Below are 72089 nucleotides of genomic sequence, written 5' to 3' on the forward strand. Positions count from 1 at the left end.
ATGCCTCAACACTTTAAGGTTTACAAAATAACTAGTATTTACATAGCATTTAAGGTTTACAAAGCACTTAAAATATTATATCTTTTGATCCTCATAGTCCTGGGAGGTAAGTGCTCTTATGATCCCCATTTGACAGTTAAGAGAACTGAGCCTTGCCCAAAGTCATACAGCTAGTAAGTATCTAAGTCTTGATTTGAATTCAGGTCCTCCTGACTTCATTCCTCTATATTGCCACATGGAGAACTGGCTTGAGGTGCCAGCATTATTGCTCATTGTGTGGTTGGGGAGTAAGTGACATAACCTTTTTTTAATCTCTTTCCTCTTCTGTAAAATGAGGGGATTGGAATAGATGTCCTCTGAAGCTCATCCAATTCTAATAATTCATGGTTCTGTCCCTTGCACGGAGGAAGGATGGCTCTTTTCATCCTCTAGGGTCACCCCTCTCTTTCCCTTTAGTTGGGAGGCAGCATGTGCAGTGCAAGAGACCAGACTCTCAATGTAAATCAGAGCACCTGGATTTAAACTCCAGCCCTGCCTTCATTTTCTGCTCTATTTTGGCTGGTCACTCAGTTTTAATGAGCCTCAGTTTCCTTGGGCTAGACATCTTCCAAGTTCCCTTTTCATTCTGAATCCATGATCCAGCGAAGGAGGTACCCAGCAATCAATCAATAACTATTTATGAAGAGATTCCTAAACGCCATTGTCCATGCTAGACTCTAGAGATATACGTGCAGAGAACAAAATCCCTACTCTCAAGAAGCTTACACTCTAATACAAAAAGGTGCACGCACACATAGAATAGTAAAATGAAACCATTTATTTATTAATTATATATTTATTTATATTATTAATTATATAATTAAAATTATGAAATCATTTGTTGAAGTCTAAAATCCTTATTTGACAGAAGAAGAAACAGTGGGAGGTCTTGGAGATCAGGGGGTTTTAGACCTTCTGATCTCAACACCCCTTTACCCTCTTACAAATTGTGGAGGACCCCCACCTCCCATCCCCACCCCAAGTACTTTTGCTTAGGGGGGTTATAGCTATTGATATTTACCATATGAGAAATAAAAACGTCATTATTAATGTGAAAATAGTTTTGACTGCTTGCATTCCCTGCATGGGCTTGGGAACCTCGTAGGTGTTCCCAGAGCACACTTTGAGAACCACTGATCTAGTCCAAAGAGAGCTACAGTGATTTGTTTAAAATTATGAGGAAGTTAATGGAGTCCGGACTAGAGTGAAGAGCAAGGATCATAGGATCAAAGATTTATAGCTGGAAGCAACTTTTAAGTCCAACATCCTGATTTTACAAATGAGGAAACTGAGGCCAGAAAGGTGGAGTTGATTTACCTCATGGATGTTGTAAATAACAAAGCCAGAGTTCAAAGCTAGTCCCTTCTAAAACCAGCCTCCTCTCTGTTGTAACAGACTTCTGACAGAGACACACGTTGAAATTCTGTCCATTGGGGACTTGAGCTTTCCTCATAACTTGTCATGGGACTTGTCAACTCAGGGTTCCTTCCACTGTTTTTCATACACACTGTCCATACACTCACACAGTCCAACACTGCTGTTTGCTGTAGATATGGATGGATGGATGAGAAGGGTGCTTTCCATTAACTCTACACCCTCCTTCTTTTTTGAGTCTCCTTCCCTCTGGGCACCAATTGCTCCAGAAAGCAGCAAAGGCACCCTACTAAAGGAAGAAGGTAGCCCTCAGTGGGAAATTATTTAGGCTGGGGGGCTAGAACCCCAGGATGGGAAGTTGGTACCTAGAACATTGTAAATGCTTATTCGGGTAAGAGCCCGAATTCCTTGGGTCAGACAAGGGATGACTTTGCCCCTTCCTAGTAGCAGAGAGATGGGATTCCTCCTTCCTCCTCAATCTTTCTTCTCCCCTCCCCCATCTCAGGAGGGGCAGAGAAGGGGGAGGAGCAGCAGGGAGGTACTTAACATTCCGGGCTGGTGGCTTCTGAAGGTATGTGTCAGTGGGTTGGCTCCAGGGAGCTGCCTCCAGCTGACCCTGTCTGCCGCCCTAAGGTGATAGATGAGATGTACATTCCCCTAAGGCAGCAGGGAAGTGACCCCAGCTGGGTGTCCCTTGACTCTGACCATCTATCAGAGATGACAGGTGAAGTCCTAAGTGGAGCCTGGGAATGAGGTGGGAGGGGAAGGGTGGAGAGGAGAGACGCTGAAAAGGCTAGGAGGAAAAGGGAGAGATTTAAAGGAGTGTTTACAGGTCCTTCCTTGGTCTTGAAGACCCCTTTTCTGTTCCCTGGGATTAGTTGATAGTGAAATCTAGGAATAAATCACAGTTCTAACTATGTGTTGTTCCTCTGGGACTTATATGTTGCCTTGTATTGTTATAATCTTCTGTATGTCTTAGAAAAAAGAGTATCTGAGCTAGGACAGACTTAAGAATGGAGAATGTCCCAGATGGAAGAAACCTCAAAATAGGGATTCTTTCAGGGTAAAGAGATTGTAGGACACAACATAGAAAATAAATTCAAGACAACAAGCATCTATTACGTGTTTACCATGTCTGTGGTGAGTGGTAGGAATTTTTGTTGTTTGTTCTTTGTTCTCGAAAAGGATCGTGACATAAGGGGATGATGTCATGACATGCTAGGAATGCGAGAATGGCAAAGAGCACCTGTCCTCAAAGAGTTCACAATCTAATGGAAAAGGCAACGTGAATAGATAGGATAAATGGAAGATACTCACAGAGAGAAATAATTAGGTGTAAGGAGGACTGGGAAAGGGCTTCTTTTTATTATTAAAGCTTTTTATTTTCAAAACATATGCACGGATAATTTTTCAACAGTGATCCTTGCAAAACCTTGTATTCCAAATTTTCTCCTCCTTTCCCCCATCCCCTCCCCTAGATGGCAGGTAATCCAATATATGTTATATATGTTAAACTATATGTTAAATCCAATATCTATAAACATATTTGTACAATTATCTTGCCGCACAAGAAAGAACAGATCAAAAAGGAAAAAAATGAATAAGAAAGCAAAATGCAAAAAAGCAACAATAAAAAGAGTGAGAATGCCATGTTGTGAGTCACACTCAGTCCCCACAGTCCTCTCTCTGGGTGGAGATGGCTCTCTTCATCACAAGATCTTTGGAACTGGCCTGAATCATCTCACTATTGAAAAGAGCCACGTCCATCAGAATTGATCATCTTATAACATTATTGTTGCTGTATACAATGATTTCCTGGTTCTGCTCACTTCACTCAGCATCAGTTCACATAAATCTCTCCAAACCTCTCTGAAATCATCCTGCTGATTGTTTCTTATAGAACAATAATGTTCCATAATATTCATATACCATAACTTATTCAGCTATTTTCCAACTGATGGCCAGCCATTCAGTTTCCATTTTCTTGCCACTACAAAAAGGGCTGCCACAAACATTTTTGCACATGTGGGTCCCTGGGAAAGGGCTTCCTGCAAAAGGCATTAAAGAAGCTAGAAAAGCCTAGAAATATTGGTGAAGATTAAGGGAATTCCAGGCATGGGGAACAACTGGTGAAAATGCATGTAATCTGCAAATGATATACCTTGTTCAAAGATCAGCAAAGAGTCATAGTTATGGGATTGAAGAGTACATGGACTTGAGTAAGGAAGGGGTAAGAAACCTGGAAAAGTGTGAGAGAGTCAGATTATGAAGGATTTTAAAAAATCAAACAGAAGATTTTGTATTTGATCTTGGAGGTATTAGGGAGCCACAGGAGTTTATTGAAAAGGTGTGTGTGTGTGTGTGTGTGTGTGTGTGTGTGTGTGTGTATGTGCACGTGTGCATGGGAATGTCTGTGATATGGTCAGGTCTACACATTAGGGATATCCCTTTGACAGTTAAGAATATGTAATGGAGTGGGAAAGAAACTTGAGATACCACCAGTAGGTTATTGCAATAATTGAGGTATAGATGATGAGAGCTTGTAACAAAACGCACTTTGAAATTCTGTCCACTGGGGACTTTGAGCCTTCCTCATAAGCCATGGGACTTGTCAACTCAGTGTTCCTGAGTTCTCTCATAGGAGTATTCTGTCTTAAGAGAGAAGGTAGGAGATGTGCTTTTGAGAAGGTTTTGAAGGTGGAATTGACCTTCCAATTGGACTAAGTCCAATTGACAGGACTTGACAATAGATTGCATAAGAGAGATAAGTAAGGAGTTGAGGTTGACGCTTAGATTGTGAGCCTGGGTGTCTCAGGGCATGGGCGTACTCTCACCAGGAAGAGGAGAAGTTTGAGAGGAAAGAGAATGAGTTGAATTTTGGACATTTTGTGCTTAAGATATCTGAGATGTCCAATAAACAGTTGAAAACATGAGTCTAGAAGTTGGGAGTTAGGGATGGAATAATTAGATCTATGAGTCATCTGCAAAAAAAAATGATCATTGAATACATGGGAGCTGATAATCAAGTAGTATATATATTTTTATACACATATATGGAGAGAGAGAGAGAGAGAGAGAGAGAGAGAGAGAGAGAGAGAGAGAGAGAGAGAGAGAGAAGATGGCCTAGTACAGAACTTTGTGGGGATAGTTTTTAACCACTTTAACTGGGGTGACCTGGATTAAGATTAAGCAAAAGAGATGGGCAATCAGACAAGTGAGGAAGAGAACAAGGAAAGAGCAGTGTCATGAAAATCTAGAGAGAAAAGCATAAGGATTCAGAGAAGTCAAAAAGGATGAGATTAAGAAAAGGCCATTAAGATTTGACAATTCAGAGATCATTGGTAACTTTGGAGACAACAGTTTCAATTGAATGATGAGGTCAGAAGCCAAAGAGTTAAGAAGAGATAGAAAAGAAAGGAAATGAAAGCACTGATTGTAGATGGCTCTCTTGAGGAGTTTAGACACAAAGAGGAGAGATATGGGGATGATAGCTAGTGGGAAAAGACTGATTCAATAAGGGGTTTTTGAGGACCGGGAGACATGGGCTTTTTTGTAGACAGTAGAAAAATAGCTTAGATAAGAAGAAAATGAAGATTAGTTAGAGGGTAGAGATGATGGAGGGTTCAGTGTGTTGGAGAAGATGGAATGAGATGGGAGCCCTTGTGCATGTCAAGGTGTTTACTTTGCCAAGAAGGACTATCTCTTCATGTGATCATGGATGAACAAGGTGAATATGGGGAAAGGCATTTGAATGACAGAAGAGAAGGAGGAGGAAAAAAGAAAGCATTTGTCAAATGGCCTTTATTTAGCTTTAGATTCAGACTAATTCAGACTCCCATTGCCTACTGTAGATTTATTTATTTTGTCTTAGTAATATTTTATTTTTTGCAATTACCTGTAAAGATAGTTTTCAACATTCATTTTTGTAAGATTTTGAGCTCCAAATTTTTCTCCCTCTCCCTCTTCCCCACCCAAGACAGCAAGACATCTGATACATATTATACATGTTCAATCATGTTAAACATATTTCCACAAAATTCATCTTGGGAAAGAAGATTCAAAACAAAAGGGAAAAAAAACCACAAGAAAGGGAAAAGAGTGAAAATAGTATGCTTTGATCTGCATTCAGAGTCTGGATGTGGATAGCAGTTCCCATCACAAGTCCCTTAGAATTGTCTTGAGTCATGGCATTGCTGGGAAAAGCTAAGTCTATCACTGTTGATCATTACACAATGTTGCCATTACTATATACAATGTTCTTCTGGTTCTGCATACTTCTCTCAGCATTTATTCATTTGAGTCTTTTCAGATTTTTCTGAAATATGCACAGTCTTCATTTTTTCAGTAAAGGTGACGAAGGTTCTCTAAGAGAGGAAGGGGAACCATGGAAGGTTTGAGGAGGGAGGAAGAGATTTTAAAAAGATGCTCTGGTGAGTGGGAGAGCAGTTAGGGAGGTGTGAAAGAATTGCCATGGCATAGCAAGGACTCAGTTGAGATTGTGTAACATATTGGAGGAGATCTGGTTAGAGAGGTTTTGTGATTTTTTTCAGCTTCATTTAGTATTTGGGGAGTAGAAGCAGTAGATGTTGGGAGTAATACAAGCCTGGGTCTTGGTAAGGCAAGATTAGCAATAGGATGAGGGTGCAAAGGACCCAAGAGAAAAGGAAACCATAAAGTTGAATTGTTTTCCCAAGGGGTCAAGATAGGGAAGGCAGGACAGTGTAAGCCATGCAAGGGTTGTAACATTCCCTTCAGAAGAATGGGAGGTCATCAGAAGGATTAAGAACAGGGTTATGCCAGCTACGCCCAGCGAAAGAACTTTGGGAGATAACTATGAACTACCACATAGAATTCCCAATCCCTCCATTTTTGTCCACCTGCACTTTTGATTTCCTTCACAGGCTAATTGTACACTATTTCAAGATCCGACTCTTTTTGTACAGCAAAATCACTGTTAGGACATGTATACTTATATTGTATTTAACTTATACTTTAACATATTTAACATGTATTGGTCAACCTGCCATCTGGGGGAGGGGGTAAGAGGAAGGAGGGAAAAAGTTGGAACAAAAGCATTTGCAATTGTCAATGCTGAAAAATTACCCATGCATATATCTTGTAAATAAAAAGCTATAATAAAAAAGAAGAAGAAAAGAATAGGGTTATGGATTGTTAGGCAGAGAGAAAGGAATGATAACAGATTATGATTGGATAAAGGAATACTAGAGTTCTTGAATATGGACATGAAATACTTTTAAGTTTAAAAAGATCAAAAGTATGGCCTTCTCTGTGTCTAGTTAAGATGGGGAGGAGGAGAAGGTCATAAGAAATGAGTTCGGTAAAGAAAAAAAGAATTCATCTAATCCTGGGGTTCTTAACCCCAAAATGGCTGAAACTAGTTTAAAAAAATTTTTTGATAACTGTATTTCAATTAAATTCATTTCCTTTGCTCCCATCAATTTTATTTTGTGCATTTAAAAACATGGTTCTGAGGGTGGCTCCATAGGTACCTCAAGATGTTTAGGATACCATTAATAGTCAAGAATTCTAGCTTTGATCCAAAATCCTCATTTTGTAGATAGGAAAACTGAAGGCTCAAATTAAATGGCGAAAAGTCTTGTTCAAAGTCATATGCTATTCAAGTATTGTTGAAATAGAATTAGAACACAGAAGTTAACCTTTAACACGGAATTATGCAAAGCAAAGAAGGAATAGAGTAGGGGAGGGAGAAAAGAGGAAAGGAAAAGGGAGATAATGGTAAGAAGTAGGGACTGAAGTGAAAATATTGCATGGAGTAATGGAAAGGGCACTAAGTTTGGACTCAAAAGTTTGGTGTTCAAACTCCAACTCATCACCTATGCATCCTTTAAGCAAATCACATCGTATCCCCAGTTTTTTTCCTTATCTGTTAAATAAGGGTATTGGATTAGAAATTTCCTAAACCTTTTTTTAGTTCCAAATTGAGAAACAGGATGGTCTATTGGAAAGACTGCTGAGTGAAGACCTGCCATTGTTCCTTGTTTGACATTGGATAAGTCATTCCATGTTTTTGAGGTATCTGCCAATCTAGAACGGAGGTGCTGAAATAGATGGCCTCCCCTCCCCTACCTCCCAGAAGCTCTTTCAGCTGTCAATCAATGATGCTATGAGAGCAATGGAAGGTCTTATACTTGAGTCCCAAGAAGCAGTTACATGAGGCTGTAATGAAGTGGGCATTTTTGTTGCCATGACCATGGAGTCCTGGAAGGGAGGTTGTAGAAACCAAGTGGGGACCAGAGCTTGATTTTCAAGACCCCAGTAATCTGATCTCCACCCTTAGGAATGGCTCATGATGGTAGCCAAGGGATCCAAGAAACTGTCCTTGTAGCAGGAGGCTTTCTAAGAAAAGATCTGTCTCTGGGGAGTGGAAAGGTGGGTCGGAGAGGAGTGAGGGTCTGGAGGACAGAATTGGTCACATGTAGAAGGTTTCCAAGAGCCCACCAAACCCAATAGCCCATCAGGAGGGTAGTAGAGAAGCAGACTGTAAAGTGGGAATGATGTGGTGGGGAGAAGTAGAACTGAGCTTTTAAGGACCAGGCTAGTAAAAAAAGGTGTAACCAATCAGGAAGCTCAGAAATGTGACATGAATTTGAGTTTCCTTTTTTTTTTTCCCGTTGGTTTGCGTAAGAGGGAGAGAGATGGGGAGAGAGGAAGAAATGGAGTCATTGGCTGGAGAGAGTTACTAGCCCACTCAAAGGAGCCCATCTCTCTCTCTCTCCCTGCTGCATGCCCCTCTTCTTGGCTCACTTGGCTAGGGTCTGTTCCTGACAGAAGGACTGCCTGTTTGTTGGGGGGGGGGGGTTGTATGTGCGTGTGTGTGTGTGTGTATGTGTGTGTGTATGTGTGTGTGTGTGTTTTAAATACCAAAAAAAAAAAAAAAAACGTGGCTACAATCAGCTGCTGAGAGGATCTCTCCGGTTTAGTTCCTGCCAATTTCCCTCGGAGCTGGCACTGCAGGGGACTCCAGAGGCATAGAGAAGGAAGAGGTGAGGGAGGGTGATTTGGGAAGGGAGGAGAAATGGACACATGCCATCGATGGAGCGACAAGGCTCTTGCTGCCAAAGTGCCAGCAGGCAGCATGGGGCCAAAAAAAAAACCCAACAAAACAAAACCCACAACAAATAGCTGGCAACTCCTCCTGAAGCAGGCGGCGTCTGAGTTGGCAGAGGTGCCATGGAGGACAAGGCTGCAGCATGCAGGCGAACCCGGAGAGTGAGCAAGCAAGCCGGGAGAGATGTGGCGACATATGCAGCGCAGGTAATGGGTGGCCGGCTGGTCTCTGTCACTTCCAGGTTGGGGACCCAACGAACGGGGTTGGGAGGGCTGGGGAGAGTGGTGCCAGGGCTGAATGGGACTGGCAAATCGGCTAAGAGAGGTGAGGTCCGTGAGCAGGATTGACCGTGCCCGTGCCTCTGCCCGTGTGGGGGTGCCCTCCTGACCTCCGGGGTGTATCGGCTGGCATCAGCTCCCGGGCACGGAGTCAGCCCTGTGCTGTTGGGGCCTCGTGGTTGGGGCCAAACTTGGCTGAGAGGTGTGAGGACTCCAGGTGGCTGGGTGCTGACCCCATCCATTCCCACTGGGATATGTCAAGGCTCTGGGAGCTGGCACTGCCCAGGCAGAGGCAGAAGGCGAGAAGTAGGGGGAGGGGCGCGGGGACTGAGCAGACAGGAGCCCGAGACCAAGCATATGAATTGGCTCTGCAGACCCTAGCATGGCGACCATCTTCAGCTCCATCTGCCGGGTGCCCCACCCATCTTAGGAAGAATCAGTTCTTGGGCATCACCCCTCCTAACAGATGTCCTTCCTTGTTTTCCCCATCAGTTCATCGTTTTTAGCCCCTTCCCTACATCCCAGACATTGAAGTCTGTTCTCCCTTCTCTTTGGGGACTTCCTGCAAAGCCTTCCTTGAATGTCAGTCTATTCCTTCCCACTGCCTCTGCCTGCCAAGGACAGATTGCCAAGTCTGGGAAGTGTATGTATTGGGAGAGGAGGGGTCTGAGAGGAGCCTGGAAGGTCTGGGGAGTCAGACCCCATGACATGATTCCTTTCCTTCCCTTCACCCCCTACCCCATGCCTCCTCCTCTCAGCCCTGGCTCTGTACTGGGGGTCCCTATGTGCAAAGTGATGGGATCACAGCCAAGTATTGCGAGCAAAGGAACAAATCTCGAATATCGGTGTGCCCAAGAGCCAGGCTGCTGCTTAGGAAGGGACCGAGCCTCTGACTTGGCAGGCCATCCCTTTTGCTCTGAGGATAATATATCCCTCCCCCCAGCCCAGCCCTGCCAGGGGCAGCTGGAACAAACTGGGCATCATCCTTCTGGGTCTGAGACTGATCTGCAGGTGGGAAGTGGGACAGCAGGCAAGGCTGGGGCTGGGGCCACAGGCTGCGGGCTCTCCTTTGCCGCAGAAGCGTGAATCCCGCAGATAACGTGGGTTTTTTTTAGTGGCTATAGGAGAAAAGGGATCCCAAACTAGTATTACCGGTCCAGACTTGGGCTTGGGGACCAGGTGTCCAAGTCTTCATCTCTCCGCTAGCAGTATATGGCTTCTGATGGGCTGGGGGTACACTGAGGCACTTCTTTCTCCTTTCCTCCAAAGGGAATCCTCAACCCAACCCACAAATCCTGTGGACGCCCTGCCGCTAGCCATGGCAGGATTTTGACAAAGGTCCTTAGGCTATAGTCAAGACAGATTAGGAAGGACAAGCCTAGAAGCTGCTGAAATGAATGGAAAAGACTATTCGCCAGGCTGACATTGATATGCCCTTCCTTGAGGGAGGATGCAAGGACAGATTGGAAATGAGCTTTTCCCTGATACTCTTTGCCCCTTTGTTAGTTTCAAAGGATAGTCAGCTCTTTTCTAGAGAAGCCGGATTGCATTTCAGATTGGGGCCAAGAACTGGGAAAAAGCATCAGCAGAGGCCCTACCTCACCTGCCTCAGGTAGGGACCCGCGTTCCAATGGGAAGTCGGGGAGGAGCGTGGCCCATGAGAGTAGCTGTGCCAGGAAGGAGCTGGGATGTGCTCTCTCAGCCTAGCAGGCAGAATTTGGAGCAGAGCTATGGCCGTGCTCAAAGTGGGAAAGGGGGAAAAGGGATCCCAGAGATCATAGGATTGTCACTTTAGTAGATGGGATTATAGAGGCTATTGAGCAAGAAGAAATAAGGGCTAAGTGGGGTACCGATTTCTCATACAGCCCCCAAGATTCACTGAGCAGACCCTCGATGGGGAGGGAGAGATAGGGGACTCTAACATGCAAATCCAAGACTAGAAGAGAAGGAAAGAGGGAGACGGGCTTTGAGCAGATACTCAATCAGACAAAGGTTCCAGAGTTCTTTTGGGTAGAAAAGGCACAGAAAGATTGTCAGAGGTTTCATCTACAGGAACAGAACGTCGTTGTCTGGGCTCTATGAGAATAGTTAAATCTGTCTATATTGCATATGTATTATCTCGCTTGATCCTTAACACAACCATGGAAGGCGACCGCTACAAATATAATTATCCTCATTTTAGAGACAGAGGTAAAGAGATAGGATGTAAGTAAATTGTCTGAGGCCATCCAACTGGGAGGGTCAATCGGGACATTTGAACCCTGATTTCATTTGATCTCAAGTCTCCTTCTCTCAGACCATATAACCTCTCGCTGCTCTCATTCAAGATGGCGGACACGAGAAAGCTTATGGGATGGGACAAAGATAGCCCTGTGGGTGTGGGGGCTGATGGATTCTAGAAAGGAAGGAATGTGGATGCTGTGTGGGTGTGGGTGTGACCTCAAGCTCATTCCTGACTCTGAGAAGCCTGAACAACTTCAGATTCCTCTTTTGAGAACCAGGATCCTTTGGTTTCAGCATGTACTGCTAGGATCCATGTAGCAGGAAAAGCCCATGATCCTCCCTGTTTTTCATTGTGGTGATTTGAACTCAGGTCCAGCACTCTACCTACAACACTACCTAACAGCTTGAGTTTTAGCCTCCCCCAGACATCCACCTCTGCCTTTTGATCACCGGGCAATCGTCATCTCTTTCCATCCATAACTTTGTGAAGTATCTGGTTCTCTGCACCTTCTGTTTCTATATCCTCCAGTGGGGTATTCCTGAGAGGAAACCGTGAGCCCCCAGTACAGCACTTTGCATAGCCTAGTTGTGCCCATCCGTCAGCCTCCAGTGGGATAGATAAGGTGACGGGAGTACCTCGATCCATGGCCAAGTCTGGCTATGGGACTTCCCAGCCCTCCTTTCTGGACCAGGTGTAAGCCCCTGGCAGACTAGCCCCTAACTCCAAGAGGGATTTGGAAGGGATGGGGAAGGAGGGAGGCAGAGGGACACCGTGGAGGATTGGCTGGTACTTTCTCAACAAGGATTGGGAGCCTGAAATTTAACGAAAACTGCAGCTCACACAAGATGCTCACTGCTCCTGCCCTGACAATGAGCTTCCTGGGCACCCCACCTACCCAGAGTTCAGCAGGAAGCAACAGGTGTCCTCGACTTTGCTGGCCCAGGATGAGTAAGGCTTCTTCTAAGGAGCTCAATGCCGACTTGCTTTCCGTGGAAGCCTCTAGAGCAGATCCCACCTGCTCACTCTGGAGTCCGGTGGCTTTTACGTCTCTGGTCTGGTCCTGATTCCTGCCTCATCCTCTACCTTGGAGGCTCAGGTCAGAGCAGAAAAAAGGATAAGGAACCTAGGAGAGGTTGGGGGACTTGGAGAAGAACAGGGGGCAAACTAGAAAGAGCAGCTGGGAATCAAACTTCTACCCTCCCCATTCTCCCTTCTGCTATCCTGCTGCCTGACCCAGGCTGCCCATTCCAGAGAATTTTATAGATGGAATTGAACTTAAAGGCCCATCTAGTCCAACAGCTCACTTTACAGATAGAGAAACTGAGGTCCAGAGTGCCCCAAATAAGCCTAGACAAGCAGGAGAGTTTTGAAGGTTACTGGGTGACTGTGTTATAGCTTTGTGGAATGAATCTGCAATTTCTTTTCCTGTTCCATGTATATGCAAGTGCCCTTTTTTGGGGGGGAGGGGTAATCATAACCAACATTCACTTAGCTCTTTTAGATTGTCAGAGCATTTTACTTATGTTTTCTCACTTGATCCTCACAATAAACAACCCTGGGAGGTGGGGGCTGTTAGGATCCTCATTTTACAGATGAGGAAACTAAGGCAAAATTAAATGACTTTCCTAGGATCATGCAGTTAGTAAGTGTCTGAGGTCAGATTTGAATTCAGGATTTAGCCCTCTATATACTGTGTAAGTTTAGTTTAAAAAAAAAAGAGGAAATTTTAGAATAGTTCCTTGCTCAAGATCATACAGCCCCAGTGATGGGGTTAGGAGCTGAACCTCATGCCTCTGACAGAAGAATCACCATCCTTTCCATTAAACCATGCTGATTCCTCCCTCCCTTCCTCTGCCTTCCTTCTTTTTCTTTTTTTTTTTCTTTTTCCTTCCTTCCTTCCTTCCTTCCTTCCTTCCTTCCTTCCTTCCTTCCTTCCTTCCTTCCTTCCTTCCTTCCTTCCTTCCTTCCTTCCTTCCTTCCTTCCTTCCTTCCTTCTTTTCTTTCCCTATAACTATTCATTTGCAATATAACTGGGCAAATCACCTCTCTGACCCCCTCCTCTCCTCTCCTCCTCCATGAGCATCTCTTATCTTGCTCTTCCCTGTCTGCCCATATCAAGAAAATGAAGAGAACAATGCAGTCATCCTTTGCCAAATCCAGGCTGCCAAGCGGTGGGTGTGTGTGTATGTGCATTGTGAGAAAAGTGCTGTAAACCATGAAGCTCTATAGTGATGTGCACCATTGTTAGGCTGCCATTTTGGGGCCCTCCTATGGGTGCCCCCCTCTGTGTTCTGCCCCCACGCTCTCTCTCGTGCCGTTCTCTGGGTCTGTGCTCCCTAGAGTCCTGGAGGAGTCCTGCCCAGAGAAAATCATGCAACGGAAGACAGACAGGAGCTGAGATTTCATTGGTGTTGGGACCTTCTTCTGGCTGGGCTTGGCACTTTCTCTACAATATATGAATTAGAGCTGCCTAGACCATGGGCCCTGGAACCCTGAGGAGTCAAGCCCCCTCCTCAGGCCATCCAGCCCAAGTGCGAATGGAATTTGAATCCAGGTCTTCCTAGTTCGGAAGCTAGCTTCCTGGCCAGTGCTTCCCTACGTCTCTCAACAGAAGTGTAACAGAAGTAATCTTCCTCTAGAGTCTTTTGGGGTTGACAGCGGCCTTATACCCATGATCCCACTGTGCTGCCAGAGTCTGGTGCCTGACTGATGCACTGTCGGAGAAGGCCCCGCCCACTCCGTGCGGACTGTTAGCTCCATGGGGACAGGTAGAATTAGTGGGTTGTGTGTTTGTCTCTGGATCACCAGGGTTTGGCACACAGCAGGCACTTAATTAATGCTTATTGAATGTAAGTAAATTGAATTGGGAGCAACAGTACTGTGTCCAAGCAGCAGGAGATAGGGTTCCTATGTATAGGGCCTTTCCTCCTCCATGCACATCTTTTAACTCTCTCTCTCTCTGTCTCTCTGTCTCTGTCTCTTTCTCTCTCTTTCTTCCTCCCTCTCCTTCCTTTTCTCTCTCCCTCCTTCCCTCTCTCTCCCCCTCCTTCTCTCTCTCCCTCCTTTCTCCCTCCCTCCATCTCTCTCCCCCTCTTTCCCTCCCTCTTTCTCTCCCTCCCCCTCTCTCTTCTCTCCTTTCCTCCCTCTCTATTCCCCGCCCCCGTCTCTCTCAGTCTCCATTTGTCTGTCTCTCTCTTCCTCCTTTTCCTGCTCTTCCTCCTCCTTTTCTCTTCTCTTTCCACATTTCACAGTCCTTGCTTCCTGCACTGAGCCAGAGGTCCCTGGAGACTCCAGCCAGATGTTCCCCGCAGCACAGCACATTGCTTTCCTAATGAAATATTCATAGAGTCTTTCTGCCTTTTGACATGAAAGCCTTCTGCAGCTTTCTAAACCATGGAAACCAGGCCCGGGTGCCCAGCACTCTGACAAAGCCCCAGGAGCTGCTTGGCTCCCAAGTCTTATCCTTGACCTGGACCTGCTTTAGCCCACCTTTCCCTCCTTCCAGCTGGCAGGAGAGTCCTGGAATCCACTGTCCGCCCTTCCTCTTACCCTGAACCTTCCTTCTCTGCCACTACCCTGGGAAAAGTTTCAGCAATAGAAAATCTGACTGCCCCCCTCTCTTCTTTCCTCCCCTCTTCTTTTCTCCCCTTCTCTCTTTTTTCCTCCCCTCTTCTCTTCTCCCTTTCCCTCCTCTTCCCTCTCCTCCTCTCCTTTTCCTTCCCCATCTCCCACTCTCCTTTCCCTGTCCCTCTCTTTTTCTCCCCTTTTCCCTCTCTACCTGTTCCCTCCCTCCTCTGCCCTCCCTCTCTCTGTTGTTGTTCTCCTCCCCTCCTTTCCCTTCTCCTCCCCTCTACTTCCCTCTTTTCTCTTCCCCTCCCTTCTCCTTCCTTTTCCTCTATTCCCTCCCCTCCCCTCTGCTCTCCTTTCTCACTATTCCTTTCTTCTCTTCTTTCTCCTTCTCCATCTCATCTCTTCTTCTCTTTTCTTCTCTGCTCCTTCTCCTCCTTCTTCTGCTTCTACTCTTCTTCCTCTTTTCTCTTTCTCCTCCTCTTCCTTCTCTCTCACCTCCTTCTCCTCCATCTTCCCTCTCTTTCTGTCTTTGTATCTATCTCCATATCTGTTTCTTTGTCTCCCCTCTCTCGTCTCTGTCTCTGTCTTTCCCTTCCCCTATCACCTTCTCTCTCTCTCTCTCTCTCTCTCTTCTCTCTCTCTCTCTCTCTCTCTCTCTCTGTCTCTGTCTCTCTCTCTCTCTGTCTCTGTCTCTCTCTCTCTCTCTCTGTCTCTCTCTGTCTCTCTCTCTTTCTTTCTCTCTCTTTCTGTCTCTCTTTCTCTCTCTCTCTCTCCCCTCCCTTCCTTTACATACATACATACATACACACAACCACACACTAGTTTAATTCAACTACCTGAGAGTCTGAAATAAGACAAGATTGTTAGGCCAGAACATTCAAAAAGAAAGGTCAGCAGGAAATTCCGGAACTAAGACATGGTGTATGGTAGAGAGAACTTTGGATGTGGAGGCTGGGATCCAGTTTTTTACCCTTCTAGGTCTCAGCTTTTCCCTCTATAAATGACTGACTAAATGATCTTCTAGGTCCCCATTAGCTCTAAACCCTATGTGATCATAGGGTTGATTCACAGGTGACAATTCTTGGACCCTTGACCATGGGGTCTCTTAGTGATTTATTCAAGAACTCACAACACAGCAAAACAGCAGGAAGGCTAGGATTTGAATTCAAGAACTCAGATGGTGCTATAGTGGATACAGTTCAAATCTAGCCTCAGACATTTCCTAGCTGTGAGATCCTGTGCAAGTTACTATACCTGTTTGTCTCAATTTTCTTATTTGTAAGGAGCTGGAGAAGGAAATGGTAAATGATGTCTATATCTTTGCCAAGAAAATTCCAAATGGGATCACATAAAATTGGACATGACTAAAAACAACCAAACAATAAGACCAACAGCCTGTGACTCCAGAAACAATGCATTTCTTCCAATCAGTTACTCAGCAAATATATATTGGGAATTTACTAGGAGCCAACCCTTCAAAATTGGACAAATCATAAAATTTCAAGATGCAGACAGTACAATCCCTTCATTTTAAAGATGAGAAAACCAAGATTAGAGGGATGAAGTAACTTTCCCAATGTCACATGAAATTATAGATAGCAAAAACTAAAAACTCATGTTCTTTGACTCAAGGGCCAGATCTTTTTCCAATGGGCCATATGGCTCTCCTTCCCATCCTTCCTTCTTGACTTCAATAGGGAACCAACATAGCTGGATTTTTTAATAGCTAAAAGAACAGAAGAATGGATAAGTGAAACTGAACTATACCAGGGACAAGGATTCCTAGCCACTTAATTTATTATTATATGGAGTGGATCAAATAGTGTAGTATTGTAGTATTTATACTACATAGACATGACATATATTATAGGACAGCATCTACACACTTATTAATTAAGGTCCAAAGAAGCTGCCCTAGTCCCTTTGCCTCAGTTTTCTATGTCTATTAACTGAAGTTTGTTTAAAAGGATCTTTTGTGAAGACACTGATAGCTTGTTTATCAGATTAACTGATGACACAAATCTAGGAGGGATAGCTTCCTAAGAAGCTATTGACTTCATTTGAATAGAATGATGAGCCAAATCTAATTAATTGAAATTTAATATAGGTGCTTGTAAAGTTCTCTGTATAGGTCCAGAAAGTCAACTTCATAAGTACAGGATAGGGATGTGTGTTTAGAGAATAGTTCATGTGCAAAAGATCTGAGTTTTGGGGGCATTGAAAAAAGTCTCAATATCAATTAACAGTGCAAGATGTCAACTAAAAATTAGAAAGATGTCACATGATACATGTCCTCTACCTTGACTAGATCCCATGTGCAATATTATGTTCAGAGCTAGACATCATATTTTATAAAAGACATTTAGATATTAGGGTATGTCCAAGATAGGGTAAACAAGGTGCTGGATAAGACTTTCTTGGACAATGTTTAAACTGGAGAAGAGAAGGCTTAGACATAGTAAATGTTTCTAAATATTGGAAAGTTGTTATTTAATAAATAAAAAAAATTATTAAGTGCCTACTCTACACTAAGCACTAGAAATGTATAGGAGGACAAAAAGAGAGCCTTTGTCTTCAAGGAGCTCACTGTTGAATGGAGGAAGACAACAGGCAAACAAGTATGGACAAGCAAGATATATACAGGATGAAGGAAGTACCAACATCAAAGAAGTTGGGAAAGGTTTACTGCAAAAGGTGAGACTGAGACCAGAAGGAAACCAAGGGAAGTCAAGATACCCAAATGAAAAGGGAGGATGTCCTAGGCATGGAGGAGATTTGGTGAAAATGCCCAGAGATGGGAGATGGGTTGTCATGTTCGAGGAACAGAAAGGAGTCCGATGTTCCTGAATTTCAGAGTACATGTAGGGTGTAAAGTTTAAAAAGACCAGAAAGGTAGGAAGAGACTAGGATATGAAGGGCATTAAAAACTATGCAAAGGATTTTACATTTGATCCTGGAATTAATAAGGAGCCACTGATATTTACTGACTAGAGGCATGGCATGGTTGTGTTTTTACAGTTTATCAGCTGAGTGGAAGATGGACTGGGATTGGCAAGACTTGATTGGGAAGACAATCAGTTATTGCAGTAGTTCAGGCATGAGGGGAAATGCATGAAAATATGAGGGATGCTGCCACAATAAAAACAATAGCACTTGCCAAATGATTGGATGCAAATGGAGGAGGGATGGATAAGGAAATTAGTTATTTCTAGATTAACAGTCCATGTGATGAGAAGGATAATGGTACCCTCAGTAGTAATAAGAAAATCAAGGAAAGGGAAGGGTTTCGGGGCATGGGGATGAGTTGTTGGACATGTTCAGTTAAGATGTCTGTGAGACATTCAGTTCAAGATATTAATAGGTAGTTAGAAATGCAAGACTGGGGAGATTTTGTAGAAAGAAAGATTCTTCACAATGAATAATTTCTATATATATGTATGTGTATGTATGTATAGATATGTCTATGTACATGTGTATATATGTACATATGTACATGTGTGTATATAATATATGTGTGTGTATATATATATATATATGTATATGTATATATAAACTCCTTTATCCTCTGAGATCTGGTCTTTCTTTCATCAGTCCAAGTTACCTATTAATAGTGTATACCCATCTCTGAGGATACTGGTGTCAACACATTGGGGTCTAGCCCTGCCTGTATTACACCTTTAATTAGAGGCAATGGAGAATTGACCTATTTACCCAAGTAAGTCACTCGCTTACTTGCTTAGGATGAAGGACAATCTATACCCAACAAGAAGTAAAGATCCTCATTTACCTTCCCATTGCTTTGAGAAGGTTGATTGTTTCTTATTTGCAAGAGTGTTTTAAATAACAGATTGTGCTGGGGCCAAAGTAGCTGATTGTGGGTGGAATGGAAAAGGGGAAGCTTGCCATAGTACCTAGCTTAGTGCCTAGTACATAGTGATCATTTGACAGATAAAGGTATAATAGATAATAATTGGGTAATGGATTTGGAATCATAGTGGCATAGGACGGAGATGTAGGGCTTAAAGATACCTCAGAGACCATCTAGTACAATCTCCTTATTTTTACAGATGAGGAAACTGAGGCTCAGTAAGATAAAGTGATTTACTGAAAGTCACTAACACAACTGAAAGAGATTCCAGAGATCATTTGATATATGAGGAAACTCACACCTAGAAAAGGGAAATTGTTTGGCCAAGGGCATACAACAATAGTGCAGTGCTCAAGTCTAGGTCTTGGTTCAGTGCTCTTTCCTCTCCAAGTCAAGGATCCAGATTTAAAACCCACCTTAAATGCTTAATACCCATGTAATCAGAGCAAATTATTAACTTTTCTAGTCCTCTATTACCTCATTTATCAAATAAAGGAGGGTAGCAGAAAAGGTGATCTCTACCATCTCTTCCATTTCTGAGTTCCACAACACCCATTAATTTTCTTGAATTGGATTGTATCATTTATTTTTTTATTGAATTTGAATTCTTACCCTAGTTTCAAGGAGTCTGACTGCTTTGATTCTTTGAAAGGTCTCTGAGAGGAAGTCACAGGGAAAACCCCAACTGGTTTTGCCCATGACTCTGATCAATCTCAGGCAGAGAGTGCATGGAGAGAAATTTCCCTTTCCAGATGAATTGAACTTAACCTTGCAGATTGGATCAAGAAATCAATAGTGAACCAAAACTAGCACTAAGGAGTGATCTGAAGCTATGTGGAGACTGTGGATAACTGCCTTGGAACAGACAACCTCTTCCTTTCCCAACACCAAGCAACATCTCATTTTCATTTGTTCAGCCATCCCAAGAAGCAGAACAATGGAATCAAAAACCATAGTCTTTTCTCACCAAAAGAGTGAATCACTACAGCTTCCCTTGAATGCTTCTAGAACCTGTTGAAGAAGCCTCCCCTTTGGGTCTGTCGCTGCTGAAGATAACTGCTGTAGTTGTCCTGTGAACCTGTAGGTTAGGGCTACTTGTTCCATCCAACTTGGTCTTTATCTTGGGCTATTTTAAATTGCAGGTTATATTTTCATTGATTTATTTCTTAGCTTCCCAACCAGGCTATGATCTCTGAAAAGGCAAGTTCTATTTATTATATGTTCCTGTATCCTTATTGTCTATAAAATTGAGAGGATTGGACTGGGTGGCTTTTTAAAATCAATTCCAGCTCTGGGTCTATGATTCTGTGATCCTCTTTGTACCCAGAACAGAGCTAGGCACATAGTACCAACTTGTTGTTGGACCAACAGATGGTATAATGTATAAATGGAAAAAATTAAAAGAAGAGAAGACAAGAAGGAAGGAAGAAAAGAAGACAATAAGGAAGGGAGGGAGCAAAGAGGGGCAAAGGAAGGAAGGAAAGAAGAAAGGAAGGAGGAGAAAGAAGGAAGGAGGGAAGGGAAAGAAGGAGGGAGGAAAGAATAAAAGGAAAGAAGAGAGGAAGGAAGTGAAAGGAGGATAAAAGGAAGGAAAGAAGGGAGGAAAAAGGCAAGAAGGCAAGAAGAGAGGGAGGGAAGAAAAGAAGAGAAGGAAGGAGGAGAGAAAGAGGGAAGGAAGGAGGGAAGAAGGAAATGAGAAAGAGAAGGAAAGAAATGAGGAAGAAAAAAGGATGGAAGATAAGTAGAGAGGAAGGGAGGAGGGGAAGGAAAAAGGAAAGAAAAGAAAGGAAAAGGGAAGGAAGGAAGGAACAGATTTAGTGTATCTGTGATGAATGGTATCCTTTTCCTTACCATACTACATTCCTTCCAGGGAATGGACATTTTTAACTGCTCATCATTTGGCAAACAGTGTGAAATAAAGGAAGACAACTGAAGGGGGCAGCTAGATAGTGCAGTGAATAGAGCACCTTCTCTGGAGCTGGGAGGACCTGAGTTCAAATCCAGGACTCAGACTCTTAACACTTAGCTGTGTGATCCTGGGCAAGTCATTTAACCCCAATTGCCTTACCAAAAAAAAAAAAAAAAAAAAAAAAGATTGACACAGGGGAATATAGAGGAAAGTTTGAATGGACAATGGAAAAGAGATTTTTGGACAGTGGGAAATAGAAGGAAGGCTGGACTATTGTGGAGATGGAGAAGAGAAGAGGTTGAATGACAGTGGAGGATGGAGGAGAATTTGGTTAGATAGTAAGGGATAGAGAAGAGTTAAAATGGTCAATCACGATGGAAGGGAAGAACATAAAACAAAGCCTGGATGGAATGAAGAGAAAAGGTAGAATGTTCAGTGGAGACTGAGAGGAGCCTAAAGAGATAGTGACTAATGGAAGAAAATAGTAAAGAAAGCATCTCATGAGCTTCAGCTGGAAATAGTCTTTAGCTGTAGATAGGACCAAAGTTCTGAACACAAAACATAGAGGAAGAAAAGTGGTCATTTGTTTGATCTCTGGGGCAAAACTCATCTCAGTTATTAAGATTTCCAGTGGTTTGAATGAATCCCCTGCCTTATACTTTCTACTACCCTCTTGAAGTCTCCTTCCTTAGCTCCTAAATGAGGTCACCCTATTCCCAGTTCTTCAGATTCAGATCCACTCGCGCCCTGGCGTTTTTCCTTCCTATACTATCTTCCCCACTGCTACTCCCCACCACCATGATGGAAGCGATTCCTGGATGAGATACAGCTCTCTTTAGAATCACAGAGTACTTAGAGTTGGAAGAAACATCAGAAATAATCTAATCCAATCATAGTAGACCCAGAAACTCTTCACAATAATGCTAACTATTGCTTCCTCTATCAGTCCTGGCATCTGCCTGGCAACCTGTTCCACTGATCAGTTCAGTTCAAACCAAGCAACTTTTATTAAGAGCTTGCTATGGGCAAAGAACTGTACTGGATGCTAAGGGAACAACAGGGACAACAAAATTCCCATCCTGGAGAAATTTACATTCTGCCCTGGCCATGTTTACAGGTAACTAAATTCAAAGTATACAAAGGCCATCCAAAGCATCTTTAAAGACAGACATTTATGGGACTTATGAATATGGCACCTGAGCTGTGTTTATAAGGAAGCTGGGAATTCTGCTCCGTGGTGATGGAGTATTCCAGACTTTGGGGACCATTTCTGCAAAGCACAGAGGCAGGTCATGGAATGTCCTGCAGGGGAAAAGTTAGCGGGTTAGATTGATTAGAATAGCAAGTGCATGAAGGGGAATAACATAAAATTAGACGAGAAAGGTAACTGAGCCCGAATAGGTAGGACTTTCAATACTGAGCTGTGGGGAGCCACTGAAGATTTTTTAATGGGAGATGAGGGTGACATGGTCAGATATTGGTTTTTAGAGCAGCAATCTGGTGTCTGTGTGGGGGATGGATTGGAGAGGGATGAGATGAAGGGAAGGAGATCATTTGGGAGGCCATCATAGCATCTAGGGTAGAGGGAATGAGACTAGCCAACTGCGGCACTATGACCAATCCCAAGGAGATGGCTAGTAAATAGATATGAACCTCTTAGGCTAATGGTCTAAAGAAACTGGCAGCCGGTATAAAGAGAGACCCGACACCTGAACGGCTCCAGCTTCCTGTTGTCTTCTTTCAGTTCGGGCTCAGACTGGGGCCCGAACGAGGCCGGGGCCCGAATGAGGCTGGGGCCCGCGTAATGAATGGGGGCGCTTCTCCCCCGCCTCCCCTCCGTTCCCCGGCCCGAGAGCCGGTTCCCCGGGTCCCAGCCGCCTCTCTTCCCTCTCTCCCCGCGTTGCTCGCAGAATAATAAGCTATGCATGTAGTGTAGAAATAAAACATGTTCTGCAGAACAAATGGTGTTAATTTGCCGAGCAGCTCTGAAGCCGAGTATTAGCGAAATGCCTTGAGGGAGCGAGCAGCAGCTGTGCTAGAATTAATGGCAGCACACGGCGAATTAGCACCGCCATGCATCATAGTCAGAGAGACAAAAACACTTCGCGGCGGAGGGGGAGGCGGGGGTGGGGGTGGGGGGGAGAGAACCCACGGAACCCTGAAATTCGGGGAGCTGTGTGTCTCCAAGCGGGGTGGGGTGGAGGTGGGGGGCGGGGAGCAACCGTTAGGGAAGAGGGCTGGCTCAGGAAAGAATCGGTATCCCTTCTCATGCACCATCTCCCTCCCCCACAGACTACCAGGTTTGGGGCTCGGGATCTCACCTCTGGGATCTGCCAGGTGTCTCTGTCCCTATGGCCACTCGTATAGAATCATCAATTTTAGAGCGGAAAGGAAACTGCAAGAGAATCTAGCTCCAGCTTCTCTGAGGAAATTGAGGCACAAAGAATTGAGGTGACTTGTCCAGAGTCCCACAGGTAGTAAATGGCAGAGGTGGGATTTGAAGCCAGGTCCCCTGATTGGAAATCCAAGGTTCTTGCTATTTCTTGTGGGAAGGGAGGGATGAGGTAGCTGCCATTTCATCGGTTGTCCTTGGCTATTGGATAAGAATGACCTGTGGCTGTGACAGAGATGCTTTCCTGAGCCCCTGCTCCTTGTTCTGGCCAGTTTGACACTATATCTGCTTGGGTTCAGGGGGATGGAACTTGTATGACTTTCCCCCTAGATATCTTTTTGAACCCCTGTCTGGACTTGATTGTTCCTCCTGACTTCCTAGTTCTATCAATCCCTCCTTCTGGTCATCATCCTTGGCTGCCCATCGCCTCTCTCAAAGCTAAAGCTCTCCATGCAGAGGCTAATTAATCTGCCTGTCTACTTATTTCTTCTATTTATTACTATCGAGCCGCTCAGAGTCTGTGGATCCATATTGATCAGTAGACATTGGTGGCTTCTCGATCTCCCGCTTCTCTGGGGCGATCCATCTTCCTTCTGTTGCCTTCCATCCGTTCAGCTGACAACTCCATGCCCTAGGTGCTAGGAGAATGCTTCAAATTACACATTACATCTTTATGGACCATTCCAGTAAATTCCTTCTGTCTGATGAATATTTAACATAATCCATCCATCTATGTCACCAGTTGCTAGGCTTTGGGTGTGTTTGCTTCCACTTGACCTCTTGACCCTTTTCCTTTTGGAAAGTTGGATCCTTCTCCTTCCCGGCTGAAGGGGAGGGGTGGGGGTTGCCTGGGTGGGCTGCTAGGAGAACAGGTGTGGCATGATTTGTCTCTCTTGTTCTCAACTGGTGTGAGAATGGGAGAGGGGAGGACCAGGCGTGAGTGGTCAAAGCGCCTTTACATCCTAATTCAGAATGGTTCCCAGGGGCTGCAGAATGCTTCAAAATCCTGTGATGCATCTTAAACTCAGTTGCCAGAGGCTTGGAAGAAATCATCCTTGTGCCTGCTGAATCAAACTAGAAGTCTTGCCCCTAGCCTCTGCTTCTGCCCTGCCTTTCTGTAGGAATTAGATTTTTCTTTATACCTCAATTTCCTTTTCTTTGAAATGGGCTCTAGAGTAGTTGCTCTAGAACAGGACTTGAAGAATTTCAAGCTGGAAGGGATCTAAAAAGTGATCTATTCTAAGCCTCCCATTTTACAGATTAGGAAACCGAGGCCCATGTCTGGGTAACGTTAGCTGTGGGCCACCAGTGATGGATTATGGATTGAATAATCTAATGAATGACTTACAATGAAAGAACCATAGAATGTAGGGGTACAAAGGACTTTAATGATCTGATCCCTTCATTTTATAGAAAGAAAAATGGAGGCCTAGAGAATCAAAAATAACTTGCCTAAGGCCAGAAGCAGAGACAAAAAGGGAGAGACAGAGACAGAGAGACAGTCAGAGACAAAGACAGAGACAGAGAACACAGAGAGAGACAGAGAGAGAGAGAGAGAGGGAAGAAGGCAGAGAAAAAGAGAGGAAGAGAGGGGAGAAAGACAGAGACAGAGACAGAGAATGGATTGATTTGACCATGAGTCAGGTATAGGAATACAAATACAAGCAAGAAAAATAGTCCCTGCCCTCAAAGAGCTTACATTTTAATGGGGAATTCAACATATAAACAGGAATATGAAACTGGAAATAAAGAAGGAAGGCAGGGTTTGGTGTGGAGGTGAAAGGAAGTACTTTTACGGTCTGGTTTTAGTCAAGATAAAGTCATGACCATCTTTCCTCCTATTCCTAGGGGAAGAGTCCAAGATTTCAGAGACTGGGGAGATGAGGATAATGACAAAGTACACGCAGCAGATTTGGAGGTAGTAGGGTGGGACCCATAGCAGTCAGGCAACAAGCATTAAGTGTTCTAGGCACTGCCTTAGTGTGTCTCTCTTCTTGCAACTCTTCCAACATAGAATATTTCTAATCAATTCTACATAAACATTTATTAAGTACCTACTATGTGATGTGCACTGTGCTAAACACTTAGGACACACAAAAAAAGCAAAAGACAACCTCCGGCTTCAAGGAATTAATGTAAATTTTACTAATTTGCTAGGGTCAAGATGAAACCTCAGTTGTCCTGATTTCAATATCTGAATATCTGTGATTTGGCTCAATCATTTATATGATTGTTACTAGTTTGCCTGTCTTTTGAGAACTGCTTGACAATTTGTGCATTAAATAATAGCTTTCAGATTTATATTTGTGATAATTATATTATCTGGGCTATTAGATTCTTATTTAGATATTTTTGAAGCAAAGATTTTTTTCCCATGTAAGGTCCTCTTATCTTAGCTGCATTGATTTTGTTCATGTAAAAACTTTGCAGTTTCACACACTGTACAGGTCATCTAAATAATCGATTTCATCTTTGGTTCTTTTCACCTACTCTAACCCTCTTTTGATTAAGAATTCCTCTCCACGCCATAGTTGGGAAAGCTATCTTCATCCATTTTCCTTCAATTGTTTTCTCCAATTGAAGAAGAGAACTCTCCAGCAGCTTCCTTGATTTTAGCCCAGTCTAAGACTCTCCAACCTCATTCCCCGGGTTTGTATGTAGCTTAAGTCCATTCCATCTTGCTCTGGTCTCCCTGGACATGGGAAACAGCTGGTCACATTACTATGCAAGAGAATCTGGTGTGAAAAGGGCTATAAGTTCCTTGAAATATCCATGTTTTCTTTTTCTTGAGAAAGGAAGTGGATCTCATGACTGACTTACAAGAACCACCAGGGAGATGTGTGTCCAGCTGGCCACAGCAGTCCTGCCCCACCCCCATGCCCTGGGAATTCCAGAAGGCTTCCTTCTGCCCTGGAGCCGTCACTGCCACGGTCAGGGCCAGCCAGGGCTCAGCGGAGCCCCTGCCTGGGGCTGGTGCTCTGCATTCACACACAGCTGTCTGGATAAGCCAGAATCCAATACATTCAAGACTGATAAAGGGGGAGAAAATGCTGCTAGTCTCCCTCCCCCAAACCAGAGGCAGAAGTGCATTGATGGCCCGTAAATAACCTCATGTCCATAATGGGCACTCATCCCCCCCTGCTCCCTCTCGTTCCTGAATTCCCACCATGTGATAAAGGGGTCCTGGGAGAGGGAAGGAGGAGGGAGGTTGGGGGTTTAGTCTCAGATTTGTTTCTATTTAAATGTCTTTGGTCAAGTCACTCCCCTAGAATGAGGAATTCCCTACTTTTAGAGCTAGAAAGGACCTCACAGAGCTTCCTAATTTAACCTCCTCTTTTTTATTAAGGATAAAATGGGGGCAGCTAGGTGGCACAGTAGATAGAGCACCAGCCCTGAAGTCAGAAGGACATGAGTTCAAATGTGATCTCAGACACTAAACACTTTCTCACTGTGTGATCCTGGGCAGGTCATTTAACCCCAATTGTCTCAGCAAAAAGAGGACAGAATTTTAAAAAAAGGACAAAATGAAGCCTGGAGAAGAGGCTTTGCCAGTTAATGGGCAGATTCAAGAATGGAAGCCATTTCTCTTGTCTCCTAGTCTCATGACATTTTTACTCTAAGAAACCAGCTCTTTCTGGGCCACAGATTCTTCATCTGTAAAAGGAGGAGGGTGGACTTTGTGGATGAGCTCTTAAGGTCCTTTCCATCTCTGATAGTCTATATTTCACTGCATGTTCTTGGGTCCATTCCATCTGTGATATTCTCCGAGGTCACAGTTTTGAAATTCTATAGTCAAGATTCTCTTTAGGTTTGGGCACTCTGTGCTTTAAGATTCCTTTTTGGGCTAATATTCAATGTTCTAAGGATTCTAGAACTGACATCTTGGGTTCTAAGGTTCCTTCCTTCCAGCACTGATATTTTATACTCTAAAGCTCCTTCTAGAGCATTCTGTGTTCTAAGGTCCCTTCCTGGGCTTATATTCAATACTCTAAGGATCCTTCTGGAGCTGACATTCTGTGTTCTAAAGTCTCTTCCAGCATGATATTCTGTTTTGTTTTTTTTTTTAGTTTTGATATTCCATGATCCGCCCAGGGTAGATATTAGCTCTTTTTGGCTCAGATTATCGTTCTGAAATATAATGGCAGCAGAAGCTGGTGAAAAATGCATGTGTAACCTGGGCAAGATTTGGAAAGTGGGGACTTTGAGCCTTCACTAGAACGCCTGTGACTTGAGAAACACATCTGTTCTGTGGAGAGTGGGATTTTATGGCACTTTAAACACACACATTTTAAAAAAGGAACATCAGAATCTTGTTTTGTCCCACGTTGCTGCTCAACTATCAGCTTTGCAGGGTGAAGTGGGGAAGGGAGGGAGAAGTCAACTTTCTGTCATTTTATAGAATCCATAGCATGGAGATAGGTTTCCTTGGGCAAGATTCACCCCAGGCTCTGGAAAGCAAAGCCTTGGTCTACTGATTTTCTCGCCCCTGTGGTCTATTACATAGAAGGGATCAGGAGGTTCCTCTTGTCCTCTTGTCCAGAGGCACCTGGGACAAGGCTCCAAACAATGGAATCCCATGAACATAGAGTTCTGTGGCTCAGGGAACTTTGTTCAGACTTAAGCCCTATTTCTATTTCTGGGTAAAATTAGTTAATCAATAAGCATTTATTTAAGCATTAACTACTGAGAGGAACAAAGAAAGACAAAAATATTGTCCCTGATTTTGAGCAATTCATATTCTAATGGGAAAAATAGACAATCAATAAGGTATATACATGCAGGACCCATACAATAGAATGGAAGATACTAGAAGTAAGGAAGTAGAGGGAAAGAACTCTTGCCTCTCCTGGTAAAGAGTATGGGACTGGGCATATAGAAGGCATTTACTTTCCAAATCTTTTCCAGTTTGAATAAGCATTCTCCGCCAGCCTCGGCTGTCATTATAGTTCAACACAATCTGAAGCAAGAGGAGCTAATTAATATCTAGACTGGGTGAATCATGGAATAGCATGTCAGAGCTGAGAAGTCATAGAATATCAGTGTTGGAAGGGACCTTAGAATGCAGAAGGATCTTGGAGCATTGAATGGAGCCTATACTGAATTGGTTTGGGTTGTACTGGGTGAGAATGGAAAGAGAGGAAATAAATGGCGGGCACACAGAAATCAATCTTGGGCAACTAATGTTCTTTCTGTATTATTCCATCCTTAGTCTGACATTCTACAATGGGGCTCCAACTTCCATTTCCAATCTTATTTGTTTCCCTAGCTGACTTCTTTACTCAGTTTTTCTTTGGGGCCCCTTCAGATGTCTTACTCATTATTGCTGTGGTACTTTTGCTCATAGTATCAGACATGTGCCCCCAATTCCTCTTCTTACTCTAATTCTTACCCATCCTTTAAGAGTTACTTCTTCCATGGTCCAAGCCCTCTATTGGAAGAGGAGGATCTCTCCCATGCTTTCTTGACCCTTTACCAGCGGTCTTGACTCTGTTGTGTGGCTCAGATCCAGGAAGCCATATCAGTGACCACCAGTGGGAAAGATATTTAGAACTGGAAGGAATCATATAGATCATGTAGCCTAATCTCACTTTACAAATGAGGAAAAATGAGGCTCAAGAGGAAAAGATGTACTCAAGCTCAGATAGGAAGCTGAGCCAAGTTTCACACCCAGTTGCTGATCACAGAGCCAGTGTTCTGCACTGTCGGGCCATACTAGGAGAGTGTTCCCTCTCCTAACTCCTTTCCCCAGAGTTGTTTGCTTAGCTCCTAGAACAGACCCTTCAGCAAACATTTCAGGCAGCCTCCCTGTCGCTTCGATAGCAGCATTCAAGTTTCAAGCAAGGCAGTGGCTGCCCAAGGATGTCTGCCAACCATTCATTTAGTAAATGTAAATTAAGCATCTACTAAATGCTCAGCCCCATATCAAGGGGAGGATAAAAGTGTGGGACACAATCCCTTGCTCTCATGAAGTTTGAAATCGAGTGGAAGAAATGAACTATGCACACAGTAACTAATTATCAACGTAGTAGATGCCAGAAGCCAGGTATGTGCAGTGCCAAATGAGAAGCCCAAATATCATTGTTGTTCATCCTTCATTACAAAGAGGACCAGTGACACAACAGGCACTAACTTGACTTGTGCATGAATTGGACTTAGGGAGGGAGGCAAAGCTGCACAAAGTCATCAGCCTCATTCTCCTTTGAAAGGTCCTTGAAGTCCAGTGGCAAGACAAAAGTCAAGAGAACTGGTGTTGGCCCAGGATTCAGTTTGTTGATGTCTGACCAAGCTCCAAGTGCTCCAAGGCTGTTGAAGACTCAGATGTTAGAGGATGCATGAATTCGTGGGAGAGAAGATTTTCTGAGGGTTTGAGATATCAGGGAAAGACCATGAAGGAAGTAAGTCTTAAAGAGTGAGTAGGAATTAGCTCAAGAAGAGGATGTGGGAGGGTATGTCTGATAGGGGGAATGCTATGAGCAAAGGCATCATGGCAGTGAAGGGGCCACAAAGAAAAACTGAAGTAGAAAGGTCAGCTAGGGAAGCAGATAAGGTTGGAAATGAAAGTTGGGGCCCCATTATAAATGGCTCAGAATGTCAGACTAAGGTGTTTTGGCATGGAATAACATAAAAAGAACATTATTTGCACAAGGTTGATTCCTGTGATAATGGGCACCTCAATTCCAATTTATTAAATACCTACTATGTGCCTGGAATGATAGTAGGTCCTAGATATTGTTATTGTTCAGTTGGCTAGGACCTGCTATCACCCCAGGCACATAGTAGGTATGTAATGGATTTGAATTCTTGGCAAAGATATGGAAGTGGCTTGCCATTTCTTTCTCCAGTTCATTTTACAGATGAGGAAACTGAGGCAAACAGGATTAAGTGACTTGGAAGGAATCATAGAAGTCAGATAGTCTAATATCATTTTACAATTGAGGAAAGTGAGGCTGGAAGAGCAGAAAGGCTCTATTCAAGATCAGATAGGGATTAAGCCAAGATACAAACCCAGATTAAATTTGGGAATTTCTGAATCCAGGTCTGGCCTCCACTGTGCCACCAACAGTGATAAAAACCAAAGGAAAAGAGTTCCTTCTCTCTAAGATGTTTTATTCTATTGAGTCAAAGAAGAGGTGGAAAATCAGTTAATACCCAAAACAATACCTTTTTAAAACTGAATCTGTGGGTTTTGTTGGCATAGAAAATACCCTTAGAACAGTATCTCTTCTGCAATTTAGCAGCTCAGGGTCCCACAGTCAATCTGGGTCAAAGAGTAAAATCCAGATCTTCCTGGCTACAAAGCCAGCTCTTCCTCCTCTCTATCAAGCCTCAATTACAAAATCCATATTCAAAATAAATATGGAATAATTTTAGGGGGCACCATACAACCGAATGAAGAAAGGAGAGAGTCCAAGCCACTCCCCTTCTCTTGGAGCCTAGTTTCCTCATATGTGAAGGGAGATTTGATTAAGCTATCTCTCACATTATTTCCACCTCTGAAATCCTTTGGTTCCTTGACTTGGTCTTTTATGTCAAGGGAAATGGGATTGTTTGGAAAGAGAAAGCTAAGGTGCCTACATTGGTTTCCTTTCTTCTGTTCTTTAATTTTCCTGGAATTTCTTTCTTCTCTCGGTGACTGGCTTGCCATCACCTGTGCCATCCAGGCAGCCATTGTGTGCTTTACCATCACCCTGCCCACTTACTCCACCCAAGAGCTAGTGAAGGTGGCTGCTCCCCATGAAAACCTTGGAGACTTTACTCAGTAGCAGCAGCAGCGAGTGGGGTCTCCCTTCTTCAAGGGGGTGATTGGGAGCCCACCCAAGGTCTTCTCAGGGGGCTCCCCTTTGGGGAGCCTGCTGCCCGTTCTTTAACGGGGTTGGACTGTGGGGGGCAGCTTGCCATGGCAGGTCCCAGCTTCTCCCAGCCCCGTCCCCTCTCCGCTCGGGTCAGGGTTCTAGCAGGGTCTCGGTTCTGTGCAGCCAGATTAGCTCCGCCCCCGGCGCTGGCTCGAGGCTTGGCGGTCACTGTCGGGTTACATCTGCTAGGCCATGCAAGAGCAGTTCCAGATGCATCAGGAGTGCCACGCTCGAATTTCAATTTCATCTCCTCACAATCATTTTCAGCATCCTCTTAGTGCCACATTAACGAAGCCTGCTCGTTTGAATGCATAATTAGCCCAAGCATTCTACCTCGCTAATTTCAAGGCAGGGGAAAAGAGTGGAGGGGGGCTTAGGAATTTGCATATTAATTTAGCAGAGGGAGAGAAAAATTGTTTACCACTCGCTTCTTGCTGTTGATCACAGAGGACTTAACTCTTTCAGGCCCGCCATCTGGAGCCGAGTGTGGCTCGGGAGCCGGGCATGGCATGGGCAATGGCGCTTCTGCCCAGCAGGCCTTTGAGTAGTCTGCCCTGACCCTGGCCCCTAGGACTCAGCCAGTGTCCGAGCCGTGGCCTTGGCCCGGGACCCCCCATGGTACTGGACAGTGAGGTGATGAGCCCCGCTGGCTGGCAGCCAGTGCCGAGGGATGCAGCAGTCGGCTTCAATTCTACCAGACATTAACTCCTAGAAATACGTGACCCAAATCAAAAGTACTCATGAGTGAGAGCTGGAAGGGGATGAGACCAGCACCAGTCTCCAAGAGACCAGACTTTGGGTTCTAGAGCCAGATTCGTTTTATTTTTCATCCCACAAATATTTATTCAGTGGCTCCTCATTAAAGAGTCAGTCCTTGGTACTGTCGGCAAATTGAAACATACCCAGGAATCAGTCCTTAGTTTTGGGACATTTATGGTCTTTTGGGAGAGATAAGCTATGTACCCACCTAAGGCAGCATTACATACACATAAAAATCTATGTATACATGATATGTAACTGTCTATATGTATCTATCTTTCTGCCTGCCTCTAAATACTTGTGTGACTTTGAGAAAATCATTTAAACCTCACTGGGTCTCAGTTTCCTCATCTGTAAAACGAGGAGATTGGAGCCAATATTTAAGTTCCCTTCCAGCCCCAGATCTATGTGGTTCTCTGAAAGAGCAGCATCAGACTGCGGGGAAGAGTGACAAGCTTCAATTCGGGAATACCTGGGTTCAGATGAGACGAGGAGCCTTAACCTCTCTGTACTTGAGGCAGCTTCTCAGGACCGCTTCTGCACTGATGGACAGAGTTCCCACGCATTGAACTTACTGTGTGACTTCCCCACATGATGAAATCACAGATCCTATTTGAATCAGAGCCATGGGAATGGTATGGTAATTTGGAGCACAGAAGAATCACTTTCATCTGGGGGAATCAGAGAAGACTTCATAGAGGAGGTGGTGTCTAAGCTGTGCTTTGAAGAATAGCTTGGATTTTGATGGATAGAGATGTGGGGGAAGGGCCCAATTCCAAAATTCTCTTTGTTCAGCCCCCAAAGGCTTTGTCTGTGATCATGTCTGCCCTTCCCCCACCCCCACACACTTCTAGCTCCCATCCCAACTGCCTTCCCTTGGATTCTCTAGACATTAGTGCGACTCAGGGACAATTCTGCTTCCTGGGAGAACTGAGGGGGATAGAGTCGGATAATGAACTCCTTGCAAGATTCTGTCAAAATACAAATTGTTAGGGTCTGGTGATATCCTAGAAAACAGAAGGCCAGAGCTAGAAGAGACCCTAGAGTTTCTTCGTATGTAAAGTAAGCAGACTGGACGAGATGAATGTCCTTCCAATTTTAAATGGATGAGCCCATGATTTCTGTAAAGTTATTCTGTGAATTGATGATTAGTACTTTTCCTGGGAAAGACAGCAAATTAGAATGATGGATGTCAATCAGTCAACAAGCTTTTGTTAAGGTCTTGCTATTTCTCAGGCTCTGTGCTGATCTCTGAGGATACAAAGAAAGGCAACAACGATTCTTGTCTTCAGAGAGTCCATGTTCTAATGGAGGAAGACAACACTCAGAAAATGATGTTCACTGAAGATCTGTACAATGTGAATGGAAGGTAATCTTAGAAAGAAAGCTCTGGGTGGAAGGCTAAGGGGAAGAGAAAGAAAAGAACTGTCTTTCTCAGAGAATTGGTGTTATATTGGGTGGGCAGGGGGCTCCTGATATAACTTTTGCTAGAATTATTGAGTTTATGGCAACCTCCATGAAGATCCTCTGCTCTATCCATACAATGTCTCCATACTGGAGACCATATAATCCCATCATCTCACTTGACAGATGAGGAGATGATGTTTTCAGAGAGGTTAATTTATTTGCCTAAGGTCATATAGGTATAAATGATACAGGTAGGGTTTGAACTCATTTCCCTGGATTTCAGAGCTGGTACTTTTCCCTACTGTGTTTATTGATTGATTAATCATGAGCATGGAAGTGACTCTGGGGTCTTAAAGGCTATGCCAGTGGAGAGAAAGCAATAACCTTGTTTTCCCTCTACAGTTTGGTATCCTGGGCCAAAGTCCATTCTAGTTACATGAGTGACAGAAGTGATGAAGGTATGGTTGGAGGCTGGAAAAACTTTGAGACTCCTATTAGTAACAGATGGTCTATTTGTCCTCTGAGGACCAATCTAGCTAAATATGGTGATACAGTTCATCACTAGCAGGTTGGGACCAGTTGGTTTTAATCCCAGAAATTGAAGAGTATCTACTATGGCCTGGAAAGGTTGTGGCCCAGGCTGGAGAGTGCCAGTGCCAATGGAACCATGACTCTTTTAAAGTATTTTAAGTTGAAAATGTTTTACTGAGATCTTATATAGCCATACAACTGGGCCTCATTTTACCCACCTGTAAAATCGAAGGGTTTGAATCAATTGAATGCTGAGTTTTGGCCACCTCTAGATTTTGAACTTTTGAAAGTTTTGAAGGTGAAGTGAATTCACCAAGACAGCATAGAGAGAGAGCCAACCTTGGAGTCACAAAACTTTGGTTTCTATTCTTGCCTCTGACATATCCTGGCTCTGTGACCCTGGGCGAATCACAGTGTTTCAGGCACTTCTAAAATCATGAATTGCATAATAGTTGATGATCTGTATTAGGAAAGGGAGTTTCCACAATGGGATTTTACTATATAGGTCATCTCTAAAAGCTTCATGGGAATGTTCAGCAGAGAAGAGGTCCTAAGCATAAAGTGCTTACCTGGACCTTAGGGTGCTGGTACATTTTTTTTTGGGACAAGGTGACAGCCCACAAACTCTCTTTGAAGGTACAGTGTCTTATTTTGATGCTGATCCAATCCTGGGGGATGTGTCCAGAGCTTCTGCTGCTCCCCTGCCCCTGTGCTCTCCAACTTCTGCCTCTCATTTTCAATTTCACCTCAAGCACCTGGAACTAAAAGGACAGACCTACATCCCACAGGAATCATAAAAAGACCCAGCGGAGGAAACAGCCCCAGGGATCAGGCCAAGTAGAATCATGACATTTTAGAGTTGAATGATCCTTTTAAGAAATAATACCATTGCTAGAAGAAACCTTAGAGCTGTAACTAGGGCAAGGTAAGCAGTACTGTGCTCCAGGGGGCCAAAATATAGAGGATACTGATAGCATTTATAGGCTTCCTACAACATAGACTCAGTTAACAAGAATATGAAATTAAAATTGGGAGTTACCAGATGATTCCTTTCATTTCCCCAGTGGCTATACCCCAGGTCAATCCCTCCCTATCCTATCATACACTTTTCTGCTCCTACCACCTCACAACTTCCTAGAGAGGATACAATATCTCTAGTCCTTTCACTCCCACAGAGTTGAGGTAACAATTGCTAGTACAATTCTTATCTTAGTAACACTACATAGTCTGGAATCCTTGTATCACAGATGAGGAAACAGAGTTGGTGAGACAGACTTTTACCTCTTCTATTTGCTCAAAGAAACATAACTAGTAAGTACTAAGAACTGGAGATCAGCCTAAGTCTTTAACTTCCATGAAAAGAGAATTGAGTTAAGTAAGTGATCACAGGAGATTCATGGCAGAATCACAATTAGAAATTGGGTCTTCAGACTCCTTTTCCAATGGCCATTGCTGTGTTCCATTAAATCTTAAGACTCCTGGTTAAAAAAAAAAAACAATTAAAAGAGTTAACCAGAAACCAGGAAGAGCTGTGTTCAAGTTTCATCTCTAATACTGGCTTTGTGATCCTAGATAAGTTGAAATTGTAGAATATATTTCCATTGTAGGGGATTTGTCAGTGCCACAATCCAAACCCAATGCCATGAATTTAAGAACCATTGAAGTTTTGTGAACCCCACCCACACAATTATAGATTCCCCAAAGGAACAAAAAACTAAAGCTTTTTGTAGATTTTTATTTAGACAGGAGGTAAGTTAGATACAGCATATCTTAGAACTAGAGAGGACTGTTGCTGGGCCAGCAACAGGAAAGACTATTCTTCAGATTACTAACTCTTATAACCCTGCCCTAATAGACCAGATTATCATTACTATTTCAGTAGTAAGGAGTAAGAAAGATCACACATGGGATGGGAGTTGCCCAGATGATTCTCTAAAACTCTAAGTTACAGAGAAAGTGACAACTTTGCACTCATGCCACGAATTTCCTTGCTAGGACTTTGGGGATAGCTCTTAGACTTGAACCCTTCACTCACATTATCCGTGTCTTCTTATAACCTGATGTTTCTTCTGTTGCTGACCTTACTTGGTGTGATGTTTGCTTCTCTATTTAGTTTTGTTCAAATTCTGCTTCAAAATCATTTAACTTTTCTGTGCTTCAGTTTCCTCACCTGAAAAATGGGGCAAAGGGGTAGGGCTTGATGGCTTCTCAGCTCCAAATTTATGATTCTATTGTCTTTATCATCCATGAGTACATTTCAAATATTAGCTTGCCATTCAGAATTCGCCATTATTTGGCAGCACTCTACTTTTTCAGCCTTTTATCACATTACTCTCTTACATGTTCTCTCTGATTCTCTCTCTCACCATCTTCCATACCTGTTCTATGTTTTCCCCACCTCCACGTCTTCTTTGTTCATGGTGTACTATGTCTCTTTCTACAGACATCTCACATAGCAAATCATTTGCACCTCTGTTAGGAATTTATCACGTAGTATATATATTATAGTTAGAGTTTGAAAGTTATATAAGGCATCATGGATGGAATGCTGACCTTCAAGTGAGAAAGACCTAAGTTCAAATCTCATTTCTGACACCAGATGTATGACCAAACATATAACTTCTTAGGATTTATCTACTAAGCCACAGATGGTTTGCAGTCTGCGTTGGTGAAGGAAATTATATCTTCCCACTTCTTCTCTTAGGGTATTTACATGCCCTATTATTGTATTTGTTTTTGTAGAGGGACTGTCTTATCTAAATATGGTACTTTTTTTCAGTGGCCAACTTAGTGGTGCTCAGCGACTTACAAGGGATGTTTATTAAATTCAGGATTGATTTAGATGGGATAAGATGGGATGGGATAGAGTGGTGGTGTTTTTTTTTTAATTAATGGAGCTATTGATTGCCTCTCTTCCTTAAATCAATGTGGTCTTAAAATAAAGTCCATATACCACTGGTAGTTTTGGAGTGACTTCTGAGGGATCCACAGTTGTGCCAGTGATCAAGGGTGGCTTGCAGAGTATTCAGACACCAGAGCCTGTAGACCTTGAGTGACTGCTGCTGCTGCTGGAAAGTGCTTACCGGATCCAGGAAGCATCAGACACACAGAGAGACAGTACTGCTGTTCTAGAAGGCTCCTCTTTGAGTGTCTCACTGTGCCTCAAGGCTGGTCTTAAGCCATGGCAAGGCATTGGTGGGAGAGAAGGTCCATATTTGGTATTGTGACTCTGTGGCTCCTTCTTTTCCTCTGTTTCTTTTCCCCAACTCCAGCCCCAAATTCTTAGTCTGGACCAACCCCCTCTTTGCCTCTTCCTTTGCCTTCCTTCCTCTTGTAATGAGATAATAAAAATATGAGTAGTAGGTAGAGGACCACTATAAAGGTTTTCTTTTGTACCAGTAAGTCATAGGGTATTCTTTTGACCATAGAACAAAGGCTTTGTCTTACAAAAAAATCTGTGACTAAGAATACTCATTGGACCAGAATTTTGAACCCTGTGTTGGAAGATCAGAGATCCAGAGTTGTAAGGGAACTAAGAGATCATCCAGTCCAACCTCCTCATCTTGTGGATGAAATGATGGCATGGAACAAAAGGGACAAATGATAGCTCTGGAGCACTTGGGTAGTGAGGAGCAGAGTCAGAATTTGAATTCAGTTCCCATCTCCAAATTCAGCACTCTCTCCATGCTGCCAACTTTCTGGTCTGGACTAAGGCTTTGGACGGGTTTTTATGTTTCTGTTCCCTAATCTAGATGTCGGAAATAACAATGCTTCTGCCATCAACCTCAATGGATTGTTGGGAAAGTTAGATTAGAACATGGCCCCCAAAGTGGGGCAGTGTCTTTGGTGTACATCTTGTCTGTTTATAATTGTTTGCATGTTGTTTCCCCATTAGACAAGGAGCTCCTTCAGGGAAGGAACTGGATTTGCCTTTCTTTGTATCTTCAGGGAGTAGCACAGTGCCTGGTACATAGCAGGTACTTAATAAATCTTGGCTAACTGACTGCTAAAAGCAATTGCATAGGACAGGAATTCAAATTCTGACTTTGCTACTTACTAGTGACCTTGGCTAAACTAAATCTCTGTTTTCCAGAGTCTAACTTTCCTCATCTGCAAATGAGGTCTTTGGACTTTGAGGTCTCTTCCAGCCAGAAATCCTGTGTTCTTAAAAGTGTAAACTTCTGGCCAGATTGAGGGTGTGTTGTGAGTGGCCCTCTATGGCACAAAGAGGTTGGCTGAGGCTGGCTTGGAATTCTGGGGAGTGTGTTAAGGGGCAAGATTGGGGAAGAACAATTATTGGAGATCCTTGGTGCGGGTGGTGGCTCTGTGGCCCACCCCCGGTTCCAGGCTGGCTGCCTCACTGCTCCCGAGGAGGGCTCTGAACAGCTTGCTGCCGGGCTCCCCGCTGTCTCCTGCTCATCCAAGTGAGCTGAGATGACTCCCTTTGTTTGGAATCTGTGGGCGTCATGAACTGGGTTTGGAGGTAATTTGTCTGTCTCCTGCAGCTGGCTGTCATCTCACATCTGCGAACTAGTTTCATTTTCACGGTCATTAAAAAATCCCAGGTCTGACAGGTAGTAAACACACACACACACACACACACACACACACACACACACACACACACACACACACACAAACTTAAGAACAACTCTGGCACCTAGAACAATCCATCTTAAAGTCTTGATCCCAGGTTCAAGGGTTAGGGAGACGTAGGGGAAATGGCAGTGTGATATACAGTGAAAAGCAGAATAGATTTGACATAAGAGAAACTGAGCTCAAACCTTTACTCTGACCCTTAATAGCTTAATAAACTGGGACAAGTCAAACCTGTCCCTAATCTTCAGTTCATTCTCTGTCAAATGAAAAGATTGGAATATTTGTTCTTCAGGGTGTTTTATACATAGGGTCCCTGGGAACATTAAATAAGGCAGGTTATGTGAGAGATGAGGACAGAGAAATCCTTTCAAGAGGTCCCCTGTAGGGGGTGATGAGGATGTATATTGATGCTGAGCTTGACATCATACTTATTTTTCTCCTAATCTCCCTTTCTGTGATTAGGGGCATTTGTAGGACTCTTCTCTGGGAAGGAGAAACCTAGAATCCAAAAAAACAATGTTTCCTTTCTTTTTACCCCTACAAAGTGCCACTCTCCACTCTTTCTACTGACTGTAAGAGGGTATGGACATCAATCTTGGAAGCAGTTAACCCACTCCATCCCAGACCATCCAGTTCCCATGTCGGGGTAGTGAGAGCCCTGAAAAGATGATTGAATTTGCCATTCATATTGACATTCACATCAGGGAGAAGTTGGAAGATCTGGATTTGAATTGTGACTGTCATTATCTAGCCCTACTCGTGCATTATTGGAGAAGTCATTTCCATGTTTTTCCATTGTCTGCTTCCTATGCCTGGAATGCACTTGCTCCTTACCTCAGTCTCAAAGAGACCCTCTTCTTGCTGATTAATGTGAGAAGGATGAAGTGCTGCTTTTTGGGTAGCAAAGAGAGCATCAAATTTGGATTTATATTCTGACTCTATTACTAATTACCTGTATCATCATGAGCAAGTCTATTTTTTTTCTTTGTGTACCTAAGTTTTTTTTTTGTCTTTATACAAGAAACTAGATGACTTTTAAGGTCCATTCTAACTTTAAATGATAGGTTTTCTAATGATGCTTCCACTTCTAACAGCCTATGGACCTAAATCTGATAAGTTGGCTCTCTTACTGAAAGAGACCAAAGGTACAGATTGGAAAATTCAGAAGCCATTCAGGATGGAACATTCAAACTCTCCTGGTCCATGGCTTAGGGGTAACCAGACTTGTATTTAGGGTGGGGCACCAAACATAGAGGGTGATGACAGTATTTGTGGTCCTTCATCATGCTGGGACAAACTTCTCCTATCCTATCTTGCTTCCCCCATCTCTTATGGCCATCTCCCCAGTTGAGATACATTGCTGGGTCCCAGCATTTCTGCTTGTCCCTCTAAGGTGACCTGTCTTACTCCTTACCCTAAACTCATACCACTTGTCCTGGTCTTGGTTTGAGATGTAAAAATTCCCAGTTAAGCCTCTGAGGGGCTGTCAGGTTTGGGTGTTCTCTCCCTGAAGTCAAACCTATTCCAAATCCTACACATAGGATCTATAATGGCATCCTGACGTAATGGAGGAGGGATAATAAGGATCTGGGGTCAGATTAGGTCACTAGCTGTGACTCTATTTCGGTGCTCAGTAGCATCCAATGTTGTTGCTTCTTCTTTTGCAGGGTGACCTGGTAGCATGAGACAGAAGAAGAGCTGGCGTTCAAAGGATGCCTCAGATGAAAAGTGATGGATCCTACATATAAGTGTGTGTGATTCTGAGTCCTGTGATTCTGAGATTCCTGAGAAGCATGACAAGTCAGTTTCTATTCTAAGGGCCAGAGGAGTCGTGTAAAGTCCTTGGCTAGGCTGAGGACATGTGGTTTTACGGTTCTTTCTATCTCGGACTTCTTCATCGGGATCTCACTTTGGGCTATGGAGTTTGTGGTTTGCTACCTTTGGAGCTGCTGCTGATCCAGGGAACTGCTGCTGCTTCTGTCTCCTGACCTGTATTGCTTCTCTAAAATGTGCTCAGACCCACCACTCGCCATTGGAGAAGGTATTTAGCCTGGATCCACGGAGCTCTGGCCCAATGCAGGATCTTTGTCACAGATTCTGCTCCTCTGCTACCTGGCTGCTCCTGCTTCCTTTGGAATAGAATTCCGAGATTCATGGAGCCTCCTGAGACTTGGCTCCCTGGGCCCTGTGTGTGCTTTTTTCCAGGGGCTGGGTTCGGGCACATCTGGCTGCTGTCAGACTTTGAAATCTTTGGCTCACGTTCCTGGGGCAGCTGGGAGCAAGACTCAGGCTACATGGTAGGGGAGGGGAGAGATGATGGGCACTGCCCCCCCAGGGATGATCTCAGGGAAGAGGAGTTTTTGGCCATTGCCGACAGTGCCCTCCCTCCCCCTTCACACAGTGGAAGCCATCTCCATTATGGTCTGCAATCTCTTCTGGGCTCTTGGGGCTGAGGCAGCAGCCAAGGAGGGGGCCAGCACACAGGGGGTTAACCGCTGATTACAGCCTTTGTCTCTGCATCAGTGTACATAATGCGCTCCTCATTTGCATACTGCAGTGTGCGCTCAATTAAAATGAACTTTTAATTTCTTCTAAGTAAATTACTTCTTCCCGGTACGTGACGCGCACAAATGTCAGAATAATGGGAGAGCCTTAATGAGCTGGGAAGTGGAACCATGAAGGGAGGGGATGGTGGAAATGCCCCCCCAACACCCACCCACACACACACACACACACCCACCCACACACACACACTTAAAAACATACACAGGAACGCATATGTGTGCAGAAACATGTACATTAGCATGTACCTGCTGAGAACACTCATACACACTGATGATACATACAATCACAAACTGATCCACAAATATACACAGATCTAGGTACACTAGTCTTTCCAGCTTTGTTAAAACCCCATTCCCATCTTAATGGAAATGAAACAAAGAAATCGACTCAATGCTACAATCCTGATTTCAGATGCTTGTTCTCCTGTTCCGGGGAGGAGTGAATTGGGAGAATGTTGAGTGCAGAGTCTGGGACATTGAAGTCTTCTCTCTTTGATATGAGGGACTTGAGGAGAAGAATAGATGATCTGATTCAAATTGGCCCTTTGTCGTGACCCAGGGAAGGTCACTTCAACCCTAGTATTCTCTTTTCCTGACCTTTGCCATCCCAGGTTGTCTCAATTTCAGTACCAGAGTCAGAAGAGCACAAGGGTGACCTCTTCAGTGTGACTTTCCCTACAGGTAGATGAGAATCTTCCCCTTGGGTCTCGTTATTGGGTAGCCAGGCTTCCAAGAAGATGGTGCTATTGCCTTGGACTGCATCTCCAGAGTCAGAGACCAAACTAGGAAGATGGAAGCCAGGACAAGTTGAGATGGGAATCTAACTTTTGTCATTTATTTCTTTGTGTAAGTTGCAACTGTGTAGAATAAAAGGCTATTCCTGTCCTTTGTCACAGGGATTTCAGACATAAGTCAGCATGTTGGGTGGTGGCCCCTCATTTTGTCTATGCAAAACAAGGCTGTTACAAGGTACTGATAGCTATGGATTGACAAGTGACACCTAATTCCCAGGAGGATAGAGACATCACACTTCTTGCTAGAACAACAGCTGAAGATAGCGCTCTGCCCAAAAGGTCAGATGGGGAAAAAGCTAAGAGAAAGAATCCTCAGGCCACAATCTGGACAAGAAGGTAGCAGAGTGAGTGCTATCTCAGCTCACGTTTCACGTGAGTCTCCCATGGACTTGTGCCCTTTGACATTATTATTATCCAAGAGTGACCACGGTTCTATTCAGAACTAACTCATCATCAAGAGTATAATATAGTAGAAAAAGCATTGAACCTAGAGTCAAAGATCTAGATTCAAATCTGGTCCCTGGTGCTGAAACAAGAACAACCTAGGATGATAAAAGTCAGGGGAGCATAGAATGTCTATAACAACTTTCCCTTCCCTCAGTCATTAGAGCATCTCAAAGCAGATTGTCTATTCTTCTCATATCAAGTCCCTCATTGAAGATAGAACATTTATTATTATTTTTATTACAGCTTTTTATTTACAAAACATATGCATAGGTAATTTTTCAACAGTGACCCTTGCAAAACCTTCTGTTCCAGATTTTCCCTCTTTCCCCCCACCCCCTCCCCTAGATGGCAGGTAGTCCCATACATGTTAAATATGTTAAAGTATATGTTAAATCCAATATATGTACGCATATTTATACAGTCAAAAGAAAGAATATTTAAACATCCCCAATTATTCACTCACTCTCCCCCCTCAAATTCCTATTTATTGTTGGTATGACTTTGGGTCAGTTATTTCATCTTCCTGAATCCAAATCTGACTTCAGACACTAACTGTGTGACCCTGGCAAGTCATTTAACCCTGGTGCCTCAGTTTCCTCATCTGTAAAATGAGCTGGAATAGGAAATGGCAAACTACTGCAGTATCTTTTTTCAAGAAAACCCTCAAATAGGATCAGGAACAGTCAGCCATGACTGAAAGTCAACTGAACAATAACAAGATCTCTCTCAACTCTAACATTCTACGTGGGTTAAGCCCTTCTTTCCTGCTTGGTAACCTTAAGTCTTACCAATTTCAGGGTCTGCCAGTCTAAGGAAACAAGACAGAGCATGCAGTGAGAAGTCTGAGGGGACATGCCCATCAATTAGTGTGTCTGATTAAGGAATCATGTAGACGAGAGGGCAAGTATGGGGGTTTAATTTTCTCAGAAACTACTTAGTTTCTCTCCAACCCCCCATTCCATGGTCCTTTACAGGGCCAACAGTTTTCAACCTTCTCCCAATCAGTGTATGTGTGTTCTTGATTAGAAAAGAGGTTGGATAAGATAGTATGAATAGCTTAATGCAGCCTACCCCCACTCAAAGAACATTCTCAAATAGTCTTGGATTAAATTGCTGTCATCTACTCTGGACAATAAGGATATGATCACTGCAATGGAAAGAGAGAGAGTGATGGTTCTCTCTGGATTCCCTGAGGGGACAGTGACCCTAACAGTAATCATCCTCGTGGAGCTGATATTGAACTCTCCTTTGAGAGGTGAGCTTATTGAAAAGTAGGGTCATATCAAATACTTTATCACCTTCTTTCTATCAACCCCATGAGTTTGGCTTATGGATAAGATTTGGATCATCTGAAAGGGATAGTAGGGGCAGAATGGCTTACTGGAAAGAGCACTTGGTTTACTGACTCCTACTAATAGTGTGATAAGTAGGCATTGATGCCCCATAGAGGTAAGGTGACTTAGACCATAAGTTAGAGATAGATTTAGAATTGGAAGGAATCCTTAGAAGTCATCTACTCTAAGCTCTCATTTTACAAATGGAGAAACTGAGGCCCAGACAGATTAAGTTCTTGATTCAAGATTTGTCTCAGGGTCCATAGGGATTTGGCAGGACAAGGATGCAAACTCAGGTCCAGTCCCTCTGGTCCCCAATTCTATGTTCATTAATGACACTATATATCCCTCTTCACTTTGATGACTTGGAATAGAGTACCAAAATACCAGGATCCCAGCAATTGGATAAAGGATGAGGTTAAAGGAGCCTAAAGCCTGAGAAGGCTGAGCATTCTATACATTGATTGTTGGATAGTATAGAGTAAACAAATGTCAGATTGTTGTGTATGTGCTATACCTTCACTATGTAAACACAGTGAAGTAGTTAAGCAGTAGTAGATAGATCACTGGGTCTGGAAGATCATATCTGTCCTCAAGAACTATGAATCACTTAACTTCTATTTATTCCAATTTCCTCAACTGTAAAATAGGAATAATAATAGCATCTACTTCACAGAGTTGTTGTGAAGATGAAATGAAACCAACATCGATTTAAAAAACCATTTTACATGGTACCTGACACAAAGTAGGAGCTATAAAAATCCATATTCCCTTCTCTTGTGTCATGAAGGATGGAATCTCCAGCCTTCTTATTGAGGTTTAGATGGATTGTACTGGACCCTGGAACTCCATTTGCAAAGGGTAAGGTCTCATTCTTAAATATTTCAATCAATGTATTGGATAAAACCAGAAATAATGAGCTTTAAAATCTACCACAAAACTAGGAGATACAGCTAGCAAAATGTATCCTTACATTGTGAGTTCCTTGACAGTAGCATCTGTCTTTGGCTTCCTTTTGTATCCCAGTACTTAGCACAAAATCTAGCACATTCTTGTTAGTTTGTTTCAATCATATCCAGCTATCCAAGATATTGGAATTATTTGTCATTTTCTTTTGCGGAAACTGAGGTAAACAGGACTAAGTGACTTGTCTAGGGTCACACAGCTAGTAAATCTGAAGGCAGATTGGAACTCAAGAAGAGGAGTCTTCCTGGCTGGCACTTTGTCCACTTTGCCACCTAGCAGCCCTAGACACAGAGTAGTCACTTAGTATCGATTGATTGACAATCATCCTGATTGACAGGATCATCTGTTTAGATCTGGAGGATAGACTCAAGATAGACATCTTGGCAGGCTAGAACAATAACTCCATCTAATAAACTGAAATTTAATAGAGATAAATGTAAAATCCTACTTGTGGGTTAAAATAATCAACTTTATTAGGGGAAAATAGTGGAACTATGACTAGACAACTATTTGTTGAAAAAATCTAAAGGTTATAATGGTCTTCAATTTCAATATGAATCAGTATAACATGGCAGTCAGAAAAAAACTTATGATAAGAGTAAATTGAGAGGCATAGTATCCAACAGGGTATAATTCTGCTGTCTGTCCTTTTTCTTGACCATACCATATCTAGAATATTGTGCTCAGGCCTCAGGACCCATAATTTAAGAAGGCCCTTGCTACATTGAAGCAGGTTCAAAGCAGAGTAATTAAGATGGTGAAAAACCATGCCATAGCTTCAAGGAACTAGGGTTATTTCCTCACAATGAAGTCTGGAAACCAATGGGATAGCTTCAACTGGGATAGTCCCAAACCTGCTTTCTAGCCCTTGACCCCTAAAGACAGTCTGTTTTAACTCTCTTTGGTTTATATTGATCATCTATTCTCAGAAAAGACTGACATCAATTATTTTGTGCAACTGGACAACACTGTTTGTGTCCAAAATATTTTGAGCATCTTTAATGGAAGAACATCAGAATACTTGCACGATCTTGGAATGTATGAACAAATTCTGATCTATTTGCTTATTTAGGCATTTGAAGTTTCATCTGTCTATAACTATACTTAAATTTTATCTCATAGAATCATTCTATTATCTTTGTGATGAAATAACAATAATAATCACTAATATTTATAAGGTACTTATTTTAGGATTTCCAAAACACTTGTCATTCATTACCTCATTTGATGCTAACAATAGTCCCTTGATGTGAATAATAGTGTCCACGTATTATTATCCTCATTTTACATATAGAGAAACTGAGACAAATAGGATTAAGTGACTTAGCCAGGATCATAAAACTAGTGAGTTTCTGAGGCAGGATTTAAACTCAAATCTCCTGACTTCAAGCTTATCTACTGTGCCCCTAGTTGGGTGTTATTATATCCTTTCAGGCAATATCCCCATTTGATAGATGAGGACCAATTGTTCTCCTAGAGTCCAATCCATAGCTTGTTCAGCTCAAGATCCCTGCATTGATGGAGAAAGTTTGTGGAAGGGTGGAAAGGCTAACTTTTGGAATACTCAGAAGTTAGGGATGTTCCCCTCCTAAATTGCTAACTTTCCTTAATGACCCATGATACACAGTTCAAATTCTGGCTCTGCTCCTTACTTCCTGTGTTATTTTGGACAAGTGATGAGTCATTTCACAAATCTGGCCTTTAGTTCCCTTCTCTATAAAATAATGGTTCTATGGTCTGGCATCTATGGATTTATCTAAATCTTCTTTGAATCCATTTATATTTTTATCCTGGGGGATGGGAGGAAGGCATTAAATTTAACTTCCCACTGTACAATCTAATCTCATTTGTCTTAAATTCCTAACTCAATAATGAAAGACCAGTAAAGCCGCACAATTGTTGGACTTGGAGTCAAGAAGATTTGAATTCTTAGATATGCTTATTACTTTATGTGACTCTGAGCAAATCACATAACATTTTTCAACCGCAGTTTTCTCATCCATAAAATGGGGATAACAATAACACCTCCTCCTCAGGATTCCTATGAGAATCAAATGAGACAATACAGATAAAGCACTTAGCAAACCTTTAGCACTATATAAATATAAGCTATTATTATTATTATATGTGCAAATTTCACTGCATGACTAGACCATAACCTATGAAAAAATCATTAGAATATTATTCTGAATGACCAGACCTTATTTTTTTAAAAAAAGGGAAATGAATAGATAAAAAGGGATGAATAGATAGATAGCCCTTATAGTACAAAGACCCATTTGACAACATCCAGGAACCAGAGAGGGGAAAGCATGGTGGGCAGCATTTGATTGCAGATCAGTGGTGAAAGGTGCCATTAGAGTAAAGTACAGACCACCTGGACAGAAAGAGGCAATATATTAGGAAATAGTTTGGGAAAGAGGTCACAAGTCTGAGAGAGTGTCATAATATAGTTGGAAAACTAAGAATAACAAAAAAAAGGGGGATTTAAAACTATTTTAGGAAAAAGAAAAGAATCAAAAAAGGGACAAGATCACTGCTTGTAATGATATGCACTGGAAAGGACACCATAGAAATGGCTAATAGGGAGAAGATAGTTAAGATAAGTGTGAACAGTGGAGAGAGTGGTAAATCTGAAGTCAGGAAGACCTGAGTTCATATGTGACCTCGTATACTTAATAGCCTGGGTAAATCATTTAATTCTCCGTTCCTCATCTATAAAATGAGCTGGAGAAAGAAATGGCAAACCACTCCAGTGTCTTTGCCAAGAAAACCCTAAATGGGGTCATGCAGAGTTGGTCATAACAGAAATGTCTCAACCACAAAAGCAAGTTAAGATAACTTATATTATAAGATAAGATATATTATATTGGAGATACTAAGAGAATATTCAACTGCCCTTGACAAATTCAAGTTACCTGGTCCCAATAAACTGTGTCTTTATATATTTAAAACTATATATTATATATTTAAACTACATCTTTATATATTTATATATAAGAGAATTGGTAATATGAGTGATATCTAAAAGGTTTTGGAGAACAGGAGAGGTACTACAAAACTGGGGGAAAGCACATGAATTCCAAAGTATGGAAGAGAATAGAAGCTGCATATTATAGACCACTGAGCTTTACTTAGGAAAATCCTACAAGGGATCTTGAAGGTTGGGAAAAGAAAGCAGTATTTACCTAGAGCCAGCATGGCCTCCACAAATCATGGCAGAGTTACTGTATTCCCTTTTTAGACAGAGGTACTACTGACCAAATAGCTTAAGGGCATGCTGTTGATATATTTGATCACCTCCAGTTTTAACAAAGCAATGAATAGTCTCTCATACTATTCTCATGGAAGATGTGATCTAGATGATCATATACTTACAAAAGTTTACAACTGATTTCATGGCTTGACTTGAAGTCACTAATAGAATAAAAATCAGTTTGAAATAGTGTTACAGTGAAATATCCCAGGATTTAGTATTTGACACCGTGTTACTTAATTTTTTTTTATTGATGACTTTGTAAAGAATATAGATGGCATTCATATGAAACGTTCAGATGACAAAAGTTGTACCTTCATCCAGGTTATGCCCATTAACAATAAGTATCTCTTAGGACTTGGTTCTAGACTCTCTTCTCTTCCTATCTTTACCATTTTGTTTGTTCACCTTTTGGCTCCATGAATCCATTATCATATCTATGATCAAAATTTCTCAGATCTACTTGTTGAGTCCTAACCTCTCTCCTGATCATAAGTCTTGTATCTCCGATTGCTTATTGGACATCAAACTAGGTATCTTCTGGACATCTTACATTTGATATATCCAAACTGAACTCATTATCTTTTCCATCCATTCTTAACTTCCCTATTATTGTTGAGGTCACCAATATTCTCCATTCACCCTGGATCACAAGCTAGGCTCCTCAGTCTCATCCTACCATATTTAATCTGTGTCAAGTTCCATTCCTCGCTCCCCTCACCCCCGTTATCACAACTCCCTATCTGTCCCCTTCTTTCCTCTGACATTGTCCTTATCCTGTTGCAGAATATGTCTGAGCTATTTTAATAGTTTACTCAAATCTCTCCCCACTGTAGTCCATGCTCCGCTAGCTTTGAAACTGATCTTCCTAAAGAGCAGATCTGACCAGGTCACACCTTTATTCAATATACTCTAGTAGTTCTCAGCTACTTCTAGGATCCAATATGAAATCCTGTTTGACTTTTTAAAGCACTTTGTAATTTGTTTCCCTTTTACTTTTCCAGGCTTCTTATAAATTAATTTCCTCCATGTATTCTGTGATCCATTGGCATTAAAACCTTAGTCTTCCTTTAACATGATACTCTGTCTTTGGGCATTTTTACTGGGTCTCTTCCAAATCTGGGATTATCTCCCTCCTCATTTCTGCTTCCTGGTTTCCCTAGCATCCCTCAAGGCCAGCTAAAACCCCACATTCTGTAAGAAGCCTTTCTCAATCTCCCTTAATGTTGGTCTTTCCTCTATTGATTATTTCCAATACGTAGTTATTTGCATGTTGTCTCCACTAGTAGACTGAACTCCTTGAAAACAGAGACTGGGTTTTTTCCTACTTTTTTGTATTTCTAGAACTAAGTACACTGCCTGATATCTAGTAGGACCTTAATGAATGCTTGTTGACTTGATCTGACTTGGTCATGTGGTGAAAGTGAGGGATGAGAGGTAGATAGCTAGTGATATCAGCAGAAGATGAAGAAGGCCTCTAGCACATTTCTAGACACCCTGGGTCACATTTATGGGAAGACATGGACAAGAACATGTGAACAAGCATGGATGAATTAAAAGTCTTGTTATGAGCAGGAACTCCCAAATCAGTGAAATCGTGGATTCATAAATCTTATTTCTCTCATGATGAGATTGTAAGCTTTGTGAGGACAGGCCATGTCTATCCTTCACAGGGTCCAGTCCAAGACTGGGCACACAGTAGATACTCGGGAAATACTTGTCCATTGATTGATTGATAGGTTTCAGCAATCTCTTTAACCCCTGGGACATCGTGGAAGGGAAGGAGAGGAACAACCAGGATAAACTGAAGACAAAAAAAAGGAAAGGAAAAGGGAGACAGGAATAAAAGAAAAGGAAAGGAAAAAATCTTCATATCTATGGTAGGGGAGAATAGAGAGAAGATGGCTTAATCAGAAAAGGCTCTAAATTTGGAGTGAGAAAGCCTAGGCTGGAATCCATTTGGCTATTTCCTACCTAACTGCCCTTGGGAAAGCAGTTTCTGCCTCTGTTAAAGGAAGGGTTGACCTAGATAAAAGGTTCTTAACCCTGGACCCATGAATAGATTTCAGTGGGGGTTATGAACTTGGATGGGAGGAAAAAACCTCATACCTTTTTGTTTCCTTACGCCTCACTGAAATTTAGCATGCCTTTCTTTTAAAAAAATCCTTAATTTTTTAAAATTAATTTTTATTATTGTATTAAAAATTATTTTTTTCAAAACATATGCAAGCACAATTTTTCAACATTGACCCTTCCAAAACCTTGTGTTCCAAATTTCCCCTCCTTCCCCTTCCTTAGATGGGAAACAATCCAATATATGTTAAATATGTGCAATTCTTCTATGCATATTTCCACAATAAACATGTTAAGAAAAATATATGTTAAATTACATATTTATATACTTAGGCTGTGCAAGAAACATCAGATCAAAAAGGGGGGGAAATGAGCTTGTCTTTCAATTATTTAAAAATAGGATTCTGCAAAGGGGTTCATAGGTTTGACCAAAGGGTCCATGCCACAAAAGCCCTGGACCCGTGGTCTCTCAGGACTCTTCCAGCTCGGAATGTTCAGGGGGACCTTAAGAAGGCCGGCCCCACACTGCAGAAGCTTGGACGCTTGCCACTGGTTTGATGGCCCGTCTGCCTCTGGAGTCTAAGGGAGCTGTCCAGGGTACCTACCCGCCTTGCCTCCATCCACTTCAGAAGCCCCGGCCACCGTTTGTCTCCTTGCAGTTGATGGGAGCACCTGTATCTTTAAGAAGGGGGCTTCTGCCTCCCTCCCCTGCCCCTCCCTCTTTTCCTGCTAGTCTCTCTCCCCCTGGATACTTTCTGACAATTACCACTTCTCTGGCAGCTGGTGTGTGCTTGTGCGTGTGTGCGCGCGTGGGCCTGCCTATCTGTGCACATGAGGTGATTGGAGCCGAGTTTCCCCCCATTGCTGAAATTTACATTGAACCACAAATTAATTTCATAATTTTTTCCTCTCTAATTATGCCAACATCTGCTGCAAAGCCAAGCTGTGCACATGCATTTTAATATTCTCTCCCCCTTCGCTCCTCCTCACAGTATCACTGCCTGTCTCTGCACTGAACTTTTCAATAATTATCGCCAAGAGAAGATCTTGACTTCCATTTCTCCTGCCTTTCAAAAGAGAAAGAGGGGTGGGTGGGAGAGAGGGAGGGCGAGAGGAGGTGGGGGTGGAAGGAGAGAGAAAGAGAGGGGGAGGGAAAGAGTGAGTGTGGGAGGGAGGGGGAGAGAAAGGGAAAAGGAGAGAGAGAAGGAGAAAAGAGAGAAAGGGGAGAGAGAGAGAAAGAAAGAGGGGGAGGGGAGAGGGAGAAAAGGAGGGAGGAAGGAAAGAGAAAGAAGAAAGAGGAAGGGGAAAGGAGAGAACATAAAGCTCGAAATAAAGACAAGAAGCAAAGAAAGAAAAGAAAGGGAGAGAATCAGATTAATAAATAGGTTTTGATGTCAGTGTGTCAGAGAGAGAGCCTGGGGATGGGAGGAGAAGAGGTGACTGACACTCATTGTTTTCTTTGTTGTTGCAGAGAGGATATATGTCTGAGGAAAGAAAGAGAGAGGGAAATAATATTGGAGGGAGAAAGAGGGAAGAAGGGAGGGAGAGGCAGACAGGCAGACAGATGGAAGAAGCTCTAAGCACCACCCAATAGAATTCACCTCTCCCTGATGCTAGGAGCGAGTCTCCAAGGAGTGGAGCTCTGAGCTGAGCCAAGCCTCCTGATCCGGTGGCTGGTCACTGCTTGGATTCAGTGACTGAACCCAAAGCTGCAAATGACCCTAGAGCTGGAAGGGACCTTAGAGAACACTGAATCCAGCTCTTTCATTTTAATGAGGAGAAAAACCAAGTTCCCCTTGAAGTCATACAATTTGGTATGGGGCAGAATTGGGATCAGAAACCATATCCTTTCCCCTACCTTTCCCCCCCAAAACCCAACCTGTTTTATTATTAAACCTCATAGCACAAATCTGAAAAGTAAACAAAAAACCTGGCAATAAGCAACACTATTTTTTTTCCTTCCAAGGAAAGAGCACAGATGCACGAATAAATTAAATGGGAAAATCATCTAACCTCTGTTTGCCCAAGTTTCTTCATCTGTGAAATGGGAATAAGATTAGTACCTACTTCCAGGTTAGTTGTGAGGATAAAATGATATATAGCATTTGTAAAGTGTTTTGCAAACCTTAACATATCATATAAATGTTAGCTCTTATTATGATTCTTTCTTTTTTAAATAAAATAATAGCTTTTTATTTTCAAAACATATGCAAAGATAGTTTTCAACATTCACCATTGCAAAACCTTGTGTTCCAGATTTTCCTATTTCCCTTCCCCAACTCCATTCCCCAAACAGCAAGTAATCTGATATAGGTTAAACATGTGTAATTCTTCTATACATATTTCTATATTTATCACACTGCACAAGAAAAATAAGATCAAAAAGAAAAAAAAACAAGAAAGAAAAAAAGGCAAGCAAGCCAACAACAACAAGAAAGATGAAAATACTATGTTGTGATCTACATTCAATCCCCACAGTTCTCTTTCTGGAAGCAGATGGCTCTTTCCATCACAAGTCCATTGGAATTGGCCTGAATCACCTCATTGTTGAAAAGAGCCACGTCCATCAGAGTTGATCATCACATAATTATGATTCTTTTTTAAAGTTCATGGAACTGAGATTTGGAGAGGCTTAGTGACTTGCCTGAGTTTTCCTAAGTAGTAAGCATCAGAACTGGGACTCAAATCCACATATACTCAAACCTGGAAATTACCTCAGAGATTCTTTAAGCAAACCTATATCCAAGCAGGAATTCCCTCAAGACTTCCCCCAGCAAGTGGTCATCCATCTTTGATTTGAAGACCTCCACTGAGAGGACCTCCTTCCCTCCCTCTTTTCTGAGGATCTGCTTTTCACCTTTGGATACTTTTCATTGGCAAAAAGTTCTTCCTGACATTGAGCCAAACTCTCCTTTTACAATTTCTACCTATTTTTCCTAGTTCTGTTCTCTGGAGTCAAGCAGAATTTGGATCCTTCTTCCAGTGAACTTGGCTTCAATTCCTTGGAAAATCCTGGATTGGATCATTAAAAGGTTGGTTAGTGAATACCTAGAAAGAGAAGTGATTACCAACTAACTTTATAAGACAACACAAAACAAAAACACCCAGATCATGCCAGACTAGCCTTATTTCCTTCTTTGATAGGATTACTAAACGATTAAATGAAAGAAATGTTGTGGTATAGTTGACCTAGGTTTTTAGCAATGATTTTGATAGATAAAAATCATACTATTCTTGTGGAAGAAATAAAGATGTGTTTTATATGTTAATACAATTTATGAATTCAGAATTTATTATGAGACCATACTCAAAGAAGAATTATTATTGAAGATTATTTTCAATGTCAACGTGGCAGAAATTCTCCAGTGAAGTAGCACCCATGGATCTATAGTTAGCCCGGGGCTGTTTAGCATTTGGCAGAGAAGCACGTTTAACAAATTCACACATGACACTGATCTACGAGGGAGAGCTTAGTGTTTAGCACAATGCCTGGCATATAGCAGGCACTTAACATTTATTGATTAGTTGGAGAACTAATACACTGGATAGCAATCAAGACTCAAAATGATCTTGATCATTGGATTGAATCAAATTAGATGAAATTCAGTAAGGATAAAGCTAAAATCATACACTTGGGTTGAAAAAAATGAACCTAAAAAGTACAATATGGGAGAAATATGACTTGTTAATAGTGAATCTGAAAAAAGATCTTGCATTTCTAATGGACTGCAAGCTCAACTTGAGTCAGCAAGGTGCTGTGGCAGCCAAAAAAGCTGATGGTATCTTGGGCTATATTAAGAAAGGCAGAGCTTCAGGGAACAGGAGGACAATGACTTGGATATTCTCTCCCCACATCAGACCTCATCTGAATATCGTGTTCACTTCTGGGCACCTCAATCTAAGAAGGGCATTAATAATCTGGAAAGGTTCCAATAGAGAATAGTGAAGATAGTCCATGCCTTGTGAAGGAACTGGACAGGTTTTGTTTGGAAAGAAGTTGCAGAGAGGACTCTTCTACCGCATCCCATCATCCACTTCATCCTGGGGCATTGCCAGTTATCCTGACTTTTGTTTTACCACTGGATTTCTGTGACTCTGGAAGAAAAAGTGAGGCTGACAATTGCATAGCTGTGCTTCACTTAAATCCAATTCACACTCAAGTCAGGACATCATCACATGATGTCCTTGGTCCTCTTCAATAACAATCAAGAACCACAGAAGCCTTATCACTCTGGAATTTCACTCTATCTCTGAACATCTCAAAAGGTCACCCAAGCCTTTTTATCTGACTGATTTCCTGCCAGAACTTCCATTTTAAGGAAAGCACCCAGACCAGCCATATCCTCATTCCTCTTTAGGTTCCACTCTTGACTCTCTGGATTTTCTTTGCCATACCCCCTTCTTCCTTCTTTGCTCTTCCCTTTCTGCTTCCTTTAGGTGTTGCCTTGCTTTTACTTGCATATAAGCTCCTCCAGGGCAGGGATCATCTTTCTGTTTGGATTTATATTTCCAGAGCTTAATTCAGTGTCTCCCATATAGCAGGTGCTTAATAAAAGCTTGTTGACATAATAGCTGTTTTCAAGTATTTGAAAACCTGATAGCTATATTTGAATCTTGTGGGAGAAAGTTTGCACTTGTTCTGTCTGACCCCAAGGACAAACCAGAAGCAAAGGGTAGAAATTGTGAAGAAAAGGGTTTTGATTAGACAGTCAAAGAGAAAGAAAAAATAACTGTCCTGATAATTAGTTGTTCTCAAATGCAATAGGCTGCTTGGAGAGATGATGGTTTCTTCCTCCTTGGAGGTCTTCACACTAGTGTGAAGTGGAGAACCTCTAATCAGATACATTACCTGATTTAGATCATTTTAATGGCCATTGAGGACCCATCCAATTTTCATGTTCTGTAATTCTTCTGTGACAATCCATCAAATACTTGATGACAACATATGATGTTTCTTCTCCATGCTAAACATTCTCAATCTCCTAATGACAAATTTATTTTTCTATGTAGGACACTTTCCTGACTCCCACTGAATAGTTTCTTCCCAGTTACTTCCTGTCTTCAGATGGGACCTGAACCCCTCTGTCTGGGGGCTACCATGCCTTTTGTGGACCATAAGAAGGAGAATATATAGTAGGAACTGGGGGGAGATAATAGTGACTGTCTTTTCTCCCCACTGTGCTTTCAGGTTGCTTTCAGTTCCATTGAAGGAAAATATATTCTCTACAATTATTCAACATTGTACTAGAAATGCTAGCTATAGCAATAAGAGAAGAAAAAGAAAAGAAATCGAGGGAATTAGAATAGGCTGCGGGAAATAGTTATTACTCTTTGCAAGTGATATGATGGTATACGTTGAGAATTCTAGAGAATCAACTAAAAAACGGGTTAAAACAATTAACAACTTTCATAAAGCTGCATATAAAATAAATACACATAAATCATCAGCATTTCTATATATTACTAACAAAGTTCAGCAGCAAGAGATAGAAAGAGAAATTTCATTTGAAGTAACTGTAGGCAATACAACAATATAAAATACTTGGGTTTCTATTTGCCAATACAAACCCAGGAACTCTATGAATACATTTACAAAATGCTTTTCACACAAATAAAGTTAGACCTAAACAATAATTTCTAATTTAGACTTAAAGGGTGATACTAAATGCAAATTAGAGGAACATGGAATAGTTTACTTGTTAGATTTATGGATAAGGGAAGAATGTATTTGGTCATAAAAAGATAGAGAGCATTATGGGATATAGAGTGAGTAATTTTGATTCAAAGCAATTAAAGATGCTTTGCACAAACAAAATCAATGCAGCCAATTTTAAGGAAAGTAGAAAACTGGAGAAAATTTTTATAACATATTTCTCTGATAATAGCTTAATTTCTCAAATATATAGAGAACTGAGTCAAATTGACAAGAATATGAGTCATTCCCCAATTGATAAATGGTCAAATAACATGCATAAGTAGTTTTCAGACAAATCAAAATCTATAGTCATGTAAAAATGCTCTAAACCCCTACTGATTAAATAAGTGAAAATTAAACCAACTCTGAGGTACCATATCATGCTTATTAGATTGTATAATTTGACATAAAAATTGACAAATGGGAAAACTGGGACACTAATGCACTGTTGGTGGAGTCATGAACTAATCCAATCATTCTGGAAAACAATTTGGAATTATGCTCAAAGAGCTATAAAACTGAGCATAACCCAACAATATCATTATTTTATCTGTATGCCAAAAAAGAAAAAGGATCTACATGTATAAAAAAATCTAGGAAGACTTGTATAAACTGATTCAAAGTAAAGCAGATCAAAGAAAACAGTATACCAAAGAAACAGCATAATTGTACAATGATCAATCATGAATGACTTAACTGTCTTTAGCAATACATTGATCCAAGACAATTTTGAATGATTTTTAAAAAATGCTATCTTTCTCCAGAGAAAGAACTGATGGAGTCTGATTGTAAATTGAAGCATACTTTAGTTACTTTATTTTTCTTATTGGATTTTCTGTTTGTTTTGGTCTGTTTTCTTTTACAACATGACTAGTATAAAAATGTGTTTTGCATGATTGCAAATGTATAACCTTTATCAAATTGCTTGCCATCTCAATGAAAGGAGAAAGGGGAAAGGGGAAAGGGGAAAGATTTTAAAACTCAAAAAATGTTTAAAATTGTTTTTACATGTAACTGGGAAAAAAAAGAAACTATTTGAGAAACCAAGAAAAACATTTCACTTGAGGACCTACACACAATTCTTTCTGAGTTCTCTCATATCTCCAGAACCTGATCTTTCCGCTAACCCTTATAATTCCTTCTTCTTCCTCTCACCCACCACAGACCTAGAAAGAAGTCTTTTTGGTGGGTCCACCTTTATTTCTAATAAGCACTAAATGTTGTGCAATTAATCTTGTTTACATTCTTTGGATGCCCTTAGAAATGCAAGCTCAACCAAGATGCTGTATTTGGAATCAGAGGCACTGGGTTCAGATACCTGTATTACTACTTTCTATATCGTATATCCCCAAAGCCTTAGTGCCTTTTAAAGCTTTAATAGTTTAAAGGCTATTATTTATATTATTATTAAGTATAAATAACACAATTATTGTAAATAATAAATAATTAACACTATTATTTAAATCATTTTAAGGCTATTAAAGCTTAAAACTATGTGAAGACCCTCTATTGTACATATTATCTGAATGACTTTAGGTAAATTATTCTCCATCTCTGGGGTTCAGTTTCGACATTTATAAAATGAGATGGCTGGATTAGACAAAATCTAAGATTGCTTTCAGCTCTGAATCCTGTAATTCTTCAAGTGGAACCTGGAGATGTTCCACTCAGTGTCGATGGATAGCCCATCTAGGCTTCCAACAGCAGAGCAACCCAGGACACAAACCTTGCTCATACTGCTATCTATGTTCATAGAGCATAACTGATTTGTCCAAAGTCACACAGGTTTTTAATCTTTGAATCAAAAATGTGGATCTAGGTCCTCAAATTCCAAATTTAATTAGACAATACTGCAGTATTCACAAAAGTCCAAAACAATGAAATCTCAACAGATTGAGTTGGCCAAAAAGTCAAATCTCTTCCACTCATCCCTGTATCAGGCTACTGATTGACTTCCTAACCTAAAAGATCACATTTCAGTCTTTCAATTTTAGAGTTCCCAAGAATTATTTATGTGGGCTGGTCTAGTCTTTTGACTTTTATGTTTGACTCCTAATTAAAATTCATACTCTTAGCACTCTTCTCCTGATGAAGGCTTGCCTACCCACCAGAAAATATTGGTAAAACTAGGGCTGAATATCATATTCAGACTTTTCATGACATTTAAGAGACAGGACCACCAGCTTTAAGTTACTGCTGGAGTTCTTGGGAGCAGATTTATTGAACAACTTTTTCCTTCAAAGTCCTTATGTCTCTTCTGTAGTCCCCTCTTTTAGAAAGTCTGCTTTGATCTCTCCTTCCTCTGAGTTACAAATGTACTTGTTGTCAAGGATACTCGTGGAGGCATTGAATTGCTTTCTAGTTGTTTTGTGTATGTCTTGAGTATCCAATTAAACTGTAAGCTCCCTATGTATTTTCTTTATCTTTCATATATTTGTTGGTTGAGGGGTTGATTCTCATCCCAACATTAGGGCTCAGTGGAAGGAAATAATGTACATCAGAAAGAACCCTGTTCTGTTTGGTACTTTGCTCCAAATCTATTCTCTTTCAGATTCTCCTTTTGTAAAATGAGAATAATACTTGTATTAGATACCTTGCATAGTTGTTAAGAGGAAATTGAGGCATTATAAACCAGAAAAGAGTCACAAAAATGTGAAGAAATCATTTTAGAGGAAAGGAAATGGGCACAAAGCTAGTAGTAGTAGTAGTAGTAGTAGTGATAATAATAACATTAAACCCCTAACATTTGAGATAACACTTTAAAAGCTTGCAAGTACTTTGTAGTTATTAGATAATCCTATAAATCAGAGTATTATTATAAGTGTTATGATCTCTAATCATATAGACAAGGAAATAGACTCAGTTAAGTGTCTGTCAATGAGAAAGATAAAAGTGGGGCTGAACCCAGTCCTGAATGAGTCCAAAAGCTCTGGATAGAGACTCTAGAGACCTATGTTTAAACTATCATTCTGTTCCAAAGGATCTTGGATCAAGCTATTTCTCTTCTCTGGATCTCAGCTTTTCTCTTCTATAAAATGGGGGTTAGAGGGAGAGGGTAGTAAACCAGAGGGCTCTTTAAAGACTCTTCTGGCTCTGTGATTACCACCACTATTAATGTCCTACATTCGGTGCTTTTTGAAGATTGGTTGAAAGAACTGAGGCTGTTTTTTGGCCTAGAGGAAAGCTCTAGGAGAGCCATGATTCCTGTCTTCAAATACTTGAAGAGCTGGCTGTCTTACAGAAGAAGAATGAGATTTGTTCTGCTTGGCCCCAGGGAGATGAACTAAAAGTAATGGATGTAATTGAAAAAAAGCAGATTTCAGCTCAATATAAAGAGAAACTCCCTCACAACGAGAGCTGGCAAAATATGGAATGGGCTGCCTCAGGAGGTGGCGGATTTCCTATCACTGGAGGTCTTCAGGCAGAGGAAAGATGACATTTTCTCAGAGATGTTGTAGAAGAAATTTCTCTTCAATATGAATTAGAATAGCAATTCTTAAGTTATTGAGGAAACCCCTCCCTACCAAAAAAGAGCTTTTGTTTAGTTGGATTATATGATTTGCTATTTATTGTATTTTAAATAAAAGCATCTTAATAGTATGATAAAAATAGTGTTGATCTCATGGACATCCTGAAAAGGTCTTGGGGATCCCCAGGGTCCCTAGGCTACACATTAAGAACCCCTGGCTTAGTTATTGAACGCTAGCTAAAGTACCATCCAGAGTGAGCTTCTGAGATTCTGACTGCTTTTTCTCCAAGGATGCTCACTGATCTCAAAACGTTAGTCTGAGGCTCAGATGACTACAACTGCTTGCTGGCTTGTCATCATGTGATTTGTGACAAATACTTTTCTGTGCCTCAGTTTCCTCATCTGTCAAAAGAAGGAATTGGAGTCTCTGATTCCTGCCATATTTAGAAAAACCACCAAGGAGGGGACTTGACACCAATCCCAAGTAATCATCCAGGAAATACCCTAAAAATAATATAAATAAGAATGGGATTTGAATGACGCCCCAGGCACAACTCGGGTTGTGTATAAAACTTGAGTACCTAATAACTTTGGTTTGGATCATTCCTGGTCCATAATCTTTCCTGTAACATGGTCCCCTAACTGCAGCTCTGTTAATTCGGTCCAATCATATCCTCTAGCATCATCCTGCACCACATTAATCATCTTCCTGAGATCCCTGCCCAATTCTGCCGCACAATGGAAGTCTCCAAGGAAGAGCTAGCACGGATATGATCCTTTACGATTTGCCAAGGGCCTTATCTCATTTAAGCCAGGTAGTGACCCTATAAAGTAGGTGCCATTAGTATCTCCATTTTATGGATGAGTAAACTGAGGGTGAAGGAGTGGCTTGCCCTGAGCCACACAACTATTAAGTATTTGAAGAGAGTTTCAAGCTCCATCTCCCATGAAACCCAGCTGGAAGGAATTTAGCCATCATCCAGTTTAATCCCCTTATTTTGCAGAGGAAGTGAATGAGGTCCAGAGAAAGGAAAGGATACATAACAAATAGATGGGGAAAACAAACCTACAAATGCAGGTCTTTGACTCCAAGTCCCAGCTTTGTATCATGTTTCCCCATCACCTCAACCTCATTAGAATGTAGTCCCTTAAGGACTGGGGCTGCTTTTGCTTTTCTTTGGCTCCCCAGTACTTAGCACAGTGCCTTAATGAATACTTGCTGACTGACTGAGCATTTCTATACTTGAACTTCCCGTTCTAGCCTTGAGTCCTTATCCCCATATGTACTCATTCTCTCGGAATCCCTTCTGACTTCACTGCCCTCTGCCTCTGCAACTCAAATCCAGCACTGGCTGTAGCTTCCCCAGGGAAGGGTAAAAGGCCTGTCATTCCCTCATGTCCTTCCTCTTCTCCTCCCAGCACCCAGTCTAGTCCTAATAAGGTTAGTCATCAATTGGTTGACTTTGGGATCAGTCTCACCTTCCATGGGCCAGTATTTTCTTCTGCAACATGAAAGGGTCTCCAAGGTCCCTCCCTTCTGGAGTGCCCAACTCCATCATACCAGCACAAGTGGTCCAGGGTCCTGCTTTTTTGTTATTTCTTCCCAGGTCCTGAAAGGAACCTACAGAGGCCAGAGAATTAGCCACTGTCTTCTCCCTACCAGCAGGTTCTAGGACCAGAAGCAGTGACAAAGGCAGATATGGGGCAAGAGGACCTCAGGGACCAGTGTTACCAAGCCCCACAAAGTGGAAGAAATAGGATCCCTAAATGGCAAAGGCCGGGCCACACTAGCGTAGTCACACCTCCTCCTCTAATGTTTGCTATTTTATAATTGTTGTTAATTCTTTGCCAGGTGGAACTGTGCACCCAGGGCTTTAATTAAGCGCAGCCAGCTGTTGCCGAGATTGGGAATGTGACTCAAGGCAGACCCAGGAGTGCAGGGGCAGAGAAGGAAAGGCAAATAGGAGGAGGAGGAACTGGACTAGGGAAGGCTGGAGAGGGAGAGAAAGGGGGTTGCTGGGTTTGGACCAAAGATGAGGAGGCTTCCACGCTCTAGCTTGATTTATGCAGCAGGGACTAGAGTGCCTAGTGCAGAGTCTGAAAAAGGCCTCCCCCCGTTCCCTGAAGTGAATGAGAAAGTACGATGGGGGTAAGGTAGAACTAATAAGTGATCGAGAGCTGGGATATGCTACCTTAGTCTATAGTCTTCCTAGTGTGTTCATTCATTCATTCCATCTATAGCCATACATTCAACTAGCACTTTTTAATTTTAATAGTATTTATTTTTTCCAAATACATGCAGAGATAGTTTCAACAATCACTTTTTTATTAAAGCTTTTTAATTTTTAAAAAAAAATATGCATGCTGTGTGGCCCTGGGCAAGTCACATAACTCCAATTGACTCAGAAAAAAAAAAGCATATGTATGGATAATTTTTCAACATTAACCCTTGCAAAAGCTTGTGTTCCAGTTTCCCCCCTTCCCTCAATCCCTCCCCTAGATGGCAAGTAATCTAATATATGTTGAACATGGTAAAAATATGTGTTAAATCCAATATATGCATACATATTTCTACAATCATCTTGCTGCACAAGAAAAATCAGATCAAAAATAAAAAATGAGAAAGAAAACAAAATGAAAGCAAACAATAGCAATAAGAGTGAAAATATATTTGTGATCCACACTCAGTTCCCACAGTCCTCTCTCTGGGTGTAGATGGCTCTCTTCATTACAAGATCATTGGAACTGGCCTGAATCATCTCATTGCTGAAAAGAGCCTCGTCCATCAGAATTGATCATCACATAGTCTTATTGCCATGTGCAATGATCTCCTGGTTCTGCTCATTTCACTCAGCATCAGTTCATGTAAGTCTCTCTAGACCTCTGAAATCATTCTCCTGATCGTTTCTTACAGAACAATAATATTCCATTACATTCATATACCATAACTTATTCAGTCATTCTTCAGCTGATGGGCATCTACTCAGTTTCCAGTTTTTAGCCACTACAAAGAGGGCTGCCACAAACATTTTTTCATATGTGGGTCCCTTTCCCTCCTTTAAGATCTCTTTGGGGTATAAGCACACTTTTTGAGCACAGTTCCAAATTGTTCTCCAGAATGGTTGGATCATTTCACAACTCTACTAACAACGTATCAGTGTCCCAGTTTTCCCATCCCCTCCAACATTCGTCATTATCTTTTTCTGTCATCTTAGCCAATCTGAGAGGTAAGTAGTAGTACCTCAGAGCTATCTTAATTTGCATTTCTCTGAACAATAGTGATTTAGAGTGCCTTTTCATATGACTAGAAATGGTTTTAATTTCTTTATCTGAAAATTGTCTATTCATATCCTTTGACTATTTATCAATTGGAGAATGGCTTCAATTCTTATAAATTTGAGTCCATTCTCTATATGTTTTAGAAATGAGGCCTTTATTAGAACCTTTGAATGTAAAAATGTTTTCCCATTTTATTGCTTTCCTTATAATCTTGTCTGCATTAATTTTGTTTGTACAAAAAGTTTTTTTAACTTACTATAATCAAAATTATCTATTTTTTGTTCAATAATGAATTCCAGTTCTTCTTTGACCAAAAATTCCTCCCTTCTTCACAGATCTGAGATAAACTATCCTTTTTTCTTTTAATTTGCTTATATTACCACTCTATTCAACATTCACTTTTGCAAAACATTTTATTTCTTTTTTATTCTCCCTCTCTTCCTCTTTCTCTAAGACAGCAAACAATCTGATATAGGCTAAACATATGCAATTCTTCTAAACATGTTTCCATATTTGTTAGGCTATGCAAAAGATCAAAAGGGAAAAAAAAACAAGGAAGGAAAAACAAACAAGCAAACAACAGCAACAAAGGTAAAAATGTTATGCTTTGAGCCACATTTAGTCTTCATAGTTCTGTCTGGATGTGGATGGCATTTTCCATCACAGGTCTCAATAAGCATTTATTATGTGCCAATTGTGTTTGTGCCAGACACTGCACCAGAAACTTGAGGATGAAAAGACAAAAACATTTTCTGTCTTCAAGAAACTTGTATTCTACTGGGGAGACACTGGGATGCAGTGTCTTCAAGGGGAAGCCATTTCTATCAGTGCAATAAAAATGATAGCATTTAACCAGCACTTTAAGATTTACATACAGATATTATCTCATTGGATCTTCATAAGAGCCCTGGAAGGAAAGTGCTATTGTTATTCCCATTTTACAGATGAGAAAACTGAGGTTGAGAGGTGACTTGACTTGTCTGGAATCACATGATTAGAAGAATTTTGAGGGGTGATTCACATGCAAGTTATCCTGACTCCAGGTCCAGTATTTCTAATCATCATTCCAGGAAAGCCTCCACAAGGAAGAAGTCTGAGAATAAAAGGAATTAATTTACCCTTGGATAGAGTTTAAGATCAGGGAAGGAAAAACAGATTTACATGACCCTGGCTTTTGGTGAGTGTTGTTTCCCTCTCTAAATGTCCACAAACCATCTCTTTAATAAAGTTCCTAAACTTTGGGTGAGAATGGAAGTTTGCCACTCTATAATTTGAAGATGCTATCCTCTCCCCCCCTTTTTTTAAAAATTGGAAAAACATGTCTTTCTTGTAGAACTCCAGCCTCCATTCATCACCATATTTTCAGAGACCACTGACAGGGCTCATCAATCACACCTATCCATTCTTTCAGTGCTCAGGAACACAGTCCATTCCAACCTCCTGACAAACCCATTGAGGATATTTTGCTTTTATCTTTTACCATTTCCTTTCTCATCTTTTGATTTTGTTTTAATCTTCCTAATTGGTAGATCATTCTTCTGCTGTGTCATTCCTGTGCCAGAATGAGACAGTGAGTGACAAGCAATAATAAGAGATTTTATATGCTATGTGCCAGACACTTTATAAATATTATCTCATTTGATACTCACAATAACCCTAGGAGGTAGGGGTGCTATTATTATTCCCATTTTATAGATGAGGAAACTGAGGTAAATAGAGACTAAACTCAAGGTCACAGAGCTAGTAAGCACTGGACATCAAACTTGAACGTCAGCCTTTCTGGGTCTAGGCTCAATGCACCCCTGGCTGCCTCTTTCTGGCACCAATTTAACCCAGTCACTTATTCCATACCATTCCTCTTCAGTCCACTTCCATTTCTACCTCAGACTTGGTACTCCATCTTCAACTCTGAGACTCCTGATTAATGAGAGTTCTCTATATCCAGCCCAAGCCAGACCCATCTCATCACTTTTAGAACCCCTTTACTCTATCCCTCCCTTCTCAACTCTCTGCTTTTTAGCTCTAATTTTGATAATAATCATCAAATAAGTACTGTCACTCATGGAAAGGATCCACTGATCATTTATCCCATGGCTCTGTTCACCGTCCCTGTGACTTCCTCTCTAGTCACCACTTGCTATATGGGCTGCCTTCTTCTATTAGAATGTAAGCTCAGTGAAGGCAGGGACTGTCTTGCTTTTTATTTCTGTATTCCTAGTACTTAGTGCTTAATAAATGCTTTTTCATTCATTCATTTATTCTATGACTCCTGATCAGATCAGAGGCTCCTCTGAAAGTCTGGTTGAGCCCATTTGTCAAAACTTAAATAAAAATGCTTACTAAATCTTATTTGGATGAATCAGAGCTGGGATTCGAATCCAGGTTCTCTGATTCAAATCAAGAATGCTTTTCACTGTACCCTGGCAGCTCTTCAGGGGCTAATTTTGGTTGGAAGGCTCTCCTTCTTGACCTGATAACCCCACGAATGCTCAGCCCAGAGATCCAGGGCCTGAGATGCTTGGCCAGCTGACTGCCTTCCATCTTGTTCTCCCCTGGTGTTGCTCCTTGGAAGGCCAGGCATGGCTCTGGTATCCCTGGGGCCCCACCCTGTCTACCTCCCCCTCCCAGACAGCCTGGGCTCTGAGATTCTGGCTGAGGCTGCCTGGTCCCGCTGCCACCGCCATTTGCCAGGAGGCTCCTGCGTAGCTGCATGGGCAGGAACAGATGGCGAGCAGCAGAAGCCGCTGATGAATAATGCACTTCTAATGAGTAGAGTTCATTCAGATCACCAACCTTTCCCAGCTCTGCCTCTCTCCCCGCTGTTGGCTCCTTGCTCCCTCACTCCATCTGCATCCTCCCCAGCTACTGAACTGCCCCCTCCTCAATCCTCAGAAGCTAGTTGCTGCTCGAGCCAAAAAATGAGAAGTTCCTTCCTTGCTTGGAGGCTCTCCTAGCTGGGCTTTGAGCCCCATCCAGACGGGCTGTCCTCCTTCAGCCCCAGCCAGAGATGACCTGCATCCTCCCCATGGGCAGCCTGCCTGGATGGGGGCTGGATTTTTACTTCTGATAGCCTCACAGATACAGGCTGGAGGGGGTCCCTGCGAATATCTTCAGTCCAAGGTTTAAAATCTTCCCATGTCCCTGGAGGATGGAGGAGACCAAGCATCCCAACTGAGCTCTAGTCCCTCCTCCCTTCTCTCCCAAAGTCCCAGGATGCTCTAGAGTGAGCCGTGAGTTACTTAGGGAGATGGTTGAAGGGGGAAAGTAGAAAGAGCTGGTATTAAAAATAAAATAAGACAAATCATTGAATTTAAATCTGGAAGGATCCTTAGAGATCATCAAAGCTAAGACTTTCATTTTAAAGAAGAAAAATATGAAGCTCAGAAAAGGAGGATGCCTTCCTTGCTTAATATTACATAAGTTATAGAATTTGAATTTGAATTTAGGTCTTCCACCCCAACCTAAATGCAGTATCTTTCTTTTTCTTTTTATTAAAGCTTTTTATTTTCAAAATATATGTATGGATAATTTTCAACATTCACCTTTCCAAAACCTTGTCTTCCAAATTTTTTTCCTCCCCTTCCCTCCCCTAGATGGCAAGTAATCCAATATATGTTAAACATGTGCAATTCTTTTATGTGTATTTCCACAATTATCTTACTGCACAAGAAAAATCACAAGCTTATACTGAATTGAAACTAACTTCAAGCTATCCATTTCTATCCCCCAAGTCTTTATGTTGCCCTTTCCCACCTATCACATTCTCAAGCAGGTGATGATCCTCAAGAGAAGTGATGGGCAGCTTTTCTCAGGCAGTCATAAATTGTATAATTTTGAAGTATAGGTAATGTTATGTAATAGTTAATAATAATAATATATTTATATATAATAATTTGTTAGCATGTAATAGTATGTTAGTAATAATAGTTAATAATATGAAAATGATGGTCAACAAAAATATAATAATAAATATTTGTTATTCATAATAATCATAATAAAATTCTCATTCCTTCAGAGGATTGGCTACACTGTCTCCTCAGAATTCTAGGAAGCCCCTAAGGGTTCAGATATCTTTTCTCTAAAGCCTGAGCCCTCATTCTATTATCAATGTTTAAGACTGGTATTTACAAGCAAGGGTAACTAGGTGGCACAGTGCATAGAACCCTGGGCCTGCCATCCGAGGATTCTTCTTCATGAGTTCAAATCCAGCCTCACATTTTTACTAGCGATGTGTCTCTGGACAAGTCATTTAACCCTGTTTGCCTCAGTTTCCTAATCTGTAAAGTGGACTAGAGAAGGAACTGGCAAGTCCCTCCAGTGTCTTTGCCAAGAAAACCCCAAAATAGGGTCACAAAGAGACATGATGGAAAAATAAACAACAAATTTACAAGTAAGATATAGAAAAAGAAGAGTATATCTATATTAACTTCCCCTAAAGTCTGAGGGTATATTCTCCCCAAACCACCCTGGACCCAGGGAAGAATGAGATCCGACTTGACACAATTGCTACATAGCTTTGGTTTACATCCAAATATGGTGCAAGTATTAATTAAGGCTGAGGATCAGCTACTGGACTGTATCCCAGAGGTGATCTCTTGGGGTCTCAGTCCTGGAGAGGTGAAAGCCCAAGACGGACGCCCTTCCTGGACTTCCTGGACTTGTTCCCCTTCTCTTTGGAGCTCACAGCTGTTTCCAGTCTCCTTCACTTAGAAATAAGGAAAGACAAAAAAGAGAAACAAAGGCACTTACAGCTTCATGCTGGTTCTAGGTGAGAGAGGACCGCTCCCTTGCCCGAAGGCCCTTAGCAGCTCAGGTTGTAACCCCAATGCTGGCCAGTGTAGAAACTGGAGAGAGATCCTGGCTGACTAGAGTAACAAACCCACTTCTGCCTATGAAGTCTAGGACAGTCACTCGCTTGGCAGACCAGAGCCAGCCACAGTGAGGGGCAGCTGGGTGGTGCAGTGGATAGAGTGGCAGATCTGGACTCAGCAAGTCCTGAGTGCAAATCCCACCTCAGATACACTTTCTAGCAAGTGAGCAAGTCACTTAACCTTTGTTTGCTTGTTTCTTCAACTATAAAATGAAAATAATAAGAGCACATACCTTCCTAGAGTTTTTGTGCAGATCCAATGAGATAATATTTGTAAAATGCTTGGTATATAGTAGGCACTTAATAAATGCTTGTTCTCATTCCTTCCCCTTCTTTATTGGCCATGGTCAGACTCCATGAAGCATCATGTTCAGGTCTGGATACCATAGTTTCAGATCATCACTTTACTCAGTTGGGGCAGGGATATGTTGGTAAATGTTTAACAATCAGCTCTCTGGGAGGGAAATGTATACAGCCTATACTTTTATATTTAATCTGCAGCATTAACTTTTTCCTCATCACTTTCTGAAGCCGGGACAATCAACAAAACAATAACAAAGTTGCCAGGTTCCAAGGGGTAAATATTCATCTGGAATATTTAAAGGGTGACTCGGCTGTCCGGGTGAAGATCCAGTGGAGACGGTACGCCAATCTGGCCATGTTCTTGGCATGATTTGACCCAGGAATGGATGCTGGGACAAGACAAGACACGGATTATGATTTGTCCTCTTAGGAAAAATTCTCCCTCTGAAAAAGTCCTCAAGACAAACTCTCAGGTTTCCATGGCTGCCAAGGCCTACAGTGAGTATCCAGGCACTTAGTCTGGGTCTCTCTGATTAGAGGTACCATTAATAAAATGGGACAAGGTTAGAGGGTCAAAGCCTGTACTTGACTTTGTACTTGGAGATGCTTTCTTCCAGAAGAGACCTGACCAGGAGAGGCTGTGATTAGGGGGATGTTCTCCCCACTTTCGGTGATTGCTTCCTCATCACAAAATCCAGCCAAGCACTGCCGTGTGAGAGCTTAAGCATCCCTCCTACCAACAGCAGAACTTGAATTTTTAAAGCTCAGAGATAGAAATGTCTTTAATCATCAAGGTGGAAATTCAGAATGCAGGAGACCAGAGGTTAGAGTGGGGATGGGATTTTTTCGGCTACCTTTTTCTTTTTTTTTTCTTTTTTTTTTTTAATTTTTATTTAATAATTACTTTATATTGACAGAATCCATGCCAGGGTAATTTTTTTTTACAACATTATCCTTTGCACTCGTTTCTGTTCCAATTTTTTCCCCTCCCTCCTCCACCCCCTCCCCTAGATGGCAAGCAGTCCTTTATATGTTGGATATGTTGCAGTATATTCTAGATACAATATATGTTTGCAGAACCGAACAGTTCTCTTGTTGCATAGGGAGAATTGGATTCAGAAGGTAGAAATAACCTGGGAAGAAAAACAAAAATGCAGATAGTTCACATTCGTTTCCCACTGTTCTTTCTTTGGGTGTAGCTGCTTTTGTCCGTCATTTATCAATTGAAACTCAGTTAGGTCTCTTTGTCAAAGAAATCTACTTCCATCAAAATATGTCCTCATACAATATCGTTGTCGAAGTGTATAATGATCTCCTGGTTCTGCTCATTTCACTTAGCATCAGTTCATGTAAGTCTCTCGGCTACCTTTTTCAAGCCTATTGACTGACTGAAGCGAGAGTTCTTAACCTGGAGTCTGTGGATTTGTTTTGTTTAAATATTTTGATAATTATATTTCAATATACCTGGTTTGTAAGGCAATCAGTCAGCAAGCTTTTATTAAGCTCCTACTAAGCTCTGGGAATACAAAGAAAGGAAAAAAGACCGTTCCTGCTCCCAAGGAGATTACAGGATCATGGAGGAGGCAAAGAATCCTGTGTAATTCTCTGCATTGGGTTTCAAAATTATTCTGAGACAAGGAACTCTTGGAAGCTAGCTCTAAGACCAGCTTAGACTGAAAGAGATAAAGTGATGGATCTAGGAATTTGAGCCTTCCTTGTATCTTTCTGATGGGTAAAGGACTTGGCCAGGAGGTCCGTCGGTCATCCAGATCCCACGTAGGAGCCCCATTGTGAATGAATGAATAAAGCAATTATTAGGCACTTACTGTGTGCCAAGTGTAGAGATACAAATAGAAAAGTAACATGATCATCATTCTTGAAGAGAGAGCTTGCATTCAAAGGAAGACAGTTACACTCTCCTACTAGGAGGATCAGTCTTACAAGTAAGCAGGAATTTCAAAACTTTTAGAGAGTGATGATGGAGGTACAGAGAAGGCCCCACCAACCACCAAAATACCCTCCTCAGTATAGTGGCCAGCGCTGGGCCTGGAATCAGGAAGACTCAGCCTCAGACTCATCATTTGTGTGACTTTTAGCCTTTGTTTATCTCAGTTTCCTCATCTGTAAAATGGGATGATTACAGCACCTATCTCCCAGAGTTGTTGTGAGAATAAAATAAGATCATATTTATAAAGAACTTAGCCCAATGCCTGGCACTACATAAACATCTCCTCCTTCCCTCCTCCAACCCATCCCTCCACTGGCAACTCCTCATTGGAGTTTTATTCCTTTAGCTCCGGATGACAATCTTTGTTAAAATTCCCATACTTGCCACCTTTCTCTGGGTCTCAGATTTGTTCTTTCTGTAAAAGGAGAGGGGTAGCGCTAAGTCAGTATTTCTCAAAGCGTGGTCTGGGACCCTTTCAAGGGGTCCACAAAATCAAAGCTATTGTCATCATAATACTGACACATTTCAATTTCTACTATGATCAGTATTCATAGATTTGACTCAGGTAGGCAAAAGCTCTTTGGGGAGGGTCCTCATTAATTTTTAAGAGTAAAAAGGGGTCTTGACAACAAAAAGGTTGGAGATTGCTGCCATATATGAACCAGGACCTTCCCCGCTCAGTGGTCTAATCCTCAGGGACCACCAATGAGTGTCAGGTCAATGGACAGAAGGACACTCGGGCATGAAGAAAAAACATTGGTTTTCCAGGAGACCTGGCTGAAATTCTTGCTTTGATGTTACTCTTTGGGCAATTTTGGGGAAATTGCTTTAATCCTCCAAACCTCAGTTTCCTTTCTGTGTTTCCTTAGAACTTAGCAAAATGTATGTTACATAATCCACACTTAAGATATACTGGTTGAGTTGATCAGCTCTCTCTAATGATGGAGTTGGTGACCAGGACAGAACGTTGTGTATGTTCTTGGACACATTCTTGGTTTTTGTAACTTTGTCATTAACGATAATAATAATAATGATAACTAACAGTTTTATATAGCACCTTTTATGTGCTAAGTGCTTTACAATGATCTCCTTTGGCCTTCACAATTATCTGGGAGATAAGTGCTATCATTATCCCCATTTTACAGATGAGGAAAGAAGACAGTGGTTAAGTGACTTGCTCAGGATCGCACAGCTTATTAAGTATCTAGGGCTGGATTTGTACTCAAGTTTTCCAATACTATTCACCATGCCATCTACCTGTCCTACTATAAGGGATTTAATCTAGGGGGGAGGAAAGTGAGGGGTCTGTTTATTTACCTTAGAAATAACTGGCTGGCTATTGTACAGGCAAAATGCTCCAATAAATAATATTTTAAATCATACCTCATCTTAGAACCTCCCTCTGCTTCTGGGACCTTTTCTCCCTGAAACATTACTCTATTTTTCTGTCTCTCCTCTCTCTTCTGGCATTGGTGAGTTCTTCCTGGGACCACCATTTTGGAGAAAAGCCCGGGTCCACCAAACTTTGCTCTCCCCCCAGCTGTGTCTCTGACCTACCAAACTTCAATCCATACCACATAGGTTAACTGTCCTTACCTTTTGGATGCTGTCTTCTCTCATTAGAAGGTAAGCTCTTTGAGGGCAGGGTCTATCTATCTTTTTATTTTTGTACCCCCCAACTTAGCACGCTGTCTGGCATATATGAAATATATGTGCTTAAAACCTTGATTTGCCTTAAAATTAAATAATAGATTTAAGTTAGAGGTGAAGGTACTTTCTAGTTTTAAATGTTGTGATCCAACATCTGTCTTTGAAAGTGGGTTTTAATAGAGAATGGGAGGGCAATTGAGGAAGGGGCAGACTCAGAATGGGCAAAACGTTCTGAACTGGGAAAGAGGAATCCAGAGACAAAGCGCTCTTATTAATCACTGTAGATGTGGACTGAGTGGTCCCAGGGCCCCCATGGTCCATGGCAGAGCTTCAGAGGCAGATGGCCTCTGGAGATCACCTAGAGGAGAAGGGCAAATCTATCAAGGCTTTCAATGTTGTTTCCTAAAAGCAAAGGCCACAGGGTCTACAGAGGGAGTGGAAAGGCAGCCAAGCAAGAACAAGGACATCATCCCAGCAACTCTGCCACTGGGAAACAATGAGTTGGGGTTTCCTTGTATTCCCTCCATGGTTATTTTTTAATTGGATTTAATTATTTTAAATTTAATTGAATTTTTAAGCTTTCCCCAGGGAATTTCCTGATCCAAGACGATCTCGTTTCTTCCTCTTCCATAGTAAATAGTCCTTTAGAGACCAGTTTCTTGGAGAATCCAGGACAACTCTAAGCCTTGGTTCTGGAGGAAAGTGCCTAGCCAGGGGGCAAATAGTCACATAGCAATCCGACTTCACCAGGAGAAAGAATTCCCAAATGAGGTAGAATCTCTGTTTTAGACACAATGTTAAGTGGGTGCTGGAAGGAGTTTTGAAACATGGAATATTAGACTTAAACTTAAAACATAGGTGTGTCAGAGCCGGGAGGATGTCAGAACAGAACATGGCAGAGTCAGGAGCACGTCAGAATGCAAAATATATCAAAGCTGGGAGCACATCAGGACACAGAACATGTCAGAGCTGGGAGCATCAGGACACAGAACATGTCAGAGCTGGGAGCACATCAGGACACAGAACTTGTCAGAGCTGGAAGCACCTCAGAATATAGACTGTCAGAACCAGGAGGGCATCAGAATATAAAACATAGAATTAGGAGGGTCCTTAGAGCAGAGAATGTAAGAACTGGGAGGGGTCTTGATAAGTCAGACCTTAAAACAAAAACTATTATGTTCATTATGTTAAATATTCAACACAAGAACATGGAAGTTCATCCATGGAAAGGTCCTTACAGAAGATCTAACAACAACAGATTATTTGTTCAATGAGAGGCAGAATAGTGGAGTGAACAGAGCTTTGGATGGGGGTCAGAAGACCTAGGTTGAGTCCTCTGTCTGACACATACTGGCTGGAGAGAGTTTGCTCAAGGAGTGTTTCCATACATAGATGAAGTCAAAGATATGGCCAAAAAATAATGTGCAAGAAACAGTTGGAGTGAACCACAACAATGAAAATCCCTGAATTTAAGGGGCTTACACGTTGCTCAGAGGTAATGATAACATACATAGCTAAGTATTTACTTAGCTGAAGTTGGGAAGGAAA

At 41.9% G+C, this 72089-nt stretch overlaps 1 long non-coding RNA gene across 1 annotated transcript; it reads left to right on the top strand.

The window, feature by feature from the left end:
* The first annotated feature begins 8308 nt into the window (after positions 1–8308).
* On the top strand, positions 8309–40482 carry LOC127547782 (uncharacterized). Its single transcript, XR_007950266.1, has 2 exons — positions 8309–8709; positions 39561–40482. It is a non-coding gene; the product is annotated as an uncharacterized LOC127547782 (long non-coding RNA).
* Positions 40483–72089: the final 31607 nt, after the last annotated feature.

Source organism: Antechinus flavipes, chromosome 2, assembly GCF_016432865.1.
Source record: "Antechinus flavipes isolate AdamAnt ecotype Samford, QLD, Australia chromosome 2, AdamAnt_v2, whole genome shotgun sequence".
NCBI lineage: Eukaryota > Metazoa > Chordata > Mammalia > Dasyuromorphia > Dasyuridae > Antechinus > Antechinus flavipes.